Raw genomic sequence first — 61,768 nt, 5'->3', positions numbered from 1 at the left:
GATAGTTAACAGAAATTAATTGATGGGTAACTGGAGTTCTTTGGCAGGTATGTTTGTGCATACTAATATGAAGACATAAATTGTATTATTCCAGGATGTAAACAAACTCTAAACAAATGTGTCTGGTATCCAAATTGGCTACAACAGAATTTTTAATATAACTTAATAACTGAAGTTTTATTTGTGTACTGACTTACACTGTAATGAATCTGAACTTGACTTGTTCTCTGATTCTATGAATGTATTTATGCTGAGTTCCCTGTTCTTTTGTAACCCTACTGAAATCAGAGCCTTATTTAAGCAAACAGGAGCAGAATTTAACCCCAGTCTGCATTTTACATGTTTTGCATGCACCTAGTAGTGTGATCTTTGTCCTTTTTAAAAAGTTGTCCTTCAATTTTTTTTTAAAAAAAGCCTTCCCCCATGCCTTTAACTGGATTTTCAGATGTCTAAAATGTAAACCTTCCTCCCCTGCCCGACCCCCTTGTATGGGTGTTTCTTATTGTGAAGCGATACTGGGTTTATGTAAATTGTCAATGCCATCTTGAAATGGCAATAAGACTATATATTTTTTATTATTATTTCAGATAGTAGTTCCCATTCTATCAGAAGTTTATAGTGTGTTGCTTTTTAGTATCAGTAAGGTTTGTTCATACTCATAATTCACAGCCGTTAGACAACCTTTTATCCTTGTAGTGATATCCAGTTGATCTGATGTGCAGGGGAGCACAGATACTGCAGGCTGGCTGTCCGGGAAGCTGGGACACTTACAGTGTAAGACCTCTCCTAGGTCTAGTTTGCATTAAATGGCATTTTTCTTGTGAAAATGACAGAACACTTTTCTGTATGCTCCCAAAAGGGGGTTGAGACAGGCTTACAGACACAATGGTTTATTTGCGTGGCTGATGGCATATGTCAACTATAATGGTAAAAGTTCCTTGTAGTGACAATTTGAAGAAGAAGAAAAAGAGAAAAGAAAAAAAGGGGGGTGGGGGGGCGGGGGGGTGGGGGAGGAAAGCAGAGATAAGGTAGAAAACTTGTGCTGGTGGCCAGCCAGGAAGAGAAGCACCTTGGGTTCCTTTCAGATATGGGTCCTACTGTGGGTGTGCTTTCCAGGACTCACTCAGACTCAGCAGGTTGCTCCTGTTTCTGATGCTCCCTGTGCTGGCTGGAGCACGCCTTGGTCAGCTGCAGGGGCTCTCTGCTGCCTGGGTGCTGAGCTTCGTACATGCTGGTTATTTGGTGATGTGTGGTGGCTGTGTAAATGATCACTGTCTACTGGGTAATGACTCTACAGTAATTCACCAGGCACATGAGAGACCAGGAGTGTCTGCTGCCTTATTTTTTAGAGTTTTGTACCCTGAACTGGTTGCATTGTAATGCCTTATGGTGTCCTGTGGGATGAGCAGCATTGCAGCTGTAGCAATCCTGGTGAATGTCCCCAATATCTCAGAGTGACTATTGAGGTTGCATCCCAAGCGCTCTTCTCTGCAGCTGCTCCATGCTGTATCAACAGAGCATAAGTTAGTTGAAGGCATCGCTTTTTTTTTTTTTTTTTTTTTTTTTAAATTTTACAGCAGATGCCAAGAGCTACATAAGCCCCTGAACTATGTCAGAACTGGAGGGAGAACAAAGGTGCCCTGAGCTTGCCTTTCCCTCCTGCCCTTCTGCCTTTTCTGCATTCACAAACAGATAAACTTTGTGAGCCTTGGAGTCTGTGGGTCACTGCAGGGGTGGGTGGCCCACATATATGAAAACATACATATTCTACAATTAAAAAAAAAAAAAGGTGCAGTTCAGTGCATCAGGAAGCAAGACTTCTGTGTTGCTTTGGCATAAATACTATACTGTAGAAACTTTGTAAAGAGAAGTATTGGTTCCTTTGCGTGGCCCCACCCTCCACTCTTTGAAGAAAAATGGAAATATTTCTCTCTCAGATCCAAAGGTTAGATGTAAAACATATGATTTGAGTAGTCCTGAAATTGAATCAATTTGAAACTGTTAAAATTTTTATTCACTTGAAACTGGGTCAATTTCAAATCAAATTCTTTGAAAGATTAAACACACACACTTCCAAAAGGGCTTGTGTGATGATCCATCACAGCGCTCATCAAATTAACAAAAAGGGTTGATCCAGCAGAGTGTAGAAAAAGGGAATGTTTCACTCCTACATTACGGCGTTGTAACAGGGTGCATACCGAGTTACAGCTCCAGCTTTCTTTCAAGAGTAGGTACTATTTTTAAGTCTAAAGCTATCCTGATGGAAAAAGAACATTTTTTTTTTTTTTTTTTTTTTAAACCCTCAGGAAAGGTTCAATCTGAAAAATAGTGATTGCAGGACTCAGGGAGGATTATGATAATTTATTTCAATTACCAATGCAAAACAGGTTATATATCTCTGCTTCACCATCTTGTGGAAAATCTAACATTTAAAATGTAGCATAATCAGATTTTGATTTATGCAGACTCTCTTTGGAAGACAGCATGCCAGTCTCTTGTTTTGTTGCCTGTAAAGTTACAGTGATTTTTAGGAAGTTTATGTTTCCCTGATGATGGGTTTCTAGCAAGCCTTGTCTGGGGTGGCTGAAATAAACTGTGACTGATGGGGTGGTGCTCCTGCCTGCTGCTGCAGCTTCTTAGGGCTGCGGGTACTCCGTACGGAACAGAAGAGCTTTGTCGGCAGGCATTGGGGTGGCCCCATCCAGAAAACCTGGTGATTGGAGCCCTTCCCTGAGAAGGTGATCATCTCATGGGGCTCTTGTCTCTCCAGTAAGCATTCCGCAGGGTGAGCTTCACACAGGCGTCAGTTCAGCTTGTTTCCAGCAGAAACTTGTGAGGCTGAAGAGCAGAAAGTGATGGAGCCTCACCCTGTTCACAGCACCAGCAGCCCACCTCTGGGTTAGCGGGGTCTCGCTAGAGAAGCTGTGCTTGTTTGTCTTTTCTCTTTGGTGGATTTGTAGAATCACAGAACGGTTTGTGTTGGCAGGGCCCTTAAAGCCCACCTAGCTCCAGCCCCCTGCCCCGGGCAGGGCCACCTCCCCCCAGCCCAGGTTGCCCAGAGCCCCGTCCAGCCTGGCCTTGAGCCCTGCCAGGGACGGGGCACCCACAGCTGCTCTGGGCAGCCTGGGCCAGCGCCTCCCACCCCCACAGCACAGAATTTCTTTAATCTAATCTAGATGATTGTGCCAGCTCCCTTCATAGCTGTAGAAGAAAAAGATTTGAAGATCTCAGTGTACTTGACTTGTCAGCTTCCTCACCTCTTCCCTTTTACACGCACGTACTTCTGCTTCCTCCCATTCTACCCCAACAAAAGGAAAAGTGGTTAAACTCATATTCAGGGGTGCTAAGAAGGAAGCACATGTTTTCATGTCTGAATTTGGAGCAGGTGAATGCTCTGTTCAGCTGCAGCCACCCTCAGTTCCCCCACTGCACAGCCCACAAAGACGGGTGGCTGCAGAAATGATTACTTGGCATTGCCCGATGCCTCCAGCACCTCAGGGCAGAGCATCATCTTTTTCCTTGGCATAATGGAAAATACAGTGAATGCTGCAGCACTAAATTACTAGCTCAAGAGGTTTACACAAAGTTTATAAATAATTTAAATTTCCAATCATGGGTTATTCCAGTCACTGCTAATTTCACTGGGCGTAGAACAGGCGGCATGTGACAGCAGTTCTGCCTTGATTTGAAAAAATAACCTAGCTGGTGAATTGAAATGCCCTCACTCTGAGCATGGCGTGGATATACAGCCTTCCAGCTCTGTGCCATAGTAACAGAACTTGCAGTCTCTAATTTTAAGCATTAAGCAATAAACGTTGATTAGTGTTCAGAGTTTAAGGGTGTTAAAAGTGGTTTGTTCTGATTAAAAGCAGTCACCATGCTACCGAGTTCCCTTTTTCTGTTAAAAGGTTTTTATTTATTGAACTGTTTAGCATTGTGTTCCAAATAAATGTATAGATTTATTGTTTACAGGCTACTAATTGCTATTATTTATTGATCAGGCATCTTGAATACACGCATCTCCTGTGTTTTTTTAGGAATGTCTGAAGTAGCAGAAGTGGTGCTCTGGCTCCAAACTGGGGCTTCACTTTTTGCGCAGGCAGGTTTCCCAGCAGGCGATACCTTTTGGCTGTGTGTTTGTAGCATCTTCTGCATCTGTAAGTTCATTGAGTCCCATATCTTTGCAGAAGGTGACTTTGTGCAGCGGTGCTGTTTGTAAAACTGTTACAAAATGATGGTCTCGGGAGATGCTGGTGGTTAATGGTTCTTTGTATAAGCCTTAATGGACAGCGAACCCAAGCTCCCCAGCAAGCTGGCGATGCGGGCAGTGCCTGATGGAGCCCAAGTCTCGCTTTCCCCCCATCCACGCACTGGGATCATGTGATGCTTTACAAACTATAAAACTGCTGAAGTACTTGTGGGAGGACATGGGGATCACATGGCCCAGGGTGACTAAATGGTGCTCGGAGTGGTCAGTAAAGCCGGGCCACGCTGGGGTTGCTGGTCTGCACTGCAGCCGCCTGTGCGGGGCTGGGACCCTGGCGCTCGCAGCCGGCAGAGTTGGCGAGTGTGCAGGAGGGGGTTACAGGAACAGCTGCTTTCTGGAGGTTTGCAGCTGCTTAATTCAGGCTTGGGAGTTAAAGTAATTGACTTTGGAAAAGAAAATAATTGTGTATATTATATCCTTTTTCTCAGCCATACTAATTTTCTAATATGTTTTTGGAGTTGGCATTTATGTTTCTCCATAACGGGGTAAAACAAAACTGGCTGGCATTTCAAAGCCTGTTTGTGGTAAAACTGAGAGTAAACATTTTATTTTTTTTAAACTTAGATCACTGTCTACTCTGAGTTACATTTGAACTGACAAATTACAGGTTTGATTCCTAAAGGACACTAAGACCATGGCCATGGGCAAATAATAGTCCTGGGCGCAGGGGAAGATTTTCAAGAGGAATGTACTTGATGCTTTCTCAGCTGAAGAGTGCTAGCCAGAGACTTAGCCTGTATCGATTAACAAGGTTTGTCTTGCTGACAGTGCTCGTCTTTTGTTGTCCGTTGTCCACAGCTTCCTTTTGGAAGTACCCTAAATAGATGGAATACAGCGCTTCTGCCTAAAGTGTGTGGCAGTCAGTATCTGAGATTCTTTTTTCAGCATCATAAAGGTCTGCAAAGGGCTAACACTTTTATAAAGACAAGGTTTCATGCTGTTGTTTACAAGTGAACAGTGAACATGAAATCAAAAGCCTTCTATGTGGGTTAGACAATCAGCTAGTTACAGAGTACATGAATTTAATTCATTTTTACCACTTGTCATTTGCCCTGTTATCATGAGTGTAGCTGATACTTGCTGTTGGAGATCAACTATTACATGCTTAGATGTTTCATTAACAGAAATAAGTCATACTTGTTTTAAGGGAAAAAAACCCCACCTCCTCTTAGCTTTTATTTCTTAAAATAGCTCTTCACAGTAACTGCAGTCTACATGGGTGTTCATTCATATGTACATGTATGAAATTGTTTTTCTATTTGGGGTTGTGTGTAATAAAAATGCTAATTCATTCTTTTCATGTCTGCTCTTGACAGACATGCCCTTCTATCTCTGCTAGTGCAGGCTAACACCTCTGTGCTGGGGAAGGCACGTAGCTCCCTGCTCGGGGGAAAAAAACAGCGGAGCAGGTAATGGGGAGAGGAGGAGGAATTAGGGAAGAGGAACAGAAACTGTTATGTCAAAAACAGAATGGTATGAATCTTCAGATTTTTTAAATTTTATTTTATGTTTAGTTTCCATGGAATGGAGTGGAAAATATTTTGTGCTCAAGAAATGTCTGGAATTTCACTTGGAAATTTCAGATACAGTATTTTTATATTTCATGCCATGTAAGAAGTAGTAGTATGTCTGTTGCTTCGCACCAATATATTAGTAAATATATATTTTCATATGAAAACATTATAATACTGAATATGCTTATTTATTTGAAAGTGTTTTCTTTCCATGCCGGCTCAAAATCAGAACATTCTCTGGAGAAATTTAGCATTACCTGCCAGCCTGTGTCGCCTGCCATGGTGGCCCACCAGGATGCAGGGCTGGTGGCATGCACAACCTGCGCTGTGGCTGCCCGGGAGCCTCGGGGGCTTGATCATGCAGAATTTTGTTTCCTGAACCGGAAAGAAACCAGCTTTTTCAGTAGGAAAATAATGCATGGAATCTTCATCTATTTGTAAAATCAGTTTTGTGGGTTTCTGGATAGATGGTGAAAGCTTTCTGTGTGATACTTGGGTTGCTGACTTTGAGTGCTACAAATATGATGCTCGTGCCTAGACCATAATTTCATTTTTGATGGAATTGGAGTTGATCTGTTGATGGAGTGATGGGAAACCGGTGGAGGGACTCCCTCAAACTTTGAAAGGCATTCCTGTTTATGGTTTATTCTTGGTGTTTACTTTGATAATTGGTATTTGACCATAGTTTACTTTTGTCAAGCTTACCTGTTCTGGGATTAAGGCCAGGACAGAAATTCAAGGAAATGAAGACACCAGCATAAACTAGCCCTCACCCCTCTACTCCAGCTTTTGGTTTATTTTGTTTAATTAAAGAGACTAGCAGAATCTCAGACCTGTGTACTCCATTAAAGAAAGCATGAGCTTCAGTACAGGAATGTCACCATGTCTCCAGGGCACCTTCTATTGGCTTCAGATTTCCTAACAACCATTTCTGTCCTGTGTTTCCTTTTCTTAATAGTAATGATGACAATAATCTCACTTTGTCAGATATTTTGAGGCTTTTACAAACTTGCCCAACAAACTTTGTCGTATAAGGTCCTCATTTATAATTTTCTTCCTACCCTAGGTGCAGGTTCCCTAAGAAATGTGAAAAATCCTCCAGATTTCTACCCTTACAAAGTGGAGAGAGTCAGCACCTTCTCTGCTGGTTGTGTGGAGCCTTTTTGTCTGTATCGGGGTAGATGGCAAACATTTTCAAGAAAAGCATGAAACAAACAAAAGCATCTAAGCTGTCACACTTACTAGTGTCTAACTGTCTCCAAAACCCCAGCGGGAGCCCAGCAGTTTCCCCAAGGGTTTGCCTCCAAGCTGTCCCTCTCACCGATGCATCTGGGGGAGTAACACACCCAGTAGTCACGGGCGATCAACCAATTTTTACCTATTTACAGGGTTTTCAAGTGTTATTGTGTAAATCAATATTTCAAATATTTTAAAATATTTTGTATGCATTTGGTGTATATCAATATTTTTACATGATGTTAGGTAGTCTTAATTATTTAGTGGTAATTGGTGTTACTCTGTATAGGTTTTTTTTGTCCTCTTCCAAGTTATCAGCTAACTGCACTGCCTACGCTTCTATACCAATAGCAAAGAAATCTCCAGCTTGGCATATAAGCACTGGGCTTTCCATCATGCAGTACAATCCTCTGACACCCTGATTCAAGGAATGGTTTTCTCTCTGCATAGAATTTGCAGTTTCTGACACGGATGGTTTCTTTCACACGCGGCTGGGCAGGCAATTTATGTGCCGATCACCATAGAAACCTGCAGATACATCACTTGGTCAAACTGTTTCCATGTTGTATCAGCGAGCTGGCATCAGAAAATGCAAATAAGGAGTGTGAGAGAGGACTGGTGAAAACGTTGCCTTTTTTCTTTATTTTTCCCAACACTAATTTTTATTCTAAGCCACCTGTATTCCTTTTGTACCTCCAACTCAGGCTCTCTCCTTAGTAATTTTCTTTGTCAAGTTGTCCCAGCTTTGCTGAGGTTGCTGCTGTCCCTGCTCTCTGCCCAGGATCAGGCTTTTGTTGCAGACCTCCTTCGAGCCACCTAAGTGGTTTGGTCTTTCTCAGGTTTGCCCAGACCTTCTGGGCAGCAGGGTCTTTCCCAGCACCTTGAAGTGTCCTGGATCCACCAGCTCTCCTGTGTGGCGAAGCTGGTGAATTTTTATAGCTTATCTCATTTGTACATTGGCTGCATAGGATTGCAGGTAATTTCGTTACTGAACAGTAATCTTTTTTTAATGCCATGCTATTGACAGTTAAAGCAACGAATGATTCTCGGGAATATCGGAAAAGGGGGTTAATTTTCTTAAAAAATGAAAAGGCCAGGAAAGGCTGATTTGTACTTGCATAGAGTGGATAAACTGAGTATTTGTGATTACAGCTGGCTTGCAATGTAACACTGGGAATTCTTTAATTGCACCCAACCCTGGATGCTCTGTACTTCCCACGGTAGCAGGAGTTGTGTTAAATTTGAGATGTGAGCATGACTGTTTGAGACAGGAGGAGGCTGACTGCAATAAAATGCTGCTTCTGTAGGAAAACAACAGAAAGGTACAACAGGAGGAGGAGAAGGAGGTTTGGTCTGGAGTACAGAAATGCCAAAAGATCGGGCAGCTCTCATTATTAAGGAATCCACCAAGCAGTTTTTAATCACACACACAAAAAAACAACAACCAAACAAAAAAGATCAGGAGAGGCTGTGATCCTGCTGGGTTCCTGGGCTGAACCACAGCATGACCCAGGATATCACATGTACACCAGCTCAGGATCTTGCCTGCCTGGACGGACTAAGCTCACTTCTGGGCCTGCAGAGATTTCACTTAGCTTTTAAGCATCCTGGTACTCAAAGTACCAACGTCAGCACAGGGCTGCTGAAGCTGTGTACCTCTCCCAGGGTGAGCAGCAGGCTTCTGCAGTCCCGATCTTTCTCAGTTCTTTGCCTTTGGGGCAGCTGTTTGTCATAATCGTGATTCCTCATTTTGAGGCCTTTCCCCTAATTATAAAGGTGCCGAACTGCTTGGGGCTAACCGTAATATGTTGAAAAAAGTGTAGAGAAAGGAAGTGATCATTTAACAGAAAACGGTGATTGCTTGTGTAAATGGGTAAGTACTGAGTGAGGGCAGTGTGCCAGGTAGAAGAGGACGTGTGGAGGTGAGAGAATCCAGTTATGTATATTACAGAGGGCTTAATAATTTACTTTCTTTTCAGTAATATGGCCATGCATGTTCAACTGTTAAAAACTGGAATCTATTTTCATACAGCATTTCAAATGGTGGTGACCGATTTCATGTCTTTTATGATCACCACAGCATGGTGTGAAAGGAGGTTTCCTAATTTGGCTGCTGGGATGCACCTCTCATTCAAAACCAAAAGCATGTGTAGCGGGTGGGAGCTGTTTACATGTGAGAATAGCTGGAACCATATTTTGCAAATACTGGATGTAATGGAGCAAGTTTTAGTGTAACCACAGAAGACCTGGTGTAAGAAAAGTTCTTCTTCTAACTTCCCTTTTGAACACAGGCATGAAAAAAGGACCAAAACTGTTCCACAGTCTGAGCTGAATATACTGTGCAGTTTGCATGGGGTGGAGGAGGACATGGGGGAAACGATCAAAAGCATTTTTTTTGATTTTCAAAACCACGTTTCACCTAGGAAGTGCTAAAAATATTTTGCTTATTATTTTCAATTTAAAAATTGATCAAAATTAAATGTGAAGGAGCTAGAACAAAAATCAAATACTTCTTATTTTGATCTAATGCACCCTTTTTTTATTGGTTGAGCAACCTTAGATTTGAACTGTTTCTCTTTCTTTGTAGTCTGAACTTTTTATGTTATTTTTTGATTTTAGCTACCAGTGGAGAAGAAGGTGGTTTCTTCCAACATGATGATGTGATCACTTTAGGGTATCTGAGTCCTTTCCAATAAATTCAATAATAGCAAATTTTTAAATCTTTTTTTCTGGTATGCGTAACACGCTGCTGTTTTTCCCTCCTTGTTCACTAAATGACAATCTAGACTTTGAGTTTGATGTCTCCTGTCAGGTGCTGTCATTCAAAACTGGTTGTGTGAGTACTTTGGATCTTATTTCCACAGTGAGACAAGAATCGTTTTCCTTTCCATGCATTTGATTTTTAGAAATGTATGTGTGGTGTCTGAATGTTTGGTATTATTATTACTTTATCAAATAAAAAATAAAATAAAAATTAAAATCATGCTTAATGCACCTTATCATACCCATGTTTTACTTGTTTTGAGATGAACTGCTGCAATATAGTATTTTTTTTAGCCACCATGATTTGACTTTGGAACTAACTTGAGCTGGTATAGCAGGGGCCTGCGCTGGGGCCATTTAAGCCACATAGTGATTTTCCTCAGCATGAGGCAGAAATATAATTTATTATTTCTGCTGGTGACAGTCTTCCTTTGATAGAAAACAGGAAGGAGTTTGACTTTATAGAAGACATATACGGGGTGGATGAATAAGGTTTGTCTATTGTAAGTGTTTACAGGTTCTTTGTTCACATTGCACTCATAAAATACATCCTATATTCTGGTAACTTGGCAGTCATCTAGGAGCTATGCATAATAAATCAGAAATTGCTGCTTTATATGCATAACTAGATTTATACACGCTCTCTCTATTGAGAGTGCTATTCAGCAGAAATTTGATTTACATGCCGCTCCTATCAGATGATGCTAGGTGATCCAGACTGTGGTAACTAACTGATTCATAAAGACCAATTTAGCACTTTTTGTCTCACTAGGTTTTGCATTTGAATTTTTATCAAAAGTGCCGTGTTTCTAAAAGTTTTCTTTGCTACTTGTTTCATGGTATTCCTGTTTTGTTGCTAAACTTATTGGGCAGAACACTATCCACCTAAAGCTGGAAGGTCATGTTCTGAGCTATCTGAATGGGTCCGTTATGCAAGCAGACGTACACTGGTCTGCAGCTGGGGTCTGACTCTTAAGAGACGAACTGATTTCTGGTCTGATACTGTTGGAGCTGGCTTAAGGTTTTGCTTCAATTTACAAATAATGTGATATAGCTGCAGTTCTGTAAAGTTTGCTAATAGGATAGATGAGGCAGCGATGGCAGTTTCTGGGAATGCTGCGAAGTGCATCACCACGGTAATTTGTTCCAAAACAGGACACTCCCATTAATTTGTTTCACATGTCTCCCAAATCGTGAATTATCAAAATATTGCAAGATAAGTTTTTTTGTCATTATCCTTTTGGGTTTTATTTTTATTTGACTTAAAGCCTAACATTTTAGATTTGGGTTTGGGATTTGATACGTAAATCCTAGTCTTTCTGCAGTGAGGAGAGACAGCTGCTAACATCTTTCAGAGCGCAGTATAAAATTGTTTTCAGTGTTTTTAATCAGACTGGCAGATTACTAAGGTTGAATTATTTAAGACAATACTCTCTTACTTAAGAATACATGAGGCTTAGTAGAAATGCAAGCTGCATGTGCTGAAATGGCTGATGAGCTTTTGATTTTAAAGTAGCAACTTCTATCAGTGATCCTGTATCATGGTCTTTCAGTCCTCTACTGCTTATATTAGTTTTAATCCTGGTGACTGTACCAGTTTTGTTCTCTTCAGGAGAACCAGAAAGTACACCACCCAACGTGACAGTAGGAAATGAAGAAGGCTGCCTCTGATGCCCCAACACCCCCTTGTCTGTTGGCACCCATGTGGGGTGAAGGAAGAGGCGATGTTGCTCCATTGTCTGCCCTTGATTTGTGGCTCCCTATGCTCCAGCTCCTGCTGCAGGTAACTTGTCAGCGACAAGGTTGTGTTTGTTTTCTGGAGAGGAGAGGCAGATCATCTTCTGTATTTCTGCAGACTAGCAGAGCCTAATTTTAGTGCTGAGCCCTCCCACTCAGTGCCATCTCTGGACAAAGCACCTGCTGCAATGTTTTCTCTTTTGCCTGGAATGTATGTCACTGGCAGTTACAAATTTGTACCCTTTTCTGCCTCTCTATTTCACAAGCTTTAACCATGGTATCTTTTTTCCATTTAAAAATTCAGGTAGATAGCAACTGTCTGTAATTCTCTGAACATGAGCTTGTGGGGGAGTTTGGCACTTTTGACTGGCATTGGCTCTGCTTTCTTGGAGGCTGTCGAACTTAACCTTTGTAAAACTTAACCATGAGGACTGCCATATGGCAGGCTTTGCAGTGTGAGAGTTTCACCAGTGTCTGCGTGCTGCCAGCTGTCCAGAGCTGCGTTTGGGCTGACAGATGGGCAAGGGCCAAGGGCAGCTCTTCTCCTAAAAGAAGTCCCTACAATGAAATACCTGTTGCATCCTTCCACATGCAGTGACCAAGTGCGTGGTGGTGGGATGCCTTCCTGCTGGGGCTGATGCAGGTCTAGAATAGTCAAGGAGCTTCGAGATGTAAAGAGGAGACCTGTGCTGCTTCTATCGTGCAAATACCAGTATGACTGACAACAGGCATGAGGCTAAAAAGATATGAGAAACTCAAGGGTGTAGAATTGGCATAAAATACTGTTATTCCTAGATTAAAAAAGACGATGTGAGTAGACTCGGGTTTTGATAGAACTAAGAATAATTCCTGTGGTCCTCTGAGCAGTTCATCTGCCAATGGAAGACTTGTGTGTCAGGTAGAAACAGAGGAATTGTCCTCTCTTCTCTAGTTTCCCGTTATTGGAAAGCCTTAGGCTTCCTAATACAGTAGCTTCTGTAGCTGTTACCCACAGTTTCATCCTACTGGCTATTAATAATTTTCCATTAAAATTGTTCATGAAGTATCACAGAAGGTTCTTCACGCTGCTCCTCTGTAAGGATCAGCGCAGCGGCACTGGGTTTGCCTGCAAATAGTAATGGTGCAGAAAAGACTTTCTGCTTAGCTGGGTCACTGAGTGCGCTGCGGGCTGCCTTTTATTCCTAGGTCAGTCCCAGAAGAAGCTATAGTACATGCTGCCTGTAATGGAAATACATCTGGAGTGTATGACAGGCAGTTCCTAAGTGGCTATCAACATCAGAAAATGAAGTGTCATTGGGCTGTGGCCTGTCTCCCCAGCAAGCTGTCCAGCACCGAGCGCTAGCCGCTGCTCCTGGCCAAGGGCAGGCATCTGGTGGCACTAGCAGAGGCTGCATGTTGCAGAGCCAAGACAGGGCAAGCTGGCAGCAAAGCATCACTCCTCACAATTTACTCATACGATGCTGGTGTGGGTCATACTGTTTCAGCTGCTAGTTAGGCTGGACCAGAGTAAATGGGGGGAAAAAAAGCTGGCTTGCATTACCTTCCCCTCTGACTGCTCCAGATATTCAAGTGGCATTGCTGTTGTTCTGACTGATTATGTCTTTGTCAGTGTCTGTCAAATGTTGGGAGTTTGGAGTACGCCTAAATGTGGCAAATCTGAGAGATTCACTTTTTGGATTATGTGGCAAATCAGCCTGGAAAAATCCGTTCTAGGAAAAAGATGTGACTTTTCAGTCTGCCTGTAAATACCAATAGCAGTGGACTTAAATAGCGAAGAAAAATATACCCTTGTAGCTTGTTTACTTTTGCGTGTGATACTCCTGCTGAGCTAAAGAATTTCAAATAGGTCTTTACAGACCTGAATCAGACTCATCAGGGATTTGAATAAAAATAGATCCTAAATGATACCATTGTAAAGCAAAGAGAAAATCTGAAGACTGGGAATGAAAACCTTGCCAATTTGCCATGCATGCAGAACCTCATGTTTCCTTTACTGCCAACAGCCCCACTGGGTTAAAGAGCATCAAGCTGTATTTAATGATTCAATTGAGTCTCATGGCCTAAAACTGTGTACTCTGCCATACAATGGAGCCAGAGGTTGGTTTTTTTTTCTGTTGTGTGTGGGTTGTTTTAGGGTAGTTTTTCTTTACTGCTGGCAGAAGGAACAAACACTTTCTAGCCACTGTGTAACTGCTTCTCTGCTTATAGGGTGCGAAGGAAGGTGGCTGTGAATAAAGGCCCCTGACAAGTCAGTTCTGTTTGAAGTGGGTCTGTCAGTAGGAAATACCCAAACACGGAGAAACAGGTTTGCTTTTGGTAGTTTTAAAAAATGCAACATTAATTATGAAGAAAAAAATCTTGATCACTCTTAACTGTCTTGAAGAAGTTTGCTTGCTAGAGGTGATACTGTGCAGGGGGTTTGTGATGGCTTTTTTTGTTATCTTTGTAATGGAAAAAATAGCTAAAAGAGTACAAAGTTAAAAGGATGGATCTGGGTTCTTTTCAGGGAAAACTCCCTCTGCTTCAGGGGGACCAGATGTTGTCCTAAGATCTATCGTTTGCCATTTGCTGTTTCAAGCTTTCAGTATGTTGTAACGTTCAGACAGCAGTTCTGTGGTTTCAGAGGTTGGTTATTCTTTGCAACTAACTTACTTCATGGGTCCAAACAAGGTTTGTGTAGATTTGGGCCTCTTTCATTTCCTTAAAGTCAAGGTAAAGTCCAGAATTGGATAAATGTTATGAAAAGGAGAAATCTAGGTGGTTTTCCTACTGTGTGTTGCGTCATGTTTTGACTTACAACCAAGGTAGCTTTTCAGAGATTCTGCGAAATGGTTGTGTTATATGAGAAACTCTAAATTTAGTTGCAGAATGCTTGTTTCAGCTTTCTCTGTGCTGAGTGAGCTGCCCTTGCCTGGGGTGTGTGACTTGGCTGGGGAGTGCAGGAAGGAAGGGTGGATCTGCTGGAGGTTTCCTGTCTTGCCGCGAGTGCTGATGCACGCTGCTGTTCTTGCACTTCACTTGCTGCTGCAGCAGTGTCAGAAATGGGGCCCTGAGGTCAAGGCAAGAGCGATGGTTTCACATCACATTAAGCGCTTCAGCCACCAGTAAAGAGCAAGGCTTCTCTTTTCCAGGAGACGCACCGCTTTCTCAAAATCGGAGTGATGGAAAGGAGGCCACTGGAAGTTTGTTTTGGCTTCTTTTCTGATTTACTGCTGAAAGCACCATGAATGAACAAGCTGTCTTGCTGGACTCTCCCATATTGCCCTCTCTCCTGTTGCAGGATTGCTGCGTACTGATTGCTTTGCCTGGCTGAGCTCTGCACCCAGCACAGCCTGTGTTTGCAGGGTCCAGGCCTGCACATGTTATTTTCAGGTTCACATGTATGTTACAAGTTGCCTTGTGGGACAAAGTGCAGAGGCAACCATAGAAGTACCAGAGGAACATTTTGTGCGTGTCCAGTGTTAAAAGTTATCCTTATAATGTTACCATCTGCAAATAGTCAGAAGGGTCTTGCTTAAATTCAGCTGAAGTTCCAGCTGGCCAGCCGCCCCGAGGGCCCTCCGTGCTGCTCACAGGGATGCGCTGGCAAGGTGTAGTGATGTCCCGGCAGCTACTGAGTGTGCACCTGGTACGCTTGAACCTGGGTGGGCTAGAAGGATAGATAGAGTCACGTAAAAGTGATAGCAGGTGCCCGTGGGGAGAGAGGGTATGTACCCCCTGCACCAGGGCTCCCGCCAGTCACACCATGCTACTGGCTTCTTACCAATGAACTGCATCTGACTGCTCAGCTTCCTACACTAGCACAGCACCTGAGCGAATAAGGTCCGTATCACATCTGTATGTCAACTGTTGAGTTAGAGCAGGCTTTTGATTGCTCTAATATACTCTGGGGGTAAACGCTATTGAAAACACAGAACAAAGTGACACATTGCTGTGAGTTTTGATCACCTGCTTGTTCTTTACTCTTCTGCCCTCCTCGAGCTTTGTCCATTTTTTCTGTTTTGCCAGCTGTAGTGAGGGAGAGTGTGGCAGGACTCCAGGCATCAGGCTGCCATCTTTGGTAGACCCTGCCTGCACCTGTGCTACCCGTGTCAGCGGGGCAGAGGTGGCCACACGGCGCTGATGAGCCTCATCCCCTATGACTGGACATATTCCCATGTTGAATTCCTCCTTTTCAAGAAAAGCATTTTAAGTGTTGTCTCCTTGGAGTTCATTACCTTGCTGCTGCAAGCTGGGTCTCTGCTGACGGCAGCTGCATTCAGAATAACTATAAACTTTTAGTCCTCTTTGTGATATGTGTGGCCAGTGCAGGAAGGGTATTTTGCCTGAGTTACATGGTGTCTGCTACGTCACCAAGGTGTGCGCTGAGCATGTCACTGTGGCTGGAAAATGTGGCTGGATTGGATGTCCAGGGTTCTTGTGTTTAATGTGTATATATTGTGTTTATTGTGTACACTATATGTATTTTAAAAATATATTTATTTTTCCATATAGATATATATATAAGTGCACTAAATGTACTGGATATTGTCTTGAAGAAAGAGGGGTTTTGCATGAAATGGGTTGTTCTGGAAGCAAGTAGGATAGTTGATCTTAAAGACTGTACTATTCATGGGGGGGTTTCTTTTGCAGCAGGGAGAGACTGAGGCTGGTTCTGGAATATTTCCACTTCTGTTTTTCTAAGTTAGTTTGTATTTATGCAGACAAAGGGGAATTCTGTTAACTTTCTGTGCATTTTTTGGTTTGCTTGATACAATCTGGCTGTTGTCAGACTTAGTCACACAGTGCTGCTCTTGTGAACTACATGAAAATTGACTATCATCTGAAAACTTAGCTCGGGCTGAAATCAAGTTCTGGAGAAGGATATATGCTCATACAAATGAGAAAGTGAGCTGCCCATGAGCAAAACTTAACGTTGGAGGCTGTGCTTACTGGTTAGCAACTGGTATCTGAGCAGTGAATGAACCATGTAGGAGCATCTGGTTACTACTGTCAGCAACTGAAGAAATAGTCTTGTCATATGTTCCGTCTCTTGCAGGGATGATGTGGAAAAATGCAGTGTTATTCAAACAAATATATATTATGTTACTATAACTGTAGCATTCAGCATTTACTCCTTGGAATAGAATACAAAATCCCCTAAATCCACTCAAAGCAGAGGAATGCAGAGATTGCACAAGATAAATATTTGAAGTTCATACTATATTGCATCAAACATGGCTTACTTTTGCACTGACACCAAGCTTGGTATGCAACAGCCATGTGTGGCTGGATGAATTTCATATGGATGAAATTGCAGTAAAATATCCGACTTGGACATGTGAATCAGCAGCAATTCACCCCAGCACAATGTGCTGAGAAGGAAGTTGGGTTAAATATGGGTGAAGCAGGGCAAATCACTGTAAGGCCAACACTGAGCTATAAATTTATTTTGTCAGACTGAATTATGATTTTATTTCCCAATTTTGGATTCTTTGTGCTGCCATTCAGGGATGTATCTGAATTCATGCTTTGAACAGATTTGCACAGTTGTGTCTCAGGCACATGAGCAGACCATGTAGTTCAGTGCGTGAAAATGGGATTCGGTATTGAAAAGGGTTGTGGATCAGGCTGTGAATTTCTAGGAGCTGGAGCGCAGTTTCTGGTCTGAGGGGTGTGGGTACTGATGTCCAGCTCTAGACAGATTTGAAAGCATGACCAGACACTCGGTAGGCTGCACTGCGGTGTGCTCGGTCACTTGCTGTCATTCCAGGCTGTCTGCTTGGTAATGTGGATCCAATCCAGGTTTAGCTGCTTGGGGGAGCCTAGCATCTTCTCTGCCCTAGTGCCATGCAGGGTCACCGTCCTCCTGGAGGTGAACACCTTCTGTCATCTCCCAGCTGAGCTGCTTTTATGAGCGCTGTTAACCTCCTGATCAAAGCTTGGCTCTGCAGGTGCAGTGAGCACAGCCATGGGGTTTGTGGGGGGTGAAGGGCAGGAACCCCCTCTCTGGACGCCTGTTTGCCGGCTGCACAAATGCTTGTACAGCCTGATATAGAAACCCGCCTGCAGAGCTTAGCAATGATGGATTATTGTTACGGACAGCAAGAGCTACACCCTGTAGGGATAAAGTACTCTGTAGCTGCCTTGGTGAAAGCTCGAGTCTCTGAAGTTACTAGGGTTAAAAAAAGAATGATGCCACAACATCCATGAGATGGTTGCTCTTCCTGCAGTTGCACAGTGAGGCTCTTCCAGAGCAGCTGAGCTGGGATGGTTGGTTGTCTGGTGGTTAATAGTGATACCACTTTGACACAGTGATTCTCATTTGGTTTAAATGCTGACTTGTCTTCACTCCCCACATCAGATCACTGAAATCATACGAGAATCACATGCTGGGGCTGCAGAGGAAGACCACGTCACTGTTCATTTGCATGACCTTTAAAGCTGCCTTTGAATTCTGTCTGGGGACAGCAGTGTCTTGCAGCTGCACTCCCTCCTAATGCACCCTCTGGAGCCCAGCTCTCTTCCTCGCTGTTTTGGCTCTTTTTAACCCAGTAACATGGTGCAACAGCCTTGAAAGTCCATTTTCTTAACTTGACTGAAATTGAAAAGAGCTACCAGCAGAGTAGTTCCCAAACAGGAGCAGATTAAATCTGCCACCTGGGACAGAGAAGTGGGAGCTGTTGGGTGGAAATGATGGGAAGAGGTGTTATGGCTAGGAATTCTCACCCTGTGGGAATCTAGGTCTGGACATAAAGGTGGATTGCTAGATATTCTCATGGTATTTGTGCTTTTTATCTACTTAAAATATGCAAGAAAATATTCAACAGTCAGTTTTTACTTTGCAGCTTTATTTTGGAGCTTTAAAATCAATGCTGTAGAATTCAACTTCCCCTCATGGTTTCCTTTAGACAAAAAAATAGTAGGGGCATCAAAAAAGTTATCTACTACTACAGGTCTTTTGGTTTAAATAAATTATTAAAAATGCAACTGTCAGAATCAATTCCTGGAAGCATGATTTGGTTTGGGGGATCTGAAGAAAGGTCTTGAATACAAAAGCTTGTCCGACTGTTCCCCCTCAACTCCAACTCTTCCTGCCTTACTTTGTCACAGCCAGGACAATCCCACAGGCCACCCAGTCCAGTCTGTGGTGGTCTGTTTTTTTTTCTAAATACCAGGGGGGTTATATTCTTTTTGCAGCTGGCCAGTGGAAGATAGGACAGCACTCCTGCGGACAGTCTATATTGAAAAGGATTTGGGAGGGTAGAGCTAGGGAATCTCAACAGCCTCTACAAAGGTACCACACCTTTCCCTCTTACCTGGCAATTTCATCTGAAGAAAAAATGAATGAAATATCCTCTGCTCTGTGCCAGCAGTCAAACCCCCATAGCGCTTTGTCTTCCAGCTCCTGCAGGCGGTTGCTTTCGGGCTGTGGCTGGTGCAGGGCGCAGCATGGCCCCCGCAGCCCCGCCAGCTCCGCATTGCAGGCTGCCTGCTCTCTGCCGCGGCCGGGGGACTGTATGCTCCACCCCAAGCAGACCTGGATGGTTCCAAGTAATTAGCTTGTATCTTTTCTAATTGTTTCTATTGCCTTTGTTTAGGGCATGATCCTGAGGAGTGGGGAGCACCTGTTATTCTCAGGCCCAGTTAATTGCTTCTGGCGATCCTGTTTGATAGCTGTAGGTTTATTGGCTTTCCTCCAAGCTTGCTTAACTAAAGCTACTGATCAGAACAGTATGTTGAGCTACGGATGTGTACTCAAGCATTTTCAGATCTCATTTAATTTCTGAGGCTTAACAGGATTTGTCAGGCCAAGTCATTTTCACCAAGATGAGTGACAATCACGAAGGACGTAGAGGAGGGCTCATTAGAGCAGCAAATTCAGAATTATGCATAAAGTAGCAATAACTGGTCCCACTAAATTCCCTCAGCGCTTTGACACCAAATAGCTCTCCTAATTGAATGTCAGAAGGGAGCATTTTTTGCTTGTCTTTCCAAGCAGAAAATGATCAAATGTCCACCAAGCAGGACCAGGCAATTATTTTGCAGTCCCCACTGCCATCTATTGCAAAAGCACTCTCCAAGTGCAAGGACAGAGTGCAGATTTCTCTGGCAGCCTTCACTCTTTATGTAGGCTGGAGATGTCATACTAACATTTTTCTCAACCTGAGTGAAGACTGAAAGGCTGTTATTGAAAATGAGACAAAGTATTTATGATGAAGCTCCTGGCTCTTGGAAGTACACATCAGCATGTAAACTTTATACACAGTCTTACAAAGCTTAAAGTACTTGTCCTGTGTTCAACAGGCTGCTGGGCTGGGGTTTATCTTCATCTGCAGTTGCAGGTTATATGTCTGTCATGTATGATCCTTCTTACACTCAGCTTTAATGGGAAAAATCTTTAAGACTAGTGTTTTACTTGCTGATTTTTATATACTGTGCAAAGGTATTTCCCAAACCAATGAGATGAAATAAACAGAAGATACATTTTACATTGCCCAAATCACCATATTGCCTCATTCTTACTGTTACACAACCTACAGCTTTCTTCCTAGTGAATGAAATATCTTTTTATCAAAGGCCAAGCACCATCTGCACTGTCTGATCAGATGGACAGCCCCTACTCCTGGGAAGCCTGTGAATGTATTCTTCCGGTCACTACATTTTCTGCAGAAACAGAGTAAGAATTTGGCTCTGGTGCTACAAATGGGAGGTTTTCTATCTTCCATAATTTCTGGTTTTCACTGGGCATGAATGGAAGATTGAATTTATGTATTTAAATCCACCTGGCATTTATTGCCCCTCTCCTTTCCTCCCCTGAGGCATTCCAGCTATAAGGATGCGAGCGGGTTGCCTGATGTAAACAAAGATTAATTGATACTGGTGAACTTCTTCACAATGCAAACTGTGAAGCAGCTGAACCACAAAGTCCTGTTTAGAAGTTAAGTCAGGCTGTCATGATGTTTAATTTTTCTTTACACAAGAGGTTGTTTTCAATCTTAAACCTCGTACTTTTAGCTAACTTCCCATTACATTTCTTTTTTTTTGGTGGGGGGGGGGCAGGGGGGAGGGGCGGGGAGCGTTCATCAGCCGAGTAATGTTTGAATGTTAGACGTGTGTACAACTCTCCATCAATTTTCCATCAATACAAACTCAATGCTCTTCAGTTAAAAATATTAGGTCCCTTTTTCCAGCAATGTAAACTCCAGCCTAATTGCACAAGAAAAGGATTCTGTCTATTTGTTTCCATCTTATCTTTTGGCATTTTGGTTGAATACTCTGAAATACATTATGCAGAGGTGAAAGCTCAAATGGTGACATTTTTTGGAAAAGCTGTGATGTGAAACCAAGATGTGGTGCATACAATGGTGAGGGTGCATACAATAACACTGCTGCTGCTGTGTCCAGCAACCCACAGACCTGCTCTCTGGTGAGGATGAGTTCAGAAGAGAACTGCAGTTACTAGATGTGAATTGTAGTTCTTCTAATTGACTGTTTGGCATTCATCTGTATTACAGCAAATTTATAGTTTACAAAATTCTTGAACCTAAGAGTCTCGCTTCTGTTCTGAGAAGGAAATCTTTTTCTACTGATGAAACAGACTCCAAGAAAAAGGACCATTTAGAAAGACTTCTTCACATTTATTTCTTGGAGGAGTTTTCTAAGAATAAGGCTAATGATTTATCATCTTCCCGACTCAAAAATGAAAGCAGGCATTGTTTGTTAAATAGGAGAATACAGAATCTTTAGTCTCTTTTTTTTTTTTTTTATTATTCTACAAACTGTTTTAATAAAGCTGGCAAGGAGGGAAATAAATGAGGCAGACAATTCAGTTTTATGCATATTGACTAAAAATGAGTAACGGCTGGAGATCCACCAAGCCAGCCGGGGACAGGGACCAAAGGATTGATAAATGATGTAGTGTTATGTATGACCTGGTACAGGCAGAGTCAAATCTCTGCTGATGAATTCTAGTAATGATACACAGCCTATAATTACCAAGCAATACAAGTAATGAGAGCAGAAAGGCAATAACAAACAGGAGAGTATGGAGAAATACTTCAGGTTCCAGCTCTTAAAATAACACATGTCTCTTAATTCCAGCTACTTGGCTGTCCAGCTTCTGCAGTTCTGTGCCCTAGAGCGAGGCAGTTTTTCAATGGACTCCCTCTACAGCTGTGGTTTTGACTGGTTTTGTATAGGTAGAGATCTGTAAATGAAAAAAGAAGGTAGCAGAAAGAAGCTTAGATTGCGATACTGTGTTGGTTTTGTTGCAGTTAAACTGCTCAAAACGGCTGCCTGAGCTGTGTGTGTCCCCACGTACGACTCACACAACGAAGTGAGCTGCGATCTGGATGTATTTGCAAATAGTTTAGCCTACGTATAAATTTCAGTCTACAAATGGCGTGGATTTAACGCTGGTGAACAGTATTTGCTGACAACACTGATGCCAAAGGAGGAGTGGTGCCTGCAGGGCAGGATCATGCAGCTGCTCTGCTGGGCTGGTGGGTCTCTCCGCCGAGCCGAAGGGGTCCTGCTGCTGCTGGGCTGAGCCCCCAGCCCAATGCTCCCTTGGAACTGGAGCGTGTCTCTTAGAAGAAAAATGGCCTAACTATGCGTAACATAACAAAACAGAGCATAATTATTGCCAGTGTAGAAGAACTGTCACAATCCACTTTTTTTCAGTGGACAACTTCTCTTGTTTCTTTAGTATGTATCTTATTTTCATCTAAATTTCCTGGGCAGAAGAGCTTGCCATGTGCTCAGCAGTCCCGAACAGACCCCTGCACTGTCCCCTGAAGGCAGCCTGCGAAGAGTTCCCTGCTTTTTTTGTTGCTTTTTCCACAGGAAGGAGCCAGGGAACAACAAAGAGATGCAGTATTGCAAACTCATCACAGGCATTGGGTGATGTTTATAGAAATATTTTTTCTGGACGAAGATTGATGAGGAGAAGAAAAAGGCCCATCTGCCAACACTGAGATGTTTCTTAAATTTACATGTACTTCTCCAACTGATTTGGGATATCTACAGTTTTTACAAAAGAACAAATGCATTTTGGCACATCTAATTTAATGCTTTAAATTTTTTTAGTTTTAAATCAGACTGTTTAGCTTGGCTTGTAGCACTTCTTCTAATTTTTCGTAATTTTCAACAAATTAAAAGTAACATTAGAATAGGAACAATACCATCTGTCACCTCATCTTCCTTAAAATTAGATCTGTGGTTCATTTTGGTTGAAGAACTCCCCCCGAGCTTTATTTGTCAGCTTCTTTCATAAGCTAGAGACATGCCTATGAAAGGTGTACTTATGTGTAAAACTGTCTGTCATGTCTTTGATACTGATTTGACTGCAGTTTGTTGATTCAGAGAGTTAATAAATAGCTCAAAATTATTGTACCAGATCTTCGTGACATGTCATTAGCTGAACCAAGAACAAAGGTGGAAACTCTAGTGACGCTACTGTAGTTTAAAAAGCTAAAGCTACGGAATACCAACAATATTGACTTTTGTTGAAGCACAGTTCCTTTGTCTGAAATACTTTTGTGGCTTATTTTCTAAAAAAAGCCTTTGTCTTTAACAATATGGTAAATATTTGTTGGGAGTTGGGTGAGCTGGATCATGTCCCAGTGCATTTGAAAATAATGAGAGATGCATTCTGTATCCTGGAAACTTCCTCTGAAGATCTGAACTCCTTATGTAGGTCCTCTCAATGTTTTTCTCCTTTTAAGTAGGCCTTTTGTTCCTGTTATACTGCTGTTAAAATATGTCTTCTCAGAAGTTCACAAATAACATGGTCTGTCTGAAATGCTGCTGCTTTTTCATTTGTGGAAAGATGCTAATTAATCAGAATGTGCTTGTTCCAGCCATAAATACATCCTTGCCAATATACGCTGTCAATGGTAAGCCATTTAGATGACATAAATTGGTTTCACTCATTTCATATCATGCAATGTGGCACCTGAAGTGCTAGGACACCAGCTGCTCTCTGGAGATAGGAAAGACATACGCATTTCTAATTTTTATTTCAATTTTTTTTTTTAAGTGTAGACAACCAGGTAAAATAGCTTTACATTTCAATACCATTTTCCTCTTTGTTCCAGTGTTGCAAGGCAGCACTGCTGGATTTTGTTTTTTGTTTTTGTTCAAGGGAGTAGGAAGCCAATGACTGCTTGCAAATTAGAGACCCCATTTGGCTGCATGTTTTGTTTCATTAGACTGTTTGGAGAACATAATTAGCTGTTGAGCCAGAATGAAGCTGTATATCTCCAACCATACTTAATCAAAAAATGTGCCTTGGTTGCTATTCAGTTTTTTGGTTTTAATGTGAGGTTGTCTGTATCGTGCAATTTCAGTATCTGCAGGGTTTCCTTATTCTATTTTTTAAATCTCAGGTTTTTCTTTTGACAGTCACACCACAAATGTTCTGTAAGAACCAAGGGTGACTGGAGCAGCTTGGATGGCATTCCCAGGACCCTCGGAGGGGTGCTTTTACACTGGCTGTAGGCTTTACAAAGTTCTCTTCCTCAAAGTTAATGGAAGCAGAACTGGGGAAAGCTGCATCCCTTGAAACACCTTTCTATCTCTTATTTCCAGTCATATTAATCAGGACTCTCATAAATGAGACAGCACTCTGAAAAAGTCCTGGAGAACTGACAACCTGTGACAGTTGTATTTATGGATCTTACTGACCAACACAAAAAATTCTGTCTTTGCAGTACAATCCTAGAAATACACATGAAACAACAGAGACATTTACTGTTGTATTTCACTGCCTTGATTCTCCTTGAGCTGTGCCGCTATAGCAGAGAACAACAAACTGGGGATGGGGGAGAATGTTGATTTCCTTTTTTGCTGTGTCATCTGCTTCACAAACAAATCACCATCTTTTTGTTTGTGGCTCCGTAAAGCTCCTTTGTCCAGCACAGCGTATTTTGCCTGGGTTTAGCTGTAGGTGCCCTGGCTGCTCTCCGAGCAGACATGGTGTTCGTAGTGTCCACGTGTGCTTTGGCAGCTGCTGCCAGACACACAGCAGCAGGAGAGGGACAGAGAATGCGAGTTCTTGTTGCTGTGGCCTTAGTTTGGATCTGATGGATGCTCTTTATCTTTGCCTTTTCTAATAGGCATGCTTTCTGGCAGCTTTATTTTTAATGTTATATAAAACAGACATGTTTCTGCTGGGGGAAATAAAATGAAGGCACCCTCAGTACACTCACGGGGTAGCAAGAACCAAATGGAAAATTTGTTGCTGGCTGCAGGATCAGGCCCTGGCTCTATACTAATAAATTTTGTCAAAGAAAACAGCTGACAGATGTATTTTCCAGGTTTATGTAAAGAATATTTTGTAGTAAGCTGTCTTCTCAGTATTAGTTAAATTATCAGCCAGTTCTTTACTGTTGACATTGTGTTTTGTGTATGGTAGGACAGCCTACTGGTTGCGCGTTGTGTATGCGCACAAAGATGGAATTCTTATTAGACAGCTTGATTATAATCAGTTTCCTAGACAGAAAACAACTTTCCTGAAAAGCCTTGGTTTATTCTAGTGTCTCTCAGTATCTCTGAGAAATGGATTTCCTGTCTGTGTGCTATTCCATGGATGCCCTATCTGAAAATTCTTGGACCTTGTATATAGACACCCCCACAGCTGAGACTCACTGGCATGGATTCTGGAAAATGGACACCTGGTGACTATTCCAAGAACACTTGTGACTCTGGAACCACAGTTGGTAGTAATTTGTTTTTATAAGACACTTATTATGACAATAATATTAGTAAAATGCAGGTGTTCTGGCCAGATGCCCTCACACAGCCACCCCTCAGTGGGAAAATCATCACTGTGGTTGCTGTGACCCCCTCTGTGGCTGTATATAACCCGTCCCTATAAACCAGTGAGGCTGCTCTCCAGAAGCAGTTTGGGTTTTGCTGCGAATGCTGCTGACTTCCAGGGCATCGTCCTACAAAATGGAGAAAGCATTTAGCAATCAGAAGGCGCTTGCTGGCAGGTCCTGCCCATTTGAATGCTGTCCTTGGTCTTTTTCTTCAGTGGTCATAACTTACAGCATCTTCTTCATCCCAAGTGTCCAGGAAAACAAAAATGTTTAAGAAAACAAACAAACAAACATGAAACACTTTGTCCAAGACCTGCTATTTTACATGCTATTTTACTGTTGGCATTCTGAAGAGGAGGTGTGCCCTCTTGGACCCTTATTTCTAGCCTAAAAATAATGATTTTTGTTGCCTTTGTTCCCACATTCAAGATCATAACCTCTTTGAGTTATTGCTGTCAGTTTTGAGACAAAATGTGATATACCATAATTCCTCTTCTATGCACCCAGCACTGTGGCCACCTTTCCTTCTTTCTTCTAATATTTGTTAAACTGAAGAACATTCTTTTTTTTAAAGCTTGTTCTTTACAAGTGTAACTCTGCTTGGGTTTTGGCATCCTCACAGTATCACTTCACTTCGCAACACCTCCAGCACTTTTATTGTCATCATTCATTGTCTGGTGAGTTCTTTCTTTCATTCTTCATAGCTCTCTCCTTTCTCTATGTGTCTGTCTTCATCCTGGCCGGCCAGTCAGTCAGCCAGGCTCTGCAGCCCTCGCCAACAGCTCTCCCCTGCCAAGCTCCCCTTTTCAGAAGAAAGTTAGAAAGCATTTTTTTGCATCTTGGACTAGAATATAAAAAAATGTGGAGTTTCCTCCACATTTAAATCCCTTACCTGCTGAGTTCACTCAGTACTCCTTAAAAATTTTACCTTATGAAATATTTAATTACAGGCATGTGCTTGCTTATTTGCTTAATTAACTTTTCGTTTAAATGCACAATCTGCTCATGATCAGGATTAATGCTACTTTTCCCTTGTGATTATGTTTCTATAGACGATGACTCTTAGGATGCACCTGCAGTTCCCGAGGTTTCTGTACAGCATCTTCATCCACTCTTCTGCCACATCTTAATTCTTCTCTCATTTATTTTCTAGATGCATTTTTAATCCTCTGATTTTCTCCCCTGTGAGCTCTGTCAGAGCTCATTTCACACATAAATAACTTCTGTTAGGTATCCTTCATGGCTAATGTGTGTCCCACAGCTTCTATGTTCAGTTGACTGTGTTTTCTCCTCCATTTACAGAGCTATATTGCATCCCTGCTTTAGTAAATACCATGATTTCTCCTCAGTGTTTGCTATTTTTGCATTGAAAAGAAGGATAAAAGTCCAACAAACTCTTCTGTTACTGCTAATTCTTTCTTCAACTTCCGTAATTCCTGGACTTCTGCCTAGCTCAGATGTCCCTTGCTGTGCCCTGCCTTTGGCTATGTAGTCCATCGGCAGCACTGGAAGGCTCCCCACACCCTCTGCCTCTCACCCAGCCTAGCCCCGAGCAGGTCTGCAGGCTGCGGGCTCCAGCACACCACAGCCGCTGTACATCGCCACTAAGCAATCCAGTCCGATGCGCTTACTGGCCTCCCTCTGCTGTGGCCAAGGATTTCCCTGCAAGAGCGAGCTCTTGCCAACTCCTCCTTCGGTGACAGCAGCAGAAGCAGGTGCTGCGGTGCTGGTGCCAGGCTGTGTTAGCGAATGCCGCGGTGCAGGCTTGGTGTGGGCAGGTTTGCTACAAACTAACTGCATCTGTAGTGCTTGCCTGACACTGTTTTTCCATACGCAAATGGTGATGTTTCCAGCATACTTCAGACACAAACAGGAAAACCTTCCTTCCGGACGTGGTAAATAACATTACCTCATCTTCTGATACTATTCTTTACAATGGTGTTTTATTATAATGGGATGTCAGACACAATGCCAAGAGGTTAAGGACCTCAATCCAAGGTCTGTGAGCCGCGGAGAACGGGGAGGCGTATCCACACCATCACTGCACTGCAAGTCAGGAATCTGGCTAGGGATCTTAAGGGCCATAAGCATGAAGCATCAGGCTTGGCAGAGAAGGCTGGTCCTTTTTAAAGGAATAACAGCAGAGGATTAGTGTTCTACAGCCTGTGCATCTATGTAATACACCTTATTATGTTATTCTGAAAATGTCTAGGTTTTGGCAGTTTTAATAACTTAATTTTCTTAATTCTTATAGACTTCCACTAAGGAGATTGTGAGATTGCTTGTAGTCATGTAAATGAAAAATACTTTTTAAATATATGAAGTTTAATTTTTTATCATTAGGCTGTGCGTCAGGTCAGGAGCTAATCTGACAGGATGTTAAAAATGCTAAATGCCTAATGAAATGGAAATATTTTATATGTTTTGGAGGATATACAGACCTTAGTGACCTAATCTTGAAGTCCTTAGTCTGTGTTTATTGTACTTATAGTGCTGATTCTCGTGTCTTGTCCAACCAGATCCTTTCAAGCTGATCTGTTCCCCCCTTTTTACAGGTTTCAGTAGGAGGATCTTGCCTAAACTGCCTTCAGAAATCAGGTGCTGAACAATTGACTAAATGGGTTCAGATCACTTGCAGAGGCCTAGGTATCAGGGGAAGAGTCAAGTGCTGCTGCTGGTGAAGATGGCACCGTGTCAGCAAGTGTTTCCTGGGCACTGGGTCCAACTCTGTGCTGATGTCTTGCCCCTACTCGTGGATGGAGAATCATAGAATCACAGACTGGTTTGTGTCGGCAGGGCCCTTAAAGCCCACCTAGCTCCAGCCCCCTGCCCCGGGCAGGGCCACCTCCCCCCAGCCCAGGTTGCCCAGAGCCCCGTCCAGCCTGGCCTTGAGCCCTGCCAGGGACGGGGCACCCACAGCTGCTCTGGGCGGCCTGGGCCAGCGCCTCCCACCCCCACAGTAAAAAAAAATTAAAAAAATAAATCTCTCCCTGTGTTGGGGTTTCCCTGGAAGGCGAACCAAGCTGACTAACAGCACATCTAGGTGATTTCCAATAGGTTTCTTTGCTAAATGGAAATTCCACTTTACCACTAAAACTGAGACAATTAGTATCTCACATCCCACAGAAATGTCCCTGCATTCTGCTGCCTGGGTCATGTGGGTTTTGAAGGCAAAATCTGAAGGAATAAGGAGTCAGAAGTAGGACTGGCTGTGCCTCAGCCCGTGTGTTAACAGCCTTTTTGTTAAGGCACTCCGGAATTCAACACTGCATTATCTACCAGTCGTGCAAGTAACTGTTCAGTCCATAGGGTTTGAAAAACCAAAATAGAACCAGGTTTTGTGAAGTATTTGGAGCCTGTACCCCTAATAAACCTTTTAAATAAACATTTTTATCTAGTGACTCTTTAGCATAGGCCTCATAAATATATTTACAGTCCCTACTGAACCTCAAGGGAAGGACCAGAAGCACTAAACCCGAGCCTGTGTTTTCTCCCTGTTTTAGCTCATGCTGGAGGTGAAAAGCCAGGGCTGCCTTACTATCTCACTGAGACCTCTTACAAAGGAACCCCATTTAGATCTCAACAAACCTCTGTCTTGACCACAAATAAGAATGCTCAGTGGTACTTAAAGCTTGATCTAGGTTGTATCAAATGCCTACAATTCTATGCATCAGTAGGTAAATCTGAAGCCTCTTATTATCAGGAGTGATAATGGCACAGAGTACATTACAGAACAGGCAGCTGTTAAGATCCTGCAGGTATTGGGAGTGCTGTGTCCTGCAAAGCCATCTCTTTGTCACAGGTGATCTGCCCACGTTCCTGCGCCACACCAGGAAATGAGAAGACGGCGAGGGCATCCCAGGGGTCTGGCTCTCCTTTTCCCCCTGCAGCACACATAAAGAAATACCTTCATGGATTTACGGCAATACATTCTTGAGCTGTGACCCGGTGAGAGGAGATGGTTCGAGTAGTCGGCCTACTTTCTAAAGTTGAATAAGGTCAGTTTAACAAATAGGTGCTCATGAAGTATCATGTTTTAATTATAGATATGTTTTATTGAAAATACATGTAAATCCTATGCAACCTTTCAAGTCTATGCAATGTAGCCTGGCACTTCCCGCTTGCCTTCCACGCAACCCCTCCTTGCAGCAATTTGACGTGCATCCCTTTAAGCTGGCACCAGTGGGAGTTCCTGGGGAATAACTGGCACTGAGCAGGTTTGTGCTGAGCTGAATGGAATCTCCTGGTGCAGCAAGGAGCTTCCTTCTGCTGTCACTGCCCTTCTGCAAGATGTGCCATGGACTTCCATGGGGGAAGGACAAAACCCAAATGGTTTTTATTTTCTTTTTAATCAAATTTTATCAAAAATTTCCTCAAATTAATGTCCTTTAATCAGATGTAGCAAACCAAACAAATGGCAGTTTCTGGGGAGCAGAACCAACAACCTTCTGTGGTGTCACACGAGCAGCACTGTCCTGACTGCACTGAGAGCAAACCAGGAGGGAAGGGTTACAGGGTGGAGGGATGTGGGGGGAGTATTTTTGTGAATTTAGTGCCAGAGGCCCATGTGCCAAACTACTTAGTATATAATCCTAGCTCCTATGGACTCAGTAACAAAATTGCTCCTGTTGATTTCTGTAGGACCAGGATTTTACTGTTTGTGTTTTGCTTGAAGTAATGGCCTTTGATCCAGCCTAGGTGAGTGTTTGTAACCAAACTTTAATTTTGTCAGGTATTTCTTGACAGAACACTTCTCAAAATTTGTTAAGCATTTCATCACCTAAACCTTATACTTCACCTCCCAGAGGTAAATGATGAGGGTTTTGTATTTAGGAGGCAAGGTGGCACAACAGTACAAAATGTCAGCAAATGAATCTCTTGGTTAATGAGCGAGCCTTGATGATTTTTGTGACTTTGTATATACTTACACTATACTTTAATGCCTGGCAGTAGACTGAATCTTACTTTTGGATATATGTCTAATTTAAAAGAATGCTTTTTAGATTTTGCTTTTGTAGTGTTACCATATGTAGACATGGTTGCAGTGCTGGGGAGGGACACAGGTAGGCACGCTCGTACACCCACTCCTACACAAGTTTCTTTTTGTGCCATCTCTTTGGTGACATTAATGGGCTGTACTGTGCTGCTACAGTTTCCTATAAAATAACCTTAACAATTGGAAGAACAGAAGGGGAACAAATGACATAGAAAGCAGCAAGCAGCAAGCACAGGCTGCCTCATTGGTTTTTTCAGTTTTAATTATTGCTCAAAGCAAAAGTCATGATGTTGAAAATTGAGACCTCAGAAGTCTTGCAACTGAATGTAGCAAAAAAGATTTTATTTTAAGTAAGGCCTGTTTAATTGTTTTTAAAATGTTGTAAAGGTTATAAAAGTCTCTAGACAATAATACTCTTTATTATGCTTAAATCTTTATGGAAAAATCTTCCACTTTAAACTTAATAAAAGCCAAGCATATCTTAATAAAAAGGAGTATATAAGGCAGGAAGAAAAAACCTAGTTTGCTAATATTCTAGATCACCGTATAACAGAACATTCTCCTTTATTCAAATTCCTGCTTCAGTGTAAAAGGGATCCGGTGGAGCACAACACAAGAATAATACATCTACAAAGGATTACTTTTATTAGAAATAACAGTTTAAGAAAGCTTATTGTCCCTTTTATGAGACTAAAAATGAAATTATTTGTAGCACTTCTCATTTTCAGATTAGAAAGCATTTTAATAGAGATTTTGTCTGTTTGGAATAAAAAAAAGTAATTAAGCCCCAATATTTCTAGTAATCTATTTCCAACATTTGAAATGAAACAAACTTTTTTCCCCATTGAAAAAGTGGTGTGTAAGTAGCAATAGATTTATCTGAAATACCTTACGCTTCCTGTGAAGTCTCAAAACTGTAGACATACTTTTTAAAAATTCATAGATTATTTAAAAAAATTCCAAATAAAGTTTCTATTGCTGATTCTTATAAAGCTAAAATGTCTATTCCCATCATAAGAATTTCAAATTATAATTAGCACAGTGTGCTAATTGTAAAAAGTGTGGTGATTCTTTTTTTGTTGTTGTTGTTGTATCATTTAATTTAAATGATGTTGACTTAAAATCCTGCTGAGAAAGATTCTAATTTGTTATGGCTCTTTAAGTCTGTAATATAAAAAAGCCTTAAGGATGTGTGTAAGAGAGAGGAGTTTTACAAAAATTGTGGTTGCTTCTGGAGTGCTTGTGCATTTACACGTAAAGGAAAATTATATTAAGTTTATTGTATTATTGCAAATAATTTTTGTATTATTGGAAATAATCCTTCATGCGTGAAACTGGTTTACGACTGCTTTATTCTTGAGACATAAAAGAAAATCAGTATGAACAAAAGGTCTTAAATTTCTTTTATAATGACATGTATAGTTGATTTATGTGTGATTCATCAGGAAATACTAGCTCATGGTTCAAATTAAGTTTAAAATTATTTAGGACTAAGAACAGTTTAATGCATACAGAAATTTCTTGAAACTAAAGAACCTAGTAGTCACAGATAAAGCAATATACCAACCAGAGAAAATATATTAGGAATCAATTGCAAATCCAATTCTTTCAAAGAAAACATTGTTCTTATCAGCTCAAAATTGTCAGCTTAGAAGAATATTGAATCCATACTTTGGGCTTTTGCCAAAATCAGTTCAGATGCATGTTTGGAAGCAGGAAGACTGGGCCAGATGACATGCAGAAGTTCCTTCCCAACTTGACTTTTCTGTGATTCTAAATTCTGATGGCTAATACCAGAATTGCATCTCCCAGGAGTTGTTTTTTATGATGATGAATGTCTGGAACTAAAAGTTGGATGCACTGGAATGCTGCATAAAGGTTAGGAAGCTGAGGGTGACCTACTATAAAACAATCACACAACCAATCCCCTGCATCTTGCAACACGTCAGTCACTTGTCATTGTAAAGCTTTGTTGTGACTTTAGAGTGGGACACTGGCACAGCCTCAACCCTTGCCTTGAATGGCTGACCAGGGGTTTAAAGAAGAGCAGGAAATTATTTATTTATTTATTTGTTTATTCATTCATTCATTCATCCATTCATTCATCCATTTATTTATTTATTTATTTTAAAGATCCATTGGAGTCAGACCTCTTTGCCTAGCATATGCTGCATCAAGGCCCTGGACAAATGGATTTGAGCATTCAGCTGGCATCTTGCTTGCCAGTCACCCAACCTGCCTGTGAGAACACTGAGACTGTGGAGTGGCTGGTCAGTGATTGCTTTTTTACACTGGATGTAAGGAAGCATTTCTTTACTGAGAGGGTGGTCAAACCCTGGAACGGGCTTCCTGGAGAGGTGATTGATGCCCCACGCCTGTCAGTGTGTTAGAGGCATTCGGACAATGCCCTTAATGCCATGGTTCAAGTTTTGGTCGGCCCTGAAGTGGTTGGACTGTGTGATTGTTGTAGATCCCTTCCAACTTCTGCTCTGCTCTGCTCTGTTCTATTCTGTCTTTCCTTAAGTGATACCTAGCTAAGTTAAGGGAGACACATTCATGTTTAATTCCATCACTAAATACTACTTTCCAACATGTATGTGGGCTTGTGAACGTCCATGCTTTGCAGCCTTTCTCCTGCCTTCAGTGGTGTGACTGTCAAATGAGTGCATGGAACAACTACAGCAGATGGGTCCAGGCTGTGAAAATATAGACTTATGATTTGAGCACTGGTAGCAGGACGTGGAGCACTGTCCTCATTCTTCTGCTGGTCCTTACTTGTTATAAGTGATAAAAATTGAAATTCTCATCACTGTATGCTCAGCCTGAAAAATTATTCTTGTATGAAGCAACATTCAAGGACTACTACGCTCTTTTCAGGTGTAGTAGTAAAATGTATATGTGTTTAAAGTCATATCAGTACTTATTAAGCATATCAGCAAAATTATTTTCTTTGCCTCCTGAAAGTTTCATGGAAGAATCACTAAAGTACTCTTGACTTGTAAAGCAAATAGTAGGCAAAAACATTTTACACAGATCTTCAGGGGTCAAAAATATTTTATTTTTCTATTTCAGAGTAGTGTAATCAAGAAGTGAAACCATTTATAGTTCTAGTGCTTGTAAGGCAGGATTTACTAGTAGCTGGGAATATAAATTAAAAAGAAAGTTAATGTTACACAGGCCTAGTTTTAACAAATTCAATACAGGGATGTGATAAATATTGTTGGGAACCTTTTGTGTTGCTAGAGATAATAGTGAGACTGGCACAGAGCTTTAAAAAGTACAACTTAACATAAATCTTCTTTGGCCTCTAGAAATGTCTCAGTTTTGTAAAAAGGAAATAGCATGCCAGTCAATAGAGAACACCTCAGCTACACTAAACTGTTAGGAAACATTGCTGTCCTTGAAGAAATGCCTGAAAAGTGTAGAATGCTATTCACACATATGGTTATGGGAAAAATAAAGATGGCTTATGGGAAGGAATGCGTAGTAGACTAAAATAATGTTTAAGACAAGAACAGAAAAAAGAAATGGCATTTGTTTTATGCATAGGGTTTATTAGGTGTTACATTAAACTTTGGCAGACTATCATGCTACTCTAAACATCTCAGAAGGGGCTGAAGATAAAACTTGAGGACTGATGGAGACTATTTGGAAGGCTAAACGTAGTTGAAATGAGGGACAAAATTCCTAAAAATGCTTTCAATGTATAAAAGCCTATTCCAGACAGATTCATTCTACCAAAATTGCTAGTGAAGACAGCTAGGCAATAGTCAAAGATTTTAGCTACAGACTTACTGAATCAGCCTGCTGGTCTATACATTTGACTTTCAACTAATTCTCAAGTAATGTCTCTGGCTAATTGTTTCTTTTCCATTCTTTGTCTCCTTTCAGAGCATTCTGTGGGGGCTGAAGGAGGGTGACAGAGGCTGTTTGGATGGGAGGTGGAACCAGCTGGTGCTGCAGGATGTGGAATCCCCTCCCAATTGCCCTCCAGCTGGCTCTGTGCTGTACCAACACCTAACGGTGCCCTTGAGGACACATCATGCAATAACTGAATGCCTTCACCGAGCAATAAACAAACTCAGGAAAGCAGCTGATCCAATAATGTATGTTAAACAGCATAAAAAAGTGGAAGAGGAACTGCAAGTCAGTTTAAAATCAACAATTCCTTGGGAAGTACCATGACAGGATCTGCTGTAGCTGTTTCCCTTGATTAAATATATATGAAGCATTTAGTATAGCTGATGGAAACAGCTCAGCAGTAGAGACACCCAAACATTGTACCTCTTTTTCCTCTGGTCTGTTTCAAATTCCAAATGAAATGAAATGTGAGTGTCTGAAGATTAGAATATGCTATACTTCCATCTCTGCCTGACTCCCATGCCTATGAATATGAAGGCAAAAATCATACAATGCATCCTCAGAGAATCTGTCTCTGGATAGATTTCTTTTTTATGTGAACAGTTTGTTCAACAAAAAAGTTGGGTTAACTAGAGTTTGTCTGAGAAATATTTTTAAAAACTAACATTTAATTTAAATGGTTTTCAATTAAACATTTTTATATTTTCTTTCAGAGACTGAACTGAATTTAAGAAAAAAAATTCAAATAGTAAAAAATTTATTTGATAGAAACTGAAGCTTTTTTTCCTGTTTTCCTGATGAAACTAAGAGGGTTCATTGTGGAGTTTTCTTTGCCTTTAAACATTTGCTCCCCACACCTATGCTGGAACATAAAGAATGGGAACACAGGTATCATGTGGAGGTGGCTGTCATTCCTGCCCTATGAGCAACCACACTTGCTAAGAGTAGGGATTTGGAGAGTGTGTATGCATTAGTGTGTAATTTAATCTTTTTTATTACTTTACTTTGCAGTACTTCACAAGTCAGGAAATAAAGGGTAAGGCATAATCAGCAAACAGAATCTTGCTGGTTCTTTGGAGGAAGTAGAGAAGCCACAATAGAGAAGGGCACAAACCCAAAAAATTTTGCAGCTACATTTGGGTGCACTGGAAGGAGAGAGATGGTAGGGACAAGATTCACATAGGAAGCAAGCTGCAGGGAATGAGGCAAAAAATTAACACAGTGTGGATCATTTTGGCAATAAAGTTTAGGAGGAAAAATTTTTGAGAGATGATGTTAAAGAATAAGGGTGGGAATTAGCTAATGCCTGGTTGTAAAAAGAAATGGAGACAGTGGAGTCATAGCTGATTAAGAGGTTCCAAACTCAGGTCAGGAAAAGGTCAGCGGGTGTTAACAGAGACCGAGGGTGGGAGAGCAGGAGGTGAGCCGAGACAAAATAGTGGACTGGGGGTCAGGCTGAGAAGCAATGGGATTTTGGGTCACAACTGAATGGAGAATGAGTAATTTGAAGAAGGGAAGTGGAAAAGAAGATTAAGACATAAATCTGGATCCTTCAGTGATCTGCGCAAGAAGTGAAACAAAGAGAAGTAAATTCAAAGTAAAGAAATGCGGGAGGCACAGAAATGTGTAGTGGGGCAGTGTGCAACTGCTCCAGAACAGGGTGAGCCACAGAAGCCTAACAGAAGTGAATTTTAAAAATGTATTTCCTTAATTTTATTTCATATTAAGCAGAGAAAGGATTCTCAACATTCTTCACTTTCATTTTACCAAAAAAAGTTATTTTTTGGTCCAGATAAATATCGTAAAAGCATAGAGAACAAGATTCTCAGAATGCACTTAAGAGGTTTGGGGGTTTTTTTGATGGTAGTTACCTGTTTAAGTGTGTGTTGAATGAGACCAAGTTAGGAGGAAGGTGGTTTGTTCTCAGGCTTGTTCTGCACAAAATTCTCACTCATACCAATCCTGCATGAGTGTATGTTAATATTTAAAATAGTTGGATCACCGATAGTCATGTCACTGGTAATGGTAAGTATAGAAAAAGCTGTTCTGAGGTCTTTGCAGAATGCAGCCATAAGCATGAGGTGGTACATGTAGCTGTGCTGCAAGCTCCTGAGACAGGTAGGAAGGAAGAATGCAAAAAGGTACCTGCCAAAAGCTTGGGGTTTGTACCTAGTACTTTCTGACAGTTTCAGCTAAAGTAACAGGACATTGAAATTTAATTCATCACACATTTGTTTTACATTTTTAAAAAGTGTGGGTTTTTATTATTTTTTTTTCCCAGGGAAATACATCAATTTTATGAAGACAGGAAGGGGAAGTAGCTACCAGAAACTTCCAGCAGTTAACAAAAAAAAGTGTGTGGGGGGTTAAATACAAAGATCGATCAAGTTCATCAGGGATAACTCTAAAGTAGTGGTGGTTTTAAATCCATAAGACACAAAACCAACTATGCTTGGTAACAGAAAAAGAAAATTCCCTTATATGTTGGTTAATTATTACAAAAAATACCAGGGATTAAAAAGTGTCTGTGATATTTCAAGTTTTTTTTCAACATCAGGGTTGTTGTAGTCCCCATACACAAGACCAGCTGCCCTCACACTTGCCTCCTGTAGGAGTGATCCCTTCAAAGTTAATGGGGTTTGACTCTTGAAATCTGCATAAAATGAAGAATAACTGAAAACTCTTTCTGCACCTTGAGGTTTAAGTTCATACTGCTGTTATGTTTATTTGTTTAATATAAAAAACTGCAAACAATTGTGGTCCCAGCTGCAAAGAGCACAGTGTTTCAGGGCCTGTGATTCTATAGACATGCCTGCATCTGTTTTATTATTGCTTCTACTAACTTAAGCCCTGATCCTATGTGTTAACATAGCTTTTGCAACACCATCACGTGTATTTATCTTTAGGCCAAGCAGTTACTGTTAGAAGTAATGCAGTGACAGTTATTTACAATTATATAGCACACTGGTTGATTTTACAGCTATGCCTTGATGCTCCATGTGATCTGTATACCCAGTAAATAGGTTTTCTTCAGATTTCTTTATGGCAAGACTGATCAAAGACTGAGGCATGTCTGTGTTTTGTTTTGAGCTCTGGCATCACAGACAGTGTGCTTCAGCTGACAGTGCAGGCTGCTGTGATAGCCTTTAGGCACTGCACCACTGATGATGTCCAAGCGTAGGAACTACTGAAAGCAAATTCTGCAACATCGCTGTGGGTAAGTGGATTAAGGAAACAGAGATTGGAGGAAGTTGTTACTAACGTTCTGTGATAGGGGAAACATTTGTTTTAGTGCAATTAAGATAAGCTAGAAGCAATAAAATTAATGATCCTGTGGTGATCTAATGAGGAAAAGTGTGAGAAGATCTGTCTAATAAAAAAAGGGAACTGCATGTTTTGTGAAGAGCAGTTACCACTTCCAGATTTGTGCATGCTCTAGTTCTCTGTGTATTTATTAGCAGAGCACCTTAATAGATCACCACCATAAAATGCTGCAATTTATTCCTCTTGTAACCTTTATCTTGGTGGAAGGAAGGCTGTGGTTTTCAGTCTGGGGCAGGATCCACCCTCATTTTCCATCCATCTCTGCTACAGACAGACCAATATATAAGCAGGTTCCTACATAGGAAACAGAAAAGATAGCTGCAAAAACCTAACCTCGGTCTTTAATCTTAAATATATTCAGTATCAATTTGACTGCGATACCACAGTTTGTATGCAGTGTTGGTTCCCATTCAAGGTGCGTGTGGCACTTCAGACAGCTAGGCTGTAGCTGGTGTTTACACAAGAAAATTGACCTGAGGAATTGTTGTGGCATAATTTTATTGTGAGATCAGTGCCATGATAACCTCTTCCCTCTCCCAGCAGACTTCCTGCACTTGAGGAAAACTTATCACTTTTGTGTAATTAAAGTTAACTGTTTACCAGTGGAAGTATATCAGAGTCAGTATGCGTAAACAACATGGTTCCGTTTCTCAGATTTACTCATGTGGAGGAGGAAAGTTTTAAAAACCCAGAGGAAAATCCAAATAAAATTTTAGCTTGCCAGGTAATGAAACACAATTATCTTGGTGTTTGTGAAATTTATTTTACAAGATACACATGGTATTGTGAACTGAAGCTGAGGCAGATTAAAGACCTTTATTCAGACAGGCTGGGACAGCAGCTTGCTCAACACTGGCCCAGGCTTGTTTCCTCTGACTGGCTATCACACAACTCAGAGACTCACAGAAACAGCTTGTTAGTACTTAGCAATACTTTGCGCTCTCTGATAACATTTTAATTCAGTCAGAAACCTGTATGCAGCTTTGGCTTTCGTTGTGGAAAGGACCAGAAGTGCTCCCGCCCTGCCCCGCCACTGAGCCCTGTCAGGGCCGCAGGGTGCAGGGAGGTGGGACAGGCGGCCATGAGAGTGCTGGGTTCTGATTGGCCTGGGTTCCCACCCAGCATGCTGATTGGCGCTCGCTGCTGCCTCTGGAAGGTTCCACGCAGGCGGGCACTGAGGCGGCAGCGATCCCCTGCCCCTGTGAGGCGGGATGGGCTGTGAGGAGCCAGCTGTGGGTGGTTACAGGAGCCTGGCTCAAGGGCAGCTGCCTGGTTGCCCTCCTCATCCACAAGCACCTTCCTTCAGGCCGTGTGCTGCTTCATAACAGAGACAAAGCATGCCAGCTCCGATGGTTAGATTTTTTACTACTGAATTGTCACAAAAAGTAGACGAGCTATGAGGGTTGTTACTTCTCTTCAGGTAATGAAAATTGTGGTTATCTCTTACCTGGTTGTGAGGTACCTTTGTTGGCTACCTCATACTGAGGGATCATCCGCTGTCTTGCAGTGTGCTGGAAGCTGGGATTTCGGTGGCGGCTTAAAATGGGGTGTGTGTGTGTGTGTGTGTGTGTGTGTGTGTGTGTATCTAAATAACGGGGTGAGTGCTTTTCTGTAGGATTATCTTTGTATTTTATTCATTAATCTCAATTTTTGCAATTCATGTCAATTATAGGAGATGTATGCTGTAATTGGTATAAGTTACACAATTTATAGATGGCGTTAAGACCTAGGGTTCTTCTCACAGGTCTCATTTGACTTAGAACTTTGTCCTTATTAGGTATAACTCAAGGTAAGAGAATTGGGGAGCTTACTATGAAATTTAGGTTCAGAGTTCCATGAAATAGAAGAGTTTGATCTTTGGACTAGGGAAATGAGTGGGAATGCAGCAACGCAGGCTCCTTCTTCTTTCACAGCTTGACATAATTGAGAGACTATGCAGGCATCCTTATCCAGAGTAGGTAAAGAGGTTTTTGTCCTCAGCTACTTCCCATACCCTTCTGCAGGCGGTTACTCTGCCTAAACATCACTGGCCTTCAGCTGGTATTACTGTTTGCTGAATCTGCAGCAGAGAAAATTAGCCAAATATTACTGCCTCTATCCTGTTCAAATAATTTTGCTTAATCATATTATCAAAACTGCCTTGGGAAACGTGGTGATGAACCTCGCTGAGCAGTTACCTGTTGAAGTGCTGCCACTGCTTGCTAGGTAAAAGGCTTTTGGTTACCAGGTACCACTGGAGAAATAGATCGCTTTTAGGAAAGACTCGCTGAAGAAAGGCTTCTGGATGCCTCTGCCCTCCTTGATCTGTATGTTTGCTTATTTTGCATGTTGGCCAACTCAAGAATGTATATTTATCTGTCATTCAAAGTAATTCTGTAACTAATGTCATTTTAGCTATGTTCCTTTCACAGAAAGAATGTTTAACACATCGATAGCCAAGGTAATTAAAGGGATCAAGCTTTCTGTCTCACAGTTTCTAATTATTTTGGGAAGTAGGAACTCTAGGAAATAGCTGACCTGTCCTAGTAATTGTAAGAAGTGTTGACTTTTTAGGGTCAGGTGCAGATGTCTGTGTGGCTCTGCCTTTATTCCTAGTAGTTGTGGCTACAGGTGTGCCTGGAAGGTGAACAGCTGTATTGTGCAGTACTTCAACTCATGTTCCTGGCCATGCCAGTTTGGTGCAGCTTTCCCTTCTGTTTTTTTTGCTGTTCTTTGCATTTTTTACATTAATCTTCTGAGATAGTCTACAAAGCAATATGTGAAATTAGGCAATTTCAATTAATTACATTGAATGTTAGAGAAAATATTGGAAACATTTCTGGGACACACTTTATTTAATATCAGAAGTTTCACTGGAAACAAGAATTATACTTACTCAGCCAGGAGATCCCAAAAAGTACTGTGTGATCTTACATCAAAACAATAGTTCTAAATACCTTGAAAGGAAGATAATAAATTGCCTTGGAGAAACATTAATCCCAAGCAAAAGAAATACTCTGAGTTACTTGTTCTCACAATTAAAAATAAATGGAATGAAGAGGCTATGTCTATTTAAATCCTTTGCTAGGAACTGTTTGCTTCCATCTACAACAGAACATGCCTGAAGAACTGGGTTCTGCTTACATAGTGTGTATAGAAGCATTTTGGAAGAGAGGCTAGTCACCAGCAATTAACACTGGTGTTTGTGTACTTTTCTCACAGCTTTAACAAGCAGATAGAGATAGGCAAGACAATATAAAAATATGCATTCTGTTTACCAACTAAAAACACTCAGAGCTATTAATGGTTTACTGTTACTATGTAGAGTCCTTGCTTTAATTTCTGCAGTTTGCTGTACCAAAAAATAATAGTATTGTAATAACACAAAAGACCTTGCAGGACTTGAAAGCTGACTGAATAATCATAATTCTGTTGGAAACCTTACTGTACTTACAATATCATGCCACATACTTACCGCTTTTACTTCAGAGTGCAATACTTGATGAATTTAAAAAAATTGTTTATTTAAATTTCATCAAATGAAAGTTGTGGACACAGAAAATTTTCACACCTTATGTTTCTAATGAGTTCCAAAGTAAACTGCACTCTCAACCCCACCACAATTTATGTGTGTGCCCTTCTGCAGTCTAATTTACTGAGTGTTTTTCCACCATAGAAAAATAAATAAGTTCAAGGAATGTATGAAAAAAGCAAGCTCCAAATATGGTAAACAAAGTTGTGGAGACATAATAACTTCTCCATAAGGTTGTAACTCTGAAAATTCTCTTGATGAGTTTCTGTAAATGAGCTCTTTTCATGGAATTGTTGTTGGGGATAAAACTGAGAGCGAGACTGATATAAGGCTTCATATTTGCTTAAGTTAGGCTTCTTGGGAGAAGCCAGGGCTTAGTGCAGCATGCCATTCATCTTCTCTTGCTGGTAGCTTGCTCAAGGAGCTCACTGTTGCAGAATGGAAAGCACTAGTAGTATTTAGGCAAGTGAACTTGCCAGTCATGAGGACAACTGACTTGTTTGGTCATCATTTATGCTTTAAATTTTTTATTCTTCCTGTATTTCTCTAGTATTAGGCATTGACAAGAGGAGAAACAACTAAGATGTGAAATTGAAGGGGAAGGAAGATAAATTCTTGTTTGGGAGAGTCTTAGTTTTTTGTTTGGTTGGGTTTTTTTAAGTTGTTATGCATTAGCACAGTGTTGTAGTGTTTGTGCTGCAAATGCTGCAGGAAACCATTCAAACTTAAAACAGAAACTTCTTAATGATTCTTTGGAAACATGAAAAACCACAGCTAATATAAAACCATTAATGAATGTGACACCTGTGCTTTCTGTCAGCCATTTTAAGTGCTTGATTTTTCTTGTTTGCGGTAGATCTTCCACAACAAAATGTAAAAGCTATGCTGAATCATGATCATTTATACCATCATTCTATTTAATATCATTTACTTATGAGAACAAAATTATTCCCCTCCCAATATCTTACCTACTTAGAAAGTAATAAAATTACATAATATTTAAGCTTGGGTTCTAAAGTACATAGGAAAAGATTTTATTCCTTAAATATTAATGCCTGAATACAATCTGAATATTTTTCTGTGAAGACTTTAATTGCAAGCTGATAACAGGGAGCCTTTTGTGGCAACAGTAACTCATCAGATCATGACTGAAAAGCAAAGGAATAGAATTATGAATAAGAGAGACCAACTCCCTTCTTGCTCATGCTCCCTCTGCTGCTTTCAGGGTAATTATGATGTGTTTCTGCATTCCAGAATTTAGGAAAAAAGAAGATGGGGGAGGGAAGTTAAGCCCTTTGGTAGTTTTGACTCACAAGAAATGCGTTCTTATTCAAAGAGAGGTCTGTCCCCATTAGTATTCAGAAACCAAACAATAACCATGCTCAGCAGCACTGGAATGAACTGTGGGCTGGCCTGGCAAATGCAGCACCAGATCTATACAGAGGGACATTGGGGGTTGTGTGTACCTCCGTGGACAGACCCTACTTGTTCCTTGCATAAGTGTGAAGATTTGCTCCTTTGCAGGAACGGCGTATATACTTTGACCATAGGAACATTTGGAAAGGAGATCATGTTGTTGTGGACCTGGGAGACTGAGGGAGGGAAGCTCACCTGCTTTGCAAACAAACCCAGTGGCACGACTCACCATGCGTGTGTCAGACTGGTATTAGTATTTGACTGAACTTGCTGTGCTGATAATTTTTTTTTTTTCAGTTTTGAGATTGTGGTTGTGTAAACAAAATGTATACTGAACTAACTTAAAGGTGCTCATAGCTACCAAAAGATTCGCAAATTCCACTAATGATTTACAGAGCATTGGCGATGAATGACTTGAAATCTCATCTTCTTGTTGAGGTTTCTAAACTGTGAGGGACAATCTGATCTGTTACTCCAGTTTGATAGTGAGATATTAAAAAACAAAGAGTTGTTTAGGCTGGCAGCTTTTTAAATGACTGTGGGAATTGTTAACCTGATTCATCTGGCCTGTGCTGGTAGAAATTAGTACTGTTACTAAATGCCACTGGATGTCTTGTAGCCTTGTGAAGGCAATTATAGACATTTTTTAATGAAGCGAATTTTCCATGTTCTTGTAGATAACGTTTTTTCTAAATTTACTTTATTCTATTTTTAAACCTGTTTTAACCATCCTTGATCCAATTTATCGTTATCCAGATTCAGAATTTCTTTTAAGCAATTTTACCTACCTAAGCATGAGCTAGAAAGTGGGCAGTGGACCTCCTGCTTAAAGCTGAGGAATCCCTACACTGGTCAGTATAGAATTGGACATTTTTCTCATTTATACCAGAGCCCTCAGGCTGGCAGACACTGAACACCCTTTCATCCTTCTGACTTCAAAGTACTGCTCAGAACTTTGCAGTAACAGGCTTTTAGGTAGATCTGTAATTGAAACAGATCTATTAGACTGACCTACCTCACCTTTTCAAAGGCTCTTGTATGTAACCTTACAGCAAATGAGTGTCATTTTCAGGTACAGCATGGTCTCATATATAATTATTTATACAGCTCTTTTTGGTATGTAAAAATGTACCTTCCTGGAATTCCATTTGAGAGATTAATTACATGCTAGCTTATATCCTATTACATATATTTAAAAAATATTCAAGGCTTTCAGAGAATTGGAAATTAATTGTTTCATTATAAAGCTGGCGTTAGCATCTTTGACATGGCCTGTAGATTTCATCCTCTTTATCCAGAGGAGCTAAGAAAATTATGATCAAAAAGCTAAAACTAGATATGGCCTAGACAGTGTGGTGGGGAAGGGTAAGATAAATACATTTGTGCGATTCCTAAAAATTCATATGCACATGCATACATGGGTGAAATCCCCATTTCTTTGTGTTCTGTTGTAACCACTGATATTCTGGTGGTACAGCTGCCTCATTGACAAAGGATTTTCAGAGTTAAAAGCATGACCTACTTCAGCCTGAGTTAAAAATCCTATCAATAAAACTCCTGCTATGATAGACTGCTAACCTCTGATGATGAGGTATTATGTCAGGGTGTTTGACCTGGTGTCAGTTCTGGCTGGGATGGAGACTACGCAGCAGCCTGTATGGTGCTGTGTTTTGGATTTGTGACTAAAACAGTGTCACCCACTATAGACCTTCACGGCAACTGAAACCCACACGAGGGCTAATGTTCAAGTAATGTTGCTAGGAGCAGCTGTCTGAATATTCCAGGCTGGAATATTCTGGTGGAAATACAGTGTTTCTAGACAAGTTGGTAAAAATTTAAGACAGCATTGTTGCATGAGGTTGACAGCGAGCTGTTTGAGGATCTTGGTTCTGTGGCTTGCAGTGAGCAACCCCTTTTGTTTTTTGTGAATGAGATTCCTAGAGAATATTTAATAAAGAAAATCACAGTTAGAAATAATCAGTGTTGATCTTGAAGAGGGAAGGAAAAGAAGTAACTAAAAATGCCACAGGACTTAGGTTCTTTAAACACCCTGTAAAATAACTTTAAAATTTTCAGAATTTTAGCTGCCTAATACAGATACTGATTAACCCTAGCCATGCACTGATGTAGCTGAAATTGGTGACAATTTAATGGTAGAAATCAGCTGCAGCCAGTTTTGAGGTCTAGCAAAATACCCAAGAACACCTGAATCTGATAGTAAAAAACAAATAAAAACCCCATCTATGTTTAGCACATGCTTGATAGCTGCCAGGTGTTTGAGTGGTTTTTTTGCCAGCCAGATTATATTTGTCATGTGGGCTGTAGGTTAGTCCCTGTTAAGAGCAGAGTTGTTTGTGGGGACAACAAGCTGTATTATTAGTTGATTTAGGGTCTTGGATCAGAACAACTATAGAGCATTTGAAGGTTAGTGTTTAATGGAAGCGTCCTGCCACTTTCATACACCACTATGTTGAAGGGCAAAAAAAGCAGGTCTGAAAATGTGTAAGGACAAAAGAGAAACTGGGGTCTATTAATTACATGATATCAGGAAAAGCATACATCTTGCTGAAAAGCCAGGAAGCAAACACGTATTTTGTTTCTGCTGAATTTTCTTAGCATTCCAAATCCATGAGAAGTTCTGAACAACAAGCATAAAAATGCTGCTCTTCTGCCAGATCTTTGACTAGAATCATATTAGAAGTTAAGAAAGGAAAATTCATTCTGGTGATAGCCAGTTTAGTGATGGTAATACTGATCAAACTAATTTTAAAACTATATTAGGTAGGGTGTCCAATAACAGCAACATATTCTGGACAGAAAGTTTTGCTCTGAAAGGAAAATTTTGCTCCTTTACCAGTTGCTTCTGTGTCTTACAGGGATTATGAGGTTCTATGTAGCAAAACAGAAAGCTTTTGTTATTTTTTCTTTACCAGACATAGTATATTTCTTTTGGATGCTTTGCAGATCTTCATGTGACTGTTACTTCTGAAAGATGAAACTGTTTTGCAGAGGTTGCTGAGGTGATTTTGTGGAATGGAAATGCACTGATAATTTGCTGTTAAGTTCTTTACAGGAGGATGAATATGAATGAAATTTCACCACCCACAGCAAGGCAAACGTCAGTGTCTGATATTATTTCAGAAAGGTTTCAGTAGAGAGTAAAATAGCTGTACAAATGCACTATTCACAGCGCCTCCAAGGATGATAAAATACAATCTAGATATCTGTACAGTAGAGGGCATAAACATTTTAATCTCATTTCACCTTTTCATCACTTTAACCAGCATGTGAAACATCTTAATTTTTGCTCTTTTTAGTTTGATTTTTTTTTTAATTTCTAAATGTGAATGGTTTGGCAAGTATTTATTGGGAATATTTAGTGTTCAAAAATTGATATTTACACTGTGTCATCGTGAATAGCTTTAAAGCTGTGAACAAACCCTACTGCTGCCATGCAGCTTTCTTCCCAGAAAAACAAGAAAGCACTACCAGTCTTTGGTGGGGGAGAAATTCCTTTTTGACTCCAAATATCAGGGCTGCCTTATCCCTAGGGTACGGTAATTCCAGGTGGAGTACCAGCACATGCTGAATATCCTGCTTTTTCCTGTGGCAACTCTGTCATATTTTAGAAGGAAATAAAAGTTATGCATCATGGGGAAAGTTTTGAAGAACAAATAGTCTTAGAGCCTGGATAGATTCCAGGTGTGTAAATGACAGAGGGGTATGTGGTGATGGTCTGTTTGCCACTGTGACATCTAGCTTTTAACTTGATTCTTGGTTTCCTTCTGTAAAACTATTATTTAGTAATGTATTGGCAGCAGATGACTTTAGTATGCTTCTTCAATTTGGTTTTCTGACCTGACAGAAGGATACAGTTGACTTACTTATGTAGATCTGTTGACTTACCGTGTACTTATAAACAAATTACTGAATAATTGTGGATTAATTTTTTTCACTTATTTGAGGACGTATGTTTTTTTTTACACCACCCCCCCCCCCCCCAAAAAAAAAAAAAATATGTAGTTTAACATCACAAGGCCATTAGCTACTTCACCAGCTGGACCTGATGTTAGTGCTTCTCACCACTGACTTTTGGTGATCTTTAGACCCAAGATGGTTGTTTGGCTATGGGTGTGCTGCTGAGGAGAAACCCCAGCAGATATACTCTGCTCAGAATGTACTTTTTCCCTTATACACTTGTGTATGCCAGAGGTGACTGAAGGTATCTTGCTTTGTAGGCCTGCAGTCTGATTGACAGCTCATTAAAGTTGATGGGACCAGTCCATTTAATAGGACTTTCAATCTGGCTTCTCATCAATATTTATGAACACACATACTTTTTTTGTAACTTAGTGTTGGTTTTTATTAACCAAAGAGACCTCTCTTCAAGTAAAAATATTCAAAATAAACAACATGAAATATTCACTACCTTCTGCACAGTAAGCGTGAGCTATCTGAAAACTGTCAGAATTCATAGACTGCCTGAATCTTTTGAATCTGTCCTGAATTCATTGTCAAATTTACCCTTATCTACAGTCTCTGTAATTAAAATACATTTCCAAGTCTTCTGAATCCTTCCTCTGTTTCACTTCATATTGTCTTAGTTTGTCCTTTTTTTCTTTTAAAAAGGTTCGTCTTTTCTTTTTATGCAAGTTTGAAAGACAAAAGCATTCTCAAGTTTGTCTTGAATTTCAGACATCAGATTGATTTTCCCCCAATAATCTGGGCAGAATGATCATATTTAGACTTCTAATGAAGAGGTGAAGAGAGGGAAGTAATAACTTAGTACTTTTCTAGTAAGAAATGCAGATGCTGTGACTTTGCAGGTAAGATACGAACAAGCCATTTTACTGTACTTGCCCAGGGTGAAACAGTAATGCTCATCTGTTAATATCTTTTTGTGCAATTGCCAAGATGACATGGAAAGAGGGCTAGATAGAATTCTGCAGCTTCTTCAGTTTCTTTATGATTCCTAAGAGGCCTTTTTTTTCCCCCAAGTATAAGAAGCTTTTGTCTATTTTTTTTTCCCAATGTAGGCATCAAGAGCATCAAATTTGGCATTCTTTGAGTTTCTGTGTGTGTTGTAAGACCAAGTGGGGTGAAAAGAAAGGTTTTTAGATTTAATTTCAGTGGCAGTCAGGCTATAGAGCTAAAAGGAATAGCATTGCAAAATGAATGGCATTTGCAGTAAATAGCAAAACTCTGATTTCTTCACTGGAACAGAAGTCCTCCCAAGAGAAGTTTCTTCCAAATTTTAGGCATTTGAATTAACTAAAATATAAAAATTTACGTGTTACTTGGAAAGTTACATTTGTATTCTGAGAGAGCTTGTACTGGCTTTCTGCTTACATGCAAGAGTCATTCTGAAGGTAATTTAACTTTTTTGCTCACATAGTAGCTAAAAATCCCCAGCAATTAACTCAGTCTGTTTTCTCCAGAAAAGGCAACCTACATAAGATTTCAAAGGTGCCAAAATGGGGTTGAGAGGAGATTTCCATTGGTTTTACCTGATTCCAGTACAGTGCTGCCCCAATCTATTCAAAGATACCACTAGAAATGTCCTATTGATAAAAATAGTCCCATGTTGCATGCATTGTTTCTAAGGGCATGCCTGCCATTTTCTGGCAGTGTAGCTGAATTTGAATTATAAAGAGCAGTACAAAAGTGAAGCTAAGGAAAACAAGTTCCTTAAAGGACAGTAATTTCTTATCCACTGCGTGTTGATTTTTTGAGTAGTTTTGTTTGCTAGCTTTAAACCTGAATCAATCTACCCTCTTCTTTATTTTAAAGAGAAGTTTGATATGGTGAGGCAAGCAACAGAAGCAGAGTCTTGTGTGAGAAGGTTTTTGCCAATGAAAGCCTAAGAGTTGTTAGGAAGGAGTGGAGTTTAAAATGCTGGCTTTAGGACAATGGTTTTGCTTCTTAAGAGAACAAAAGGCAGCATAGAGGTCAGTTGCTTCAGAAGCAGAAATAATTTCTTTTTCTCCTGTTACAATTACTTAAAATTTTAATGACATTATAATGAAATCACTGTTTCATTTCAGTGAAACACCACTCCAATTCTATTCATTCAGAGATTTAAATATCTTTATCATAACTTTCACAGGCTATTGTTTAGAATATTGGTTTTCATTCTGAGGTATGCAAATTTTTGTGCGCTAATATTCTATTAAAAGAAGTCATGCAAATTACCTAAGAATAGCATGTTAAGTCATTTGGAGGCTTAAATTTATTACAGAGAAATCTGAAATTCCAATGTAACGTTCTTTTCCAGGTCCACAAATAAATAAAAATATTAAAAGTCTTTCTTTTAAGAAGCTTTTGATTAAGTTGGGATTAGAAAAGTTACTAGTTCTGTCAAATTTCCTAAGAAAATGCTATACACAATCTTCTTTCCCAAAATAATAATAAAAAAAAGTTATTGGTATAATTAAATATTTTAATCCTTTTTTAATATAATCAAATGCTTATTTACCAGTGAGATTTTAGTAAATGGTACTCAACAATGCATTCAAAATATTCAAAATCCTGCAGGTCTCATCTTCATGTTGCAGGACAGTAAATACTGTTGTCAAAGAATAGAGTAATCCAGAAATTACAGCTGCATGTTTTGGAGGAATTTGGTTTAAAGGGTAGATATGGGGGGAGCTTTTCTTTCTTCTAATGCACTTTTATAGCTGCAGTAGAACCAGATCAATGGAGCAGATACTCCAGTGCTCTCAATTCCATTTGTGTTTTAGGTAGAATGTAAAGTGAGTGTGTAGATGCATACTAGAATTTCTGAAAGATAGCTGTTACCATGGATACACTCAAGCAACCAAAGAGCTTGTATGAATGCCAAGCATTAATTTTTCTGCTAGTTGCAGGAGGATTTGTTCTGATAAGAAACTTGTGCTGCCACTGTTCCTCCTACTCCTCCTGTTTATTATTGAAACAATACAACTCTTGAATGTCACCCTTTATGTGAAGGGACAATTATAATCATGTTTCTTTACATCTACTGTCCAGGGTTAGCATTTTCACACAACAGTGGCAGTTGATCTAAACATTATTTCAAACCAATGGTGTAACTGATTAATTTTGGGTGCTGCGAATTCTTAAGTTGTGACAAAGCACCCTCATTTTAGACTGCTAGTATATATGAATGTGCCTGTCTTTCCACTGTAGGGGGATAGTGTTCATGGCGCAAAACTATCTCTCTAGAGCAGGTATTGGGGACAGAAATAAGTTAGAAGGGGAAATAGCAGAAAGCTTGTGGAGTTCACGGCCAGTATGCTTTTCCTACAAGTTAGTCACACAGGAATTTGACAGGAGGAAATACTTATTTGGAATGTGAAGAGACTTGGTATTGCGAGCAAGAGGGCTCCTGAAGATGTGTGGGAAGAGGATTTAAAGTAGGCTCTGAACTCCTGCTGTGTTTCTGAAAGCTTCCTTTTTCTGTGTTGCTTGCCTTGCTCTCCTGTAAGCTGCAATGCTGTGGAAGTTTCTGAGAAGTGTGAGAAAGGCTATCATCTCTTTGGTGTCTTCCTTTTATCAATTTGACTATTGGTTTCTTTAATAGCACAATCTGTAGTTACACTGACTGAAGCTGAATGAAGCTGAGGGTATTACAAGAGAAACCATAGCTGATGTACAGGTCTGTTACCAGTGTGGATAGATCTGGTCCGTATAGCTGGCAAAGCAGATCTTGACCGTTGCTGCTGTAGCGAAGGAATCCTGTGCGGTGATGGCCATAGTGGGTAGTAGTGAAATCCACAAATGTTGATAATGTCCTAATGACTGTTAGCATAAGAAGCACTTTGTCAAAACTGAAATAGTTCTATGGTTTGATGTTTCAGTGGGGCAAGTATTTGTTCATTTAAATGGCATTTAACTAACAAAAGTACTGACATCTGAATTGAATGATTGAATGCAAACTGTATAGCACATGAAAGCGTATTACTGAAATACACTGACTGATGTTGATATGGTTATTATTTATGGAAATATTTCTTCTTGACCTAGCAATAGGTTGCTGCAATCCTGCTATTCCTCACTGTATTATGGCTTAGTCTTAGTTCAGTTGATATTAACTTGTCTGGTGTAAACTAAATAGACAGACCCTATGCTTAATATCCCTACTGTTGACCTGTGACTCCATATTCATTATAAAATAAATAATATAACAGAAGTAGTTCAGATGGTGGAAGACCTATCTATGTGTCAACCCTCATGGGGAACGCAGAGTGGGAACACAGCAAAACCCCCAAGTCTGTTTTTATCCCTGTCAAGGAGACATTATTAATATTATTTCAAATGTAATACAGACAAAGTTCTAATGTTTCCCACGGTAAATGACTTTGAGAGGATGCTGCTAGGAAGTATATTCTAGAACAGCTGATAGGTTATTACGGAAAATAGTTTTCCATAAGGACCTGTAATTTTAAAAAGTGTTATTGCTGGGATTAATAGTGTGCTGTAATTGGTCAATGATTTCCTATTAACCCGCTGTATTGAGTTCTTGTTTTGTGGAATTATGAAACCTTTCAAGTTCATTTTTTCCTTTTCAAACCCTAACTGCACCTGAATTGATAGCTGTATTAATACACTGATAACATTAATGTGCGTTCAGAATAAATGCTTCTTTGTAAGCTGTGAGTGAAAAGATGACTTACTGTTTTCTCATTTTATTAATGAAATATTTTTTTCCTCAATCTGCATGCTGTATTACTCGATTGTAGCTGATTGTTCATTTCTGTCTGCTGATTAGAAATACTGTATATACCTATTTATTTGAAAATGTATTTAAGGTTGGATGAAATACAAAAGTAGGAGTAATGTCAGCTTACCTAAACTGGCCTGTGGAAGTCTTCATTTGTAAGACTACTCTCAGAATTTAGAATTTAAGGGAGTTGAATGCTTGACTCCCTAGAAGCCTGGTATTTGCCATAAATGAATATGAATGTTTCTTCTGGAAAATAACTAAAAATAACATAATGTTCCTAATGAAATTGTAATAAAGCCTGGAGCATAAATTTATAGAATAACCTGCCTAAACATCGCATCTCTGACAGACTTCCATCTATTAGTGGTTGCTACAGCCCTAAAGAACAAAGATTTTAGCCATTTTGTAATGTTTTGGATTGCTTCAGTTACTCCCACAAAATTTCCTTCTTGGAATTCCACTGAGTTTGCAAACTCAATAGTAATTAACAGCAATTTGCTCCACAGATAACTCATGTGTTTCTTCAAAGTATTTCATGTTACCACTTTCTCTTGAAACCCAGCAAATTTTATTATGGTCTTGTGCAATGTGCAAAAAAATGTGTTTGCAGTAGGACCAAGGACAAGATTTTGAACGTCTTTAAATTGATCACAATATTGTAATTCCCAGAGGGCAGAAAAAGTGAATGACTCTTTCAGTTGTCTCCTTAAGGGGCAATAAGTTTCTAGATTCAGCTTTCAGAGGGAAAAAAAAGAAAATAAGAAGCGTGCAAGACAAACATCTTGCTGAATCTCTAGTAAGAGAAGGTAGCATTTTGCTCTTTGCATATGTTCTACTGTCCAAGTAGATTACTACACAAATGTTTTGCCATGGAAAAAAACCCTCAGCTGTGTGTATATTAACTGTGAATGCACAAGCAAATTAGATGTGTTTGTACATCCAGCTTTTACTTCTTTTGTCTCTTACTATATAGGCAGGTCCATATGTCTCAGAGATGAGCTGGTAGCAATTCTGAGGTTTGATGAATCACCACCCAAAGAATTAGAAAGTGTCATGATCTAATCATGATCTTAACAAGCCACTGAATATACAAAAGAATAAACCACAGATGTATTAGCCTGTAATGTCTTCAGACAAAAGATATTACTGTTTGCTTGAATGCAAATTATTACAGATTCTGAAGCAATAAAGAAGAAATTAATTGGTTTTTTAAATCTTTTTGTTTTCCCTCTGTCAATTAAATTTTTCTTTTTGTTCCATTGTATGGCTCAATGTCTAACTAATTGCATTTCTTGTTGGGATAAGAAAATAATTGGCCAAGAAGAATATCCAGAGAAGCACAATGCAGTGTAATCTATTTGAGTTCTGGGATTGTTTCCTGAAGCCCAGAAGAAAGATGGAGATCCTTTTTCCACCTTTGTGCCTTATTTAAAGGCCTAAGTCAAATTCTGCAGAAATAAAATAGAATATTTCTCATAGCTTTAGTAGCCTTGGAGTCATATTCTTTTTAAAATCTGAACTTTCTAACTTCTAAGTGGTGCCCCAACAGTGAAGAGGATATGTTCAGAGCCTCCCAATTTTATCTGAGTCTTTTAAAACTGAACTGGATAACAAGAAGAAAACCATCAATCTCATCCTGATTTTTGTTTGTATTTTGCCTCATTACTCTCCCATATGGATGTGTAAAGTCATATATGATTTTGAGACATTGAAAGCTGAAATTTCTTGGAAATCTACAATTAGCAGAAAGGGGTTTGCCTGGCCTTATGTAATAATGATAACCTTGATCCTTGTGGACTGCACAAATGAAGAGAATAGGTGGGGAGTTGTTTCTCTTTCATTACACAAGTCTTCCTAGCAGCATCCTTCCAGACTGTTCCAGTACATTCTCCTGTGGACAAGTTTGCTGTATTCTAGGGTGCAGAGAAAAGTAACCCGTCGGCAGGAGAACTATCTTTAAAATAATTGTTACCTTGCTTGACTGGTGTCTAGGTCTGAACTGTAAGACAGTACCTGCAGTGAGAGAGGCCTGAGAGGACCTACGTAAGGCTTAAGGTGTTTAATACTGGATGGTAACTCGGTGGAATCGAATCTGTATGGGTTACGGACTTCCAGCTTAATTCCTGGAAGTCTGGACTTCCAGCTTGTCACTGTTCTAACACCATCGTATCTAGATTGTACTTAAGTGATAAAAGTTCAGTTCTTGAATTTGAGGCTTATTCCTAAGAAAGTTCCAACAAAGTGTTAAGGGCTTTGTTTCAGTAAGGTACAGAATGACTTGCATCCATAAGGGTGTATGAGCTTTCCACTAGTAAATTTTTAGACATTGTGAAGTTCATCAGTTTCTTTCATACTTCAGAAAGTAAGATCCTTACCAGTTGTTGCCTTTAAGAACCAAATTTTTTTTGTTTGTACACACCAAGCCAGGTGTCTCGTGTCCCAGCTAAAGTGAGCATTTGGCATTCAGTGCCCTAATTACTTAGTAACTTCAGCAGTATACCACCTTCAGGTTTATGTGTCTTCATTTTATTTCATTAGAAAGCAAGCTGTTGATGACTATTGTATTTGTTGTAGAGATTATTCAAATTTAACAGGACATTCAATTATTTGTTTTTCTATGAGTGCACATTCCTTGTTTGTCACTTTTTAGCCACACTATTTGTGGAAGCATTTTCCACTCCTCTATTTTGAATTGCAATAAAGTGGAAAAATATTTGAAATTTTTTGTTTTAATTTTCAGTGGCTCCTATTATAAGCAGAAAAAAGGAGACAATAAAACTTCTTGAGCAAGAAAGGTAGTGAAGAACAGACTAGACTTGCCACTGATTATCTGTCTTTCTGAGAACAGGACTAACTTCTTATTTCCCAGAAGATCTAAAGCCTTTTCCTTGACCTTTATTTTGTCTTTTATGAAAGTCAATGGATTTTATTTTTATTGAAGTCCTATTTTTTGTCTCTTTAGGAAAAGAAACAAAAACCACTGGCTCCCCTTCTCCTACAGTGAGGTCTAATTGTGACATTTCAGTTTATAAATGCACTTAAAAGTGTACAGGAAATTGGTAATTTGACTTATGTTTCTGTAGACAAGCCCTTTCATCTTATACATAAAACTGGGGAGACTTGTTTAAAGGAACAATGTGAACGCGCATCCTAAAACTACTTTCATTATTTCAACTAATTCCATGAACCAGTATGTTCCTGCGTTTTTTACTGTTTGTTTTGGAGGGATAATAAATAAAAGTTAAATGCCCTTACCTCTGTATCTTTTTGTGATTTAACACTATTTTAAAAATATTTTCTGGCATAGGTCAAATATTCCATGTGTTTCTTTTGTTATATAATCTCAAAGATTATTTTTTTTTATCATTCTGTTCAGTTTATAATATAACTGTGCCTCTTGGGTCTCTAGGCAGCTTCCCAGTTTGATCTGATACAGCAGCATTTGTTTTCTGGTCCTTGTCTTCTGAGTTTTCTGACTTGCAAATGCATTTAAGATAGAATTTGCCAATGGTTTGTGTTTTTTCCACAGGATCAATCTGGAGAGAAAACATTTCTCTGGAATACTTTTCTATAAAAGGCATTAACATAAGTATTTTACTTTTTTCTAGTTTAATGAGGAGCATCTATAGGAGGGAACTGACTTTGAATATGCTTTTCTGAATGCAAATCATACTTAATTTTTTTTATTTCTAAACATGTTCTATCACGTGAGAGTGATTTGAGTTATACTGATTTTTTATATATATATATTGAGAATAACTATCACTTCTAATACATATGAAAATATTGTGTTTGTAGCTATGTATAATAATATCTTGGTCCAGTAGTTATTGTAGTCTGCGTTGCTCAATTATGTAATTCAATCATTTATATTTAAATATAACCCTTTCATTACTTTTCCATTTAATTAAGTTATAGTCTTTTTGGTCCTCTTCTCTAAAGATACTTTAATATAGTAAGTAAATCATTTCCATGATAACTTTCTTGTTTCTAATTTTTCCTTTTTTTTTTTTTTTTACAATAAAGTGTATTTAAAAAATTATAGATTTTTTTGTGTGTTAAAGTGGAGGTGAGGTGATCTTATCTAAATACTGGGATTATGGCTCTCAACTCAGATGTGAGTAGCTTTCCACATAGACCATTTTATCTGGTGTTGGATAATTTCCTTGCTCATTTTTAGCCTTTGAATGGATTAATAATGAACAAGGAAATTAAATCACATGTATTTCTAAAATTCTGGTAATAATATTACTAAGAATGATCATATGTTAATAGTATTTATAAACAGTCCTATTCTGCTTTCAATCCTTGTGGACAGGAGTCAAAGCATTTGTTGCAGAGAGGTTTGGTTTTGAGATCCCTCTGTGGAGGACACAGCCACAGGCAGCTGAAACTGTGCAACAGTAGCTAGGCGGACTTACTGTGCTTCCCAAACCCTCTGTAAGTGTGGGGAACTGTGCTTACTGAGCTCTGGATGGTTTCTGCTGATGGTCCAGTGAGCATTTTTTTTTTTTTTTTTTTTTAAGAAAAAGCAAGTGTCCTCACTCTGACCAGGAATATATATTGCTAGTATATTAAAATGTAGAAGAACAGGACTTAATGTCTGTAAATTTATGAAGGGCTACGTAAATGTAAAGCAGTTCAGTGTATCAAACCTTCCTTGCTTCAGTCTCATCGCTTCTCAGTAGCAACTAATACTCAGAATTAGTAATTTGAAGGTTCCCAGTGTCAAGGGACTTCTGAAACAAGTGTAACAGAAAATGGAAGAAATCTGCATCTTCCTTTCATTCAGGTATTTCTGATATAGGCATACAGAGAAACCTTGTCATTTTAACACAAGTGTCCTACTGCCTTAAAAGGGACTATGCCCAAATATAAGTGCCTTCTAAACATTCAATGTGAGGAGTACATATAAAATTAAATTTAGTGAAAGTGAATTCATCTGCTCCAATCCTACTTTATCAAATTATAAATGATATATTCAGTTTAACATAGTCCCTATCCCCATGGTTCACAGTTTAACTATTGTGTTTATGAAGTGTATGGTATAAGTGCAGTTCACACACCATGTATATATCATCATTAGATGCTATTACATCATATAAAAGCAGAAGTAGGACAGAGTTATTTTTCTTTTTTTTTTTTCTTTCCATGAGGAAAAGAATTGTTAGATCCTCACAACAAAAATGGATTAAAAGGGATTGTAGAAGTATGCATATGTGAGGAGAGATGAGAAGGTACAAACTGTTGCTTTGTATTTCATATTCTTCCACCAATTTCCTCACAACTTGACTCACACTTTTGGGGCCAAATATGTGGTACAAAACAGGCGGCATTCCCAGGTGCAGCAGAAAAATGTGGGAACCGAGAATTAGTTCATTCATCCTTTCCTGCACTACAGTATCCAAAAAATCAATTTTCTATTTCTATTAAAGTCTTCTGTAAATAGTAAAGGAACACTAGTTGTGGGAATCTTTGAAGGAAAGATAAAGTAAGTTAAGGAGCTGTTTCATAACTGTAAGCTGCTTTCTGCTCCATGGTTTTAAATCTAAGTGTTCACATTGTGTGATTTTAAAATATGACTGTGCTTTAAATTTAAACATTTCCATTTCTGCAAGCAAAAAATGAGTCCCTCTAAACCTTGCATTGATACAGATCCAGTGTCTCTGAGCTGACAGGACCGGTAGTATGGATTGGGAGGTGCTGTTAGGTGTGGAAGGAGCCAACTGGAATTTAGGCCTTTTTGCTCCCAGAGATGAGTGCCTTGTTAACTACATTCATGTGATTCTGACTTGCCAGGGATATGATTATCTTTTGTGCTCTTACTGGAATTTGTAGTACTGGGATTAATAGCCCAAGCCAGAGTTGTTCTTGCATGCCAAAAGAATCTGTGTGCCTGTCTGTGTTAACATAGGCAAAGTATATGGGTGGGATTAAAGCTGAATGAATAGTTTGGAGTAATTTTGTCAATAGGAGAGCTGGAAGCAGCTGAAGAGCGTGTATAGTTAGATGGCCTTGAAAACACAACTAGTGACTTACGCTGCATATTCCAAGTAGAGAGGGAAAGTGCAGCCGCTTCCCTGGTTGTTTGCTGTAATCATTACCAGTATACAAGAACTGTAAGTAGTCCTGTGTCAGGTGATGGATCTGGAGGATCTGTACCTGATGAAGACACAATATTTGAGATTTATAGATCTCAAACATTCTCTTTTCATCAGCTAGTCTAGAAAATTGATTAACATACATAAAAAGCAAATTTGTAATTTCTAAAGATGAGCGGTAAGTAAAACATGTCAGTGCAATATCTGGTCTTCAAAGAGAAAACACAGTTGCTTCACTTTAAGTCTGACAGGTGTAGGTCACCTGTGTAAGCTTTTAATTTTCTGCTATTGTCCTTACTTTGTTGTTTTCTAAGAGAAGCTGGAACTTGTCAAGCAAATCCTTTTAAAATTTTTCTTCCTCATCTGTGATGCTAACACATATTAACAGTGGCAGGGGGGAACAGACTTTTTTGGTCATGGCATGGTGGCTGTGCACCAAGGTGTGGGGGAGGAAAGACCCTCAGTTACCTTGTACAAAATGAAATTTAGATCTAGGTAAGCAAGTTTGAGAAGGCTGCTTTTGAGGGAGGGAGTCTTTTCTCCAGGGTCATAAAGGTGTTAACAGTCTTCAGAGGGGGCACTGAACTGTTACTGGGGGTTTGTGTGTTGCCACAAAAATAACTGTTTCACCAGTCTATTTCTATTACTTGGCAAAAGCAAGACTGTGTCATTAGTGAACTTTTCCGTAATTGGGCTTTGTGCTTCTAATAGATTCTACTACTTTTTCTGCAAAGGTGACCTGATATGTTCAAAATCTGCCTCTACACTGAATTGCAGCTGAACCTCAGGGCAGTTGATTAGAACTTGTGACAATCAGCTGCAGTTGTAGATGTCACATTAGGTCCAAAAATAACTCTGCTGTGTTGTATTATTTACGTGAAGGTAAACATGGCCTCTGCATGTGCAAATAGCAGGTTCATACTTCTCACTCCAGCTTTTGTGAAGTTTAAGTGTAAAAATATAAACATTCCTTGTTTTGGCCAGCTTTACATTGGCTAGTGACCTAAATCTAGGGAAATTTTCCAAGTATAACAAAAACAAAAATATTTTTACAGTCCCTCCCACACCCCCCTCCCAGCATATAGTGACAGGTGTGGTACAGGACAGCTGTAATTATTAGCATTTGGTAGAGTTTCTCCCCCAGGCTACATGCTGAGACTGACAGGTGTCACTTTTACAGGTGGTGTCACCAGTCCAACAAGAACAATTTTTTTGCTGCAAGCATGGTCATGGGGTATGTCTATAGGCAGTGTGCATTCAGCTTCTGAACGTTAGCAGAGGGTTTATATTAAACTACTAGTTTGAAAATGGGTGAAGGTCTGAAAGAACAGCATGTATGACAAAAGAGATCAGTATGTTGTGTAGGCTTCTGGCTTGCAATCAAACATTGATCAAAATTAATTTGATATAAAAAGGCATGGCAAAAAAATTCACTGTATGAGGCAGAAATATACAATCAGCTGTAGTATACAGTTGGTTGCAGATGTGCTGTTACTGACATCTCAAAACACAAGGAAATTTGCATGTGAAAGTGATGCTTGGATTTGGATTAAACTGTTTATGAACTGCTGTACTTGTTCTACAATTTAACCTCAAAATGCACAATATTAAGATACTCATTTTAAAAGAGAAAAAGCTGCTCATCTTTCCCATTACATTTCTTCAGATCATTTGAGGAACTGTTGCTGTGGTTCCATGTGCTGCCCTTCTTCAGTGGTGTCTGTGTGCACAGTCAGGTTCCACCTGTAACCATTCATTCCTGTCTTCTGTGTTGTCTCAGTACAAGGTCTGTGGGCACATAAGGTGATCTGTGTTAGTGAACTGATTTCTCTAGGAAAAAGCAAAATAAAACTGTAAAAGCGCTGAAGTTGGCTTGTTTTTCAGGTGGATTGGTTGCCACATGGTGTGAGAATCAGCAGTTCTAGAACACGGGTGTGTGGCCTAATGGAAAGATTACTGTTGAGTCTTTGGCAGGGAAGATAGGCCCCTGGATTCACAGACCCTTGTTTTGGGCCTCATTTAAGATACAGAAATGCAATAAAGGTGCTTCATTTTGGTGAAAAGCATCTTCTGGTCTAGAATGGCTAAAGATGTCTATCCAAATTGATTTCCCAGTTTCCCCACCAGTGCTGTGCCCTACACTTGTATCTCTGAAGAAAAAGGTTTTCCTGTATCGGTTTCTCACCTCAGTATAATGTGATAATCTGCTGGGGAATTTGCTGCTTAATTCAAAATCAAAACTCTCATCTAGAAAAATAAGAATGATGTCAGGTGCTAAGCTAAAGTCAACAGAGTTCTAGCTTAGAGACTTTGGCCCAGGCCTTTAAATTTAAGAATGTGAAGGAATTATTTTTCAAATTGTGAAACCAACGTAAACTGGTGGAATACCATCTACCCAGGCTACGAGAAATGAAAAGAACTATTAAGATTGCCTAAAACTGTCTTAAAATGGCTGTGGTTTTAAGATTAATGAGAAAGATCTCGGAGACTGTTGAAGATTCTGGTTCTGAATAGCTTGCTGGTATTACAGCTGCTGCTCTTCAGATTTGGAGAGGGTAGGATGCTTTCAATCAGATACACTCACAATCAGCATTTCTTCCCTTATCTACTGAAGCAAGATAGTGATATCCAAATCAGACTACAGACTAATACAAGTACCTAATGAAGTACTCTAAAGATTTTTCTAGGCTCATGCAGCAAAAGTTGGTAGGAAATTACTAACTTTTAATTAAAAAATATAAGAAAAGAAAAAAAAAAAACCCTTACGTGAGTTTGTGGAGGAAAAGTAAGTGAAAAGAAAGAAATTGCTTATTTGTGCCTTATTGTACAACTTAAATGATTCCTCAGAGGTTCCACTGCCTGATTCACACTTTGCCTTTCTGGAAACCTGTGCATTTTCTTGCTCCTGGTCCTGGCTATTACCAATTTCTATGCTTGAAATTTACAGCTTACTTTAACTATACTCATTTAAACTAAAAATTGGCAACTTTACATTAAAATTTTTTGTGATCCTAGTTGTGATCTACTATCACACATTGAGGCTTTGGGTATCTGTTAGGGATGTTTTCTAAATGTTACGGGTTTTTTTACACAGTATCTCAGTTAATAACCATTCTTAGTATCCGGCATTCCATTGCAGTTATGCTGCAGTAACTCAAGGTGAATGTTTTGTGGTTTGGCTCAGTCTTTTGAAGGATTAGTATTTCAGTAATTATCCAGGGAAAGCTCATACCCTTTGTATTAGTTTGTGTGTCTGGTTGATTGACTGTCAGTGGGACAGCAGTGTAGACAATAAATCTGAATAGCACAGTCTTATAGCTGTGGGTTTCTTATGTGCCTTCAAGTCATAGTAGCACTCTCTTCACTTACATATGTAATTGGATGCTATGGTCTCTGAAGAACTAATTTTGTGTAGTGAGGAATTTATCCTGCCTAGTGTACCACCAGATGTCTGCGCGATTATGGAAAAATCTTATCTAAAGATGATGATGTACAAATATTAAGAATAAAAGTAAAGTAGGAGATACTGAGCAACAAATACGTGCTGAGCTCTTAGCCCACATTTTACCACTTCTGCAGAACACCTTTTTAACCTCTAATACCATTGGATGCTCCCAGTGGTATATGGATGTCTTGATTCAACACAAAACTATTTTGGGGGTTAAAACATGGAGCAACTGAAATTACTGTGAAGCATGAAAAGTAGAAAGATGATGAGTCAGATTGCCTTTGTAGTCATAAGGGTTTCTAGACACATTGTTCTGGCAGATTTCCTGAAGGCCGTTCACTCCAGAGTTCACAGATACTAGACAGGGACAGAAAATAAAGCAAACTGATTTCACATTACTGTTCTGTGAATGCAGTGAATACCACTGCTATAGCCCTCCTACTTTCTAAATCTAGTCAGTCTAGCCTTACAAAAGCCTTGTTTATCTTCATATAGCTGCATTCGCTCTGTTTTGCAGATTCATCTGCCTCGCAGAAGACCCGTTCTATCCAGCTGTCCTCTGGGTTTGGAGGTAAGAGTGCAATTTCTAACCTTGTGTGGGAGAAATCTAACTTAAATGGAGTTTCATTAATGACTGCACAATAATTTTCCTGTTGAGTAACTCTATGTTAATGGGCAGTTGCTTAATCTCTTTTCTGAACACTGTTTCCAAACACCCCTGTGATTCAGGTGAGAAAGACTTCGTTGGATCTTCCTCTTTGTTGATTAAATTTCTGGACTTCATGTATTTAATATCATAGCTATGTGAAGGAAGGCTAAAAAAACTCCCATCTCAACGCCTTCCAATATTGCCTGTGTACTGTATTAAAATTGGGGAAGCTAAAGGCATATGATAGTCATACAGTAGAAAAAGATTAAAGAATATACAGGAGTATTGGAGAGAACTGAAACTGCTGAAGAGGTCATGCTATTTCTAGCAGCATATGGATGAACAGTAAGGAAAAACGTGGGGCACTTCCTTTGCTCCTTTGCTAACATATGTTTTGGAAAGGCCTAAGTGTCCTGCAGAAATGAAGAGGAAATCT

General features: G+C 39.8%; 1 long non-coding RNA gene across 1 annotated transcript; it reads left to right on the top strand.

The window, feature by feature from the left end:
* Nucleotides 1-20,592: 20,592 nt before the first annotated feature.
* Nucleotides 20,593-38,843, top strand: LOC114010403 (uncharacterized). Its single transcript, XR_003551823.2, has 4 exons — nt 20,593-29,320; nt 29,964-30,020; nt 32,452-32,615; nt 34,210-38,843. It is a non-coding gene; the product is annotated as an uncharacterized LOC114010403 (long non-coding RNA).
* The last annotated feature ends 22,925 nt before the right edge of the window (nt 38,844-61,768 follow it).

The sequence above is a fragment of the Falco peregrinus genome, chromosome 12, assembly GCF_023634155.1.
Source record: "Falco peregrinus isolate bFalPer1 chromosome 12, bFalPer1.pri, whole genome shotgun sequence".
Lineage (NCBI taxonomy): Eukaryota > Metazoa > Chordata > Aves > Falconiformes > Falconidae > Falco > Falco peregrinus.
The sequence above is the reverse complement of the archived record's forward strand: the minus strand, read 5'-3'. Positions and strand labels throughout refer to the sequence as shown.